This window comes from Mustela nivalis, assembly GCF_964662115.1.
Source record: "Mustela nivalis genome assembly, contig: HAP1_SCAFFOLD_442, whole genome shotgun sequence".
NCBI classification, from domain to species: domain Eukaryota; kingdom Metazoa; phylum Chordata; class Mammalia; order Carnivora; family Mustelidae; genus Mustela; species Mustela nivalis.
The window spans coordinates 598,256-670,344 of record NW_028136213.1 but is presented as its reverse complement, the minus strand read 5'-3'; the positions used below and the strand labels follow the sequence as shown (position 1 = coordinate 670,344).

At 40.7% G+C, this 72,089-nt stretch overlaps 1 long non-coding RNA gene and 1 pseudogene across 2 annotated transcripts; one reads left to right on the top strand and one right to left on the bottom strand.

The window, feature by feature from the left end:
* Nucleotides 1–13,773: 13,773 nt before the first annotated feature.
* Nucleotides 13,774–32,392, top strand: LOC309857157. Its single transcript, XR_014307500.1, has 4 exons — nt 13,774–13,881; nt 15,188–15,233; nt 31,991–32,135; nt 32,274–32,392. It is a non-coding gene; the product is annotated as an uncharacterized lncRNA (long non-coding RNA).
* On the bottom strand, nt 22,223–23,132 carry LOC309857158 (PRELI domain containing protein 3B pseudogene; annotated as a pseudogene). The gene is made up of 2 exons: nt 22,589–23,132; nt 22,223–22,270 (listed from the first exon to the last, which is right to left on the bottom strand). The product of its transcript is annotated as a PRELI domain containing protein 3B pseudogene (transcript).
* Nucleotides 32,393–72,089: the final 39,697 nt, after the last annotated feature.

Below are 72,089 nucleotides of genomic sequence, written 5' to 3'. Positions count from 1 at the left end.
TTTAAAATAAAAAAAAAAAAAAGGAGGACTTAGGATTAGTTTTTGATTTTTAAGAATTGGTTGCTACCAACTGTGGAGAAATGTGGATCCCTTACTTATCTACTTATTTTAATAAGAGCACAGGCTCAGGGTTACATCCCAGAAGCAAAGCCTCAGAGAGTGGTCCAGAGGGAACCTTTTGCCCCACCCAATCCCTGTAGGCACGGAACCATCCCCCTTACAACAAAGGCATGCACTGCAGAGACTGTATTGGGAATGGCACTGGGGGGTCATGGGAACCACAAGGTCTGGCTGAAATGCCATTCCTAACAGGGGATGGCCATTCCAGGCACCCCAAGAGCTGGCTGTTCCCCCCTCCCCCAAATTCATGTCTGCCAGCTCCGGGCACTGGCTGAAGTACAGGGGTTGGCCAAGGCCAACAACTACCTACCTCTGGAGACAAAAGAAACCAGCAGAGCTCTGGCACTCATCCAGAGTCAGACCACGGGAGGCTTCCTGAACATGAGACACAGAGTGGTTTTCTTCAGAAGACATCTGTTGAATTTTGTGTGGAAGGAGCCTGTGATGCCAAAGCTTCTGAAAAGCAGAGTAAGATTTCCTATAGGCTCAGGGTCTTCAGGAAAGAAAGACCTGTGGCAGTAGGTGCCTGAGATAAGACCTCTACGGGGAGGAGAAAGTAGACACTGATGGTCTACACTTGACCTTAGCCTGAGGGTTTCTGCTGCATTTGGTGGGAGACCTCTGCTATGGACATTTGCATGAGATTAGAGTGACAAATTTAGAGACATTGAGTGGGGGGAGTGTTGAAGCAATTTCTTCACTGAAGACTTTTGAGAGATTTTGAAGCTGTTGTCTTTTTGGCTCAAAGGAAGGTAGAAAAAGGAAGTGGATCTTCTCAACCCAACCAGATCCACCATGGGTTCTCAACTGAAAGGACTAGAGGGGAACTGAAGGTACACTGAATCTCACTGATGTTTACCCAAACTGCCACCCAGTTCTGATCGAGTGTAACTCTGACTGGTGTAAGGCTAAATACCCATATGAGGAAAAAAAAAAAAAAAAGGAAATGTAAGATGTTCCCTGGTGCATAAAGGAAGGAGAACTCTGTCCTCCTAATGTCTCTGTATCATTTTGTTTAGGAAATTTGAAGTTGTAAGTGCTCTGTCCACCTCTACAAGGTGTGCAAAAGCTAAATTGGGACTCTTGGCATCCCAAGAATGTCCTTCTTGAAGATCTTGGAGGTATCTCTTCAAAATACAAACACCAAGAAGTATGACACCCCATCTTTCTGTTTCAGGGGGGTTCAAGTTTCAACCCTTAGCTCCAAGTGGTAACTTCCTGTTTGTGTAAAAGACACCGCAAGTTCTAATTTTCTTTTTGATAGTTAGGACAATGTACAAGGATGAGTATCCCTGGCTGTGGGAAAGGGTGGGATTCTATTCTGCCTTTGCAATATCTTTAGTGGATTGTCTAATGGTTATACAATATCAGTTTAATGCTTACTCAATAACAAAACTATTCTCTTGCTTTTTATAAAAATAAATTGGGGAAATATTTTCTGGGTTGGCAGCAGGCTTTATTTTGGTGTTTTCCCAAAACTCGATGTGGGTAACGAGCCCCCACACATCCTCTGACATAGAAGAACCCCTCCAATAGTGGGGAACATCCCTAGGTCCTCTAAGGATGTAACTGGAACACTCTCAGCATAGAGCCATGCAAAGAGGCAAGATGATGGAGCTGCTAAACAAGAGAGGCAAGGGATGATAGAAACAGAATCACAGATGACCTAGCTGTTAGCAGTGGCAGACAAGGGCTTTTAAATAACTGACTGGTGTATTCAAGAGACAGATGGAGAAGATGGAAAATGGAGGGTTTTATCAGAGAATTGGAATGTATGAAAGTCAAATAAGCATTCTAGAACTGAAACCATACAGTATCTTAAATTATGATATCAGTGGATGAAAATAAGAGTAGATTGGACAGGATTGTTGCACCTGAAGACAAATCAATAGAAAATACCCAAAGTAAGTAGGCAAGAAAATAAGCATGAGGCAAAATAAAATTATAAGAGACATGTAGAACATGTTCAAACTTTCTACGGGATGTGTAATTGGAGTCTCAACGGAGAGAAGAAACAGAATAAAGCAGAAGCAAAACTCACAACGTTTAAAGAAATACTGGCCAAAAACTTTCCAGAACTAATGAAAAAATATTAACCCAGAGGTATTTGGTGAGTCAAAATGAAAACAACAAAACAAGACAAAACACCAGACCTTGGTCTTTTTAAGCAAAACCATTTAAAATCAATGACAAAGTGAGGCACCTGCCTGGCTCAGTTGGAAGACTGTGCAACTCTTGATTTCAGGGTTGTGAGTTCAAGCCCTGTGATGGCTATAAAGTTTCCTCAACAAATAAACTTAAAAAAAAAAAAAACCCTGTGGAAAAAAAAGAAATCTTTAAGACAGCTAAAAAAGAGCCAGAACACTGAAATATTCCTTTCCTTCCTAACTACTTCATCAAACCATTTAAAATATAAATACAAATGGAACCACCACACTGAAGAACTCTTACTACTGTAGCAGAGGTTATATATACATGCTTGTAGAAGACTGTTCCTGTGGAGTGAGGTTTGTTATTCAATTTGTGAGTATATTTTACTCTTATGAATATGGTTCTGAAAGCAGGACCTTTGGATGAGAAGGCAAAATCTTAAAGCAAAGAGGCTCTCAGCTGGAAAGTCATAGACATCAACCTCCAAGGGGAAAAGTTCAGAAGAGAAATAAGTCTGGTGCAGAGGAGACACGCAAGAAGAAGCTGGGAGTCTAGATGCCTGAGAGCACTGGAACTAAGAACCGTTACATTTGTAAACACACTGACAAGGAAACGTGTATGGTAAGAAGGGTGTGGTGTTTTGGTTTTTTCCAAATGAATAGCCAATTGATCTTTCACCTTTTGATTCATTCACCCCTATTTCACTGATTTGAAAGCACATTTTTATTGTATACAGATGTATCCTTTGGTGTGGCTGTTACATTTTTAGGCCCTGTATTCCTGTCCCCACTATTCTACTGGTGGTACACAATGTGGATGGGCCTACCATAGGACACCACCGTACTACCCCACACTGATGATTTGACTGTTCTTCACTTTCTGCTTTTTGCTGCTGTGTATAAACTCCTTGTGAATTGCAGTGGTTCTAGTAACATTTTGTCATGTCACGCTTTGTGCCTTATCCTGAGCACTATTCCTTTATTAAAACCAGCAAAATGGGGGCACCTGGGTGGCTCAGTGGGTTAAAGCCTCTGCCTTCGGCTCAGGTCATGATCCCAGGGTCCTGGGATAAAGCCCCGCATCGGGCTCTCTGCTCTGCAGGAAGCCTGCTTTCTCCCCTGTCTCGGCCTGCCTCTCTGCCTACTTGTGATCCATCTGTCAAATAAATAAATAAAATCTTAAAAAAAAAAAAAACGCGGCAAAATGGTTTTGGGCTACATCCATGTTTATATATGTAGCTCTGACTACTTTTTAGTATCTTATATTCCATTCTATTAAAATAACTTAATTCTGTTGAAAGGCCTCTTGTTTCTAATTTTTCACAATTATGAACAATACTATTTTGGACATTGAGTATTTCATACAGAGTAGAGCTGAATCCTCAACCCACAGTGAGAAATAAGGTTTTAGTACTGTAAATACAAATGTTTGTTGATTCAATCAGTATTTATTAGTCACTTACTATGTAGAGGGCATTGTACAGCAGTAAATAAAACAAAAGTTCTCTTCCTGAGATTCAGTTCCAGTGAGACATATGAGGGTGTCAGAAGACAGAAAACATAGCAGTGATTTTAACAAAAACAATATGATAGAGAGCATTGTTAACTTGATGTACAGTTGTTAACTAGGGATCTGAAAGGGTAAAAAAACCACTGTGTATTATGAAGATGGCAGGAATCTGAAAGGGAAGAATAAAAGTCAAGTGTACCACTAAAGTAGCAACTGCCAGCAGAAGCTACCAGCTCTAGACTGGTCAAATGGAGGGAATGGGAGGATCCCTCAGAGCTGAAGTGCAGGCCTCTGAAAGGAAAATGTACCACTGATGTGGGTGTCCGAGCCCAGAGCAGGCACCTTATGGGATTAGGGCCCATACTGGCTGAGGAGAGAGTGCTGGCTTGCTGGCACTGGTTTCTCTGATGGGGCATGATGACAGCAGTATCCACATGTTACCAAAACCACAAATTGAATTTAGCTGCTGCTCTCAGAAGACCCTGTGCATGACTGGCATGATACAGTATTGCTAAGGTGCTGACAGCTCAGGATGCTGATAGGTAGCCCACAGGAGACAAAAGGGAAGAAGCATGTCTCTTTGCCCCCCTCCATCCTTGCAGCCCTCAAGGGAATGCTGTTGGCCGGCATGACAGCCAGTAAAACCTAAGTGTGGTTACAGTAGAAAAAGGCGGCAGGCCCAACCTAGTCAAGTGATTGAAATTAACATGAATAATATTGATGTTTGGTGTCACTCGGTAGTATTGAATTTGTGTGTCATCTAATAGGAGACAATGAGAATACAGCCAAAAGTGTCTAACCTGAGTCTAAGCAGGAGGGACCATCAAACAAACTCACAGTGAGGTGCACTCTTTAAAATAGTGGCTCATAATCTCCAAACATGTCAAGTTCATGCAAGTCAAGAAAACTGAGAAAGTGTTCCAGGTTGAAGACTGAAGAGAGATGAAATCACAACGTGTGATCCTGGATTAATCATTTGGCTGTAAAGGAAATGATTCAAAGAATGGGTGAAAAGTGAATGGTGTACAAGGATTAGGTGGTAGGTGTTAGTGTTAGTTTCCTGATTTTGATGTTTGAAATGTGTATATATGCTTGTTACTAAAGTATCTGGAGCATGTCGACAATGTGCTCTCAGTAATTTGGAGAATAAAAGGTTATTTGCACTACTGTTGCAAACTTTTCCTAAGTTTAAGATTATTTTCAAAGAATAATAGAATTTGTGCTTGATAGATAATTCACCTAATCTTTGTTTCTTTAACTTCATTAATAATGTTATGCTATAAGTTAAAATTGGTTAATTTTAGGCTTGGTTAAAAATTAAACTGGTTCTAAGAGGCTTCTCTAGAGGAAGCTCACGTATCCTGAGCAGAAGAGCCTGGACTCTGAGCTGTTTACTGTGTACTTAGAACTCATATCTCTTCCATGTGTTATTCCTCACACATGGGTCTTTGGGTCACTTTTTTTAAAAAGTAAAGGGAGGGGCACATGGGTGGCTCAGTGGGTTAAAGTCTCTGCATTCAGCTCAGGTCATGATCCCAGGGTCCTGGGATTGAGCCCCACATCAGGCTCTCTGCTCAGTGGGGAGCCTGCTTCCTCCTCTCTCTCTCTCTCTCTCTCTGCCTGCCTCTCTGCCTACTTGTGATCTCTGTCAAATAAATAAACAAAATCTTTAAAAAAAAAAAGTAAAGGAAATTGGAGGGCATTGGCAGCTGTGACTGGTACCCATGTTTACTCCTGTGTTGGGGGTCTCTAGGCTCAAGCATTTTGTTCCTGGGCTGGCACCAGCCATTGTATTGGGAGGAAGAGGTGTTGTGAATGTCCTGTGTGGATGAAGGGAGTGGATGGGTTATCTATGGTAACTGTCCCTCTCTGGGCCCTCTGTATAGTGACTAAACATATGTTACTGAACACTTACTTCGTGTCAGGTCTTGAGCTAGAAATAGTCAAATTTAACTCATAGTGATCCAGTGAATGAATGACTGTAGTAATGACAATGAGAATGTGAATCAGGGAGGAGAAACCACTGTCAGAAGCCTGTGGAATGTAGGAGCTAAGGGTGGGAACCTCCTAGAATCCTTAAGGTGACCAAAAACTCTAGGCCCATGTTGTATAATTGTACATCTTAGTTCATTCAGGCTGCTATGACAAAGCCCATAGACTAGGTGGTTTATAAGCAACAGATATTTATTTCTCCCACTTCTGGATTCTAAGATCATGGCACTGGCAGAATTTGGGTCTGCTGAGGGCCTACTTCCTGGTTCACAGAATCCCCTTTTGTCCCTGTGTTCTCACAAGGCAGACCTGGTAAGGGATCTTTCAGGTTTTTTCTTTTTTAAAGATTTTATTTATTTATTGAACAGTGATCACAAGTAGGCAGAGAGGCAGGAAGAGAGAGGAGGAAGCAGACTCCCCACTGAGAAAAGAGTTCAATGTGGGGCTCAATCCCAGGACCCTGGGATTATGACCTGAACCAAAGGCAGAGGCTATAACCCACTGAGATACCCAGGCACCCCTGGGGTTTCTTATATAGGGGCACTAATCCCATTCGTTGAGGGTTCTACTCTCATGAACTAATCATTCTCCAAAGGCCCCACCTCTAAATATTAATACATTGGAATTAGTTTTGCCACGTGATTTGTTTTAGAGGGAACAGCTGATATGGGACATAAACAATCAATAGTGTCATTTCTTCATTTTTATTATTTCTAGTTTACAGATAATACTGGAGTGGGTTCTTTTTTAAAATTACATCTATTCCTTTCTTTTCCCTTCCCTTCCCAGCACAGGGACAGCAGTCCCATTGGAGGTCAGTGAGGTCAAGACCTCTCTTGAGGTCTATGAAGAGAGAATGTCCACACAGAGGAGCCGAGTAATACAACTGTTCCTATCACAGATACATGGGACACTGGGAGTTGGCGGCTAAGGAGATTGTAGAGGAAATTATTGGCATTGTTGGAGATGGATCATATTGAGGAGAAGATGAATGTATTGAAAAGAGGAGCCAAGTTTCTTCCTGTTGAAAGTATTTATAAATATAGAAAGGCAGAAGACTGAACAGAACCCCTAGTTGTTGAATCAGAATTGGAGGTATTGGTAGGAACTGATCATTTTGTAAATATACATGCACTGTTAGATCCATTTATGGGTGTATGTGTACATATGTGTGTAGACACATGCACATGTACATGCAGGTATACGTGTGTGTGTGTGTGTGTGTGTGTGAATGTCCTCCTTACAGAGGTTTCCTAGCTCTTTATGCTGAGATTGCTTAGGAGCAACTCCATCCCAGTAGCAATGAGGCCTGGCTTTTAGAGTTTGGTTTCTAGATACTATTTTCCACTTGAAGGAAGCAGAACCCCTTGGTAAATATCTGATTCCAGGCCTGGAATTGGAAAAGCCGATGAGCCTAAAACATATTCCTGTGAGAGAAGGCAAGGAATGGCTCAAGGAATAAGGGGGGGGCATAGCAAAAGTACATAAAAGCCATCTTGAAGATGCTTCTATTGGCCAAATATGGAACAACTTGATCATAAAAATGAATAGTAACTTTGGAATATAACCTGCATTATAAAATGGGAAGCTATGAATCCATATTGATACAGAAAAAAGTGGGGAGAAGGGAAATTTCTTCCTTACTAGTAAATGTATGAGGAATAATGGAAATGGAAAACCAGTATTTGGTAACCATCATAGTGATTGACTCAGGTGAGATTATTAATAGATACTTAGATTGGTGAGTGGATGAGGAACAGGTTATTGGCATAATCTCAGAATATAGGGGCGCCTGGGTGGCTCAGTGGATTAAGCCACTGCCTTCGGCTCAGGTCATGATCTCAGGGTCCTGGGATCGAGCCCCGCATCGGGCTCTCTGCTCAGCAGGGAGCCTGCTTCCCCCTCTGTCTCTGCCTGCCTCTCTGCCTACTTGTGATCTCTCTCTCTGTCAAAACAAAATAAATAAAATCTTTAAAAAAAAAAAAAAGAAAGAAAACTCTGTTTAAAAAAAAAATCTCAGAATATATATCTCCACAATTAGCAATTTCAAAGGACTTAATGGTGCTATAATGGCAGGGAATCCTGGCAGATACCAAAATGACAAGATGATCCAGGGTAATGACACCATGGTCATCAGCACTGGGTGGCCCCTGACATGGTACTGACTGGTCCATCTTTTCTGCGGTGACTACCGAAAAAGCATGACCTAAGTCTGATAATGAAGAAACAACAGGACAGATACAGACTGCTGGGATCCAGGACTAGAAAGGAAACACTTTGTTGAGACAATTGTTGAGATTGGAATGGGGTTTGTGGATTTGACAATGGTGTTCTGTCAAGGTTGATTTTCTGACTTGCTTATTTGGTTGGTGGTTCTGTAAGAAAGTGTCTTTGCTTTAGGAGCATGCCTAGTGGAGCCCTTCGGAAATGTGGTGTATGACGTTTGCAGCTCTAACTAATATACTCAGGAAGAGAATAATGCTGATAGAATAGTTGATCAGACAGATATGAAACAAATGCAGGGAAATGTTAACACTTGGAGAAGGTAGGAATGGGGGATATGGGAATTTTTTGCACTGTTCTTGCAACTTTCCTAAAGTTTGAGATTATTTCAAAATAAACCATTAAATAATTAGTTTCTCTGGACTCCCCTTATACATCAGTAGTCTTCTTTGCTGTAACCATTGCTTTTAGTACAGTGTGTAACCTTTTACATATTCCTTTTCTGTATATTTAAAAGCCACATATATGTACATAGAAAGAATATATAATAAGAATACCATGTCTAAGATTATTTTTGTTATGCCAATTTTAAATAATATAGCAACATTCATGAAGTCTGGTATTTATTATTAGAAATGTTAAAATAATACAATTGCTGAATTATCAATTATTATTAATTAATTATTAATAATTATTATAAAATGTTAAACTAACTTCCCAAATGAAACTGTGCGTCTGGTTGCCATGTGGTAATGATATTTTAACTAGTAAGCCTAAATTTTATAATTGTTGGTATCCCGTGAATGAGCCCCACTCTTACATAAGTGCATAGGAGGTTTTAAGGGTGATTCAATGATTTGGGCTTCTTTTACAGTACAAATTAAAATTGAAAATATTTCTTAAAAATCTTTAAAAGTCATCTAAATGAAGGAAATAAGAAAGCCATCATAAGGCAAACCACACATCAATGATTACTGCAGACAGATGCTCATATTGAGATATTAGTTAGGTTTACAATGGGAAACATAGTAACTTTACAGCAGAGGACCCTGGCAGACATAACTTTAACAGAGTGGTTAACATATCTTGTTATATGACATGGCAACATGATGAAATCCCTGATAGGATGCTCTGACAAGCACACATCTCTCAAGTGGTATATTGTCCCACACATACATCATCCCAATCATGAAAAAACATCAGGCAAACATAATGGGGGACATTCTATAAAGTAATCGGGAACTATTCATCAAAGTGTCAAGGATGTGAAAGATCAGGAAGATTGAGGAGCTGTCCCTTCAGTCAAGTGACATATCTCACACAGACTGCTGGTGTCATGTCCTGCAGCTCCAGCGGGTCCTCCCTTCTGAACCTGGGATCATAGTTTTTGATGGCTTCTGAGAATGGTGACATCCTGCAGGTTTTGACCACTTCTTGGGAGATAAATAACAAATTCTGATCACAGAAATGCAAGGTAATCTCTTTTGGGGGGTTCTGTCTGTGTGATTTAACTCAAGAGAGAGAGAGAAAACTCAGGTAAGAGAGTTTTATTTTCCAGGTTGGATTACTGTTCATTGTGCTGGGACCTGAGTCTGTAGGAAAAAATTTGGCACAGAACCTTTATCCAGGTTCAAGATCCACTCAAGATCTACTCTCTTCACACCTTTCAAAAGACAATGCAGTATTGTTAACTATGATTACCATGCCAGACATTATGTCCCACAGCCTTATTTATCTTGTAACTGGCAGTTTATACCCTTTCAGCCCCTTTGCCCATTATACCCACTCCCCACACCCTGCCTCCAGCAACCCCTCATCTGTACTATGATTTTGGTTGTTTTTGTTTCTGTTTAAAGATTCCACATATAAGTGAGGTCATACAACATTTTTCTGTTACTGTCTGACTTACCTCATTTGGCATAATTCCCTCAATGTGTAGCCAATATTGCAAATTAAAGATTTCCCTTTTCCTGGCTGAATAATATTGGTGTGTGTGTTTGTTTATGAACGTATTTATATATTTTCTTTGCCACCCATCTGTCCTAAGTGAGCACTCTTCAAGTTTTTTTCCCAAGGCAAAAGGGACTGAGGCAGGTTTGCTGGCTCTGCTGGTTCTGCAGTTCTTAACAAGGTCTGCCTGCCTATTAATAATTGTACACAGGTAGAGGAGACTCATTCTGGGTCTCTTAGTGTATAGTGTTGGGTTCTACAACTACCACCAAGGCATTTTTGTTCAGGGATGGATGTCAAATTAGTTTTTAAAAAGAGAGAGAAAAAGGAGGAACCAACATCTTATACTACAGCATCATGTTGATGTCACTCTCTAGAACATTTTTGTTTTCCACTTTTGTTTTACATAATCTTTATGCCCAGTGTGGGGCTCAAACTGGATGATTCTGGTATCAAGAGTTGCCTGCCAAGCAGCCAAAACAAGCCAAGCACACCTCTCTATGTTTTATTTTTAATGTGATCTTGTCTTAAATATTCTTATATAAACCAAATTCTTAATTTCAAGGTATTTTGTAATCAACCCCCCTGTGTAAGTTAGTATACCTCTGCATTACATAGTTTCTTTTTGTTGAACATCATAGCATCTTAGCATTCCACTATATGGTCTTAAATTTTATTTTACTTACACAAACTAAAAGGACATTTTGTTTCTAGTATTTGTTTTTATAAATTAAGTTTTACAGAATCCTCTTAGTTATAGCTATGTTGTTATAGCATAGTTGCACTAAATGTAGAATTCTCTACTGTGCATTGGGATATTGGTGCTTGGACTGTGTAAACCACATTTTATACTTACCCTGATTCCTGTTAGGCTTTTCCCTAGGAGATCCTACAGGAAGTTTGGAGGACAGGGTTACTGGAGGACCAACTTCCTTCTTCCTGTTTGCAGAATAGTTCCTTAACAGCACCCCAGCAGTGGCTCTTCACCTTGGTCATTAGTGGTACACTACAGCTTCTTTTATTGAATTATTTAAAAATTGAGATATAATTCACAAGTCTTTAAATTCACTCCCTTAAGAGCAGAAAATTCAGTGGTTTCAAATATATTCACAAAGTTGTGCCACCAACACTAGTATCTAATCCCAGCAGGTTCTCTCACTCTCCAGCTTCTTTTAGCTCTCTCACACATGTAGCCATATTGGTCCCTCTCTGACAGGCAGCACCAGCTGAGCAGGCCCCCCCCTCAGAGGCATTATCCTCCCCCACCATACATTTCTGACAGGCCTGCAGGAACTGGGTGGCCCCCCTCTGAAGGTCTGCATTCCAGTTCTGCTGGGTTCTTCTCTCCGTATGTACAATAACATGCCCCAGGCACCTCCCCTGCTTCAGGTGTGGAATCCTCTCTTGAGGGCTCAGTTTGGATTCTTCGACTTCTTCCATCATGTTACCCTGGGGCGGTAGCTGCCATCTGCCATTATCCCTGTTACCCCGGTGTTCACTTTTGCCTTTAAAATACTTGCTTTATGGGCGCCTGCGTGGCTCAGTGGGTTAAAGCCTCTACCTTCGACTCAGGTCATGATCCCAGGGTGCTGGGATCGGGCGCTCTGCTTGGGCGGGGAGCCTGCTTCCCCCTCTCTCTCTGCCTGCCTCTCTGCCTGCTTGTAATCTATGCCTGTCAAATAAATTCCTTCAGAATTTGATAAAAATGAACTTCCAGTGAGTTTACCCTCCAGTGAATTAAACCCTCAGTAAAAGTGAGTAGGAATATGTATTTTCTCAAGCACACACCCTAACTCTTTATTACTCTTTTTTTAAAAAATGAGTCTTATACTTCAAAATGGAATTTTACTTATTCATAATTTCCCCAGATTGGAAGTTCAGGTCGCTTGGCTGGGGAAGAAATAAGTGAAGTGTGGTGAATTCATACCATGGAGTAGGACCTGGGAAATAAAAGCCAAAAGTGTATTGGTACACAAAACAACATTGATGAATCTTAAATGTATTGTACTAAGTAAAAGATAAGATTCACAAGATTACACATGGTAAGATTCTATATATGTGACTTTCCAGAAAAGGCAAACTGTAGGCATGAAGAAGAGATAGTAGCTGACAAAGGAGAAGAGTGGAAGTTTGATTTCAAAAGGGTAGCATGAAGGATTTTTGGGGGCTGTGATGAAACAGTTCTGTATTTTGACTGTGGTGGTGGTTGCACAGACTTATGCCTTTGTCAAAATTCATAAAACTACAGAATGAATTTTTGTGTACAAAAATTTTAAAAAATTAAATCTCAATGATATCTTACATGTTTTTATTTAAGCATTTGCATTGTTTCAATTCTGATAATGGACTTTTATATCCATTTGTCATTCATTTTCACTTTATATATTGTCATTCATTATATTAGTGCTTAGTTCTGTACCCTATTATAAAATTTTCGTTCTGTTGATTTAAAGATCTCTCTTTAAATTAATACATCTTTTCTCTCAAATAGTAAAAATGGACTTTCCTGGTTTATTTGTTTTTAGCTTTTAAGAAAAATAGAACTGAGTTGTTATTTTTCTAATGTATCAGATACTTAATTTATGGTTTCTAATTTTGGTGACACAACGTGTCACCTCTATTTTTATTAACTTAGTGTTTTATTTTAAATCTTGAATCCATGTGAACTGTACCATGTATGATCTATGTACATAACTTTACACCAAATTGTTAGGAAGGGATTGCTGTTGGGAATATTCCATTGTTTCCTCAGTACTTTGAAGTGCTACATTTATTATACTGCATTCAAAACATACACCTAATCATGGCTTTGTTTCCATGAAGTAGATGGCAAACTATCTTTAGTCGAGTAAAATTATGCGCATTGATACTTATTAGGAATTCTTTTTGAAATGTTTTCTGTTCCTTTGGATTTTTGCTTATTCCAGATGAAGTTGAGAGTGCTTTTGTGAAGTACACTTAAGGTATACAAAAATCAAAGAGAAAAAGATGTATATAAAAGTTGATGAGATTCATAGTGGAATGTTTTCAAAGAATATTGATTCTCTGAAAGGGATCTTTCATTTATTCAATAACCTTAATGTCGCAGAGGAAAGAATATGTTTATGTAAATGAATATATATATATATTTGGACTGTTTTATGATTTATCTACAATTTTCGTTTCTTGCTTTCATGACTTTTGATGAACTAGTTTTCTTGACCTCACCCTTGTCCCCTGGCTTTTCATTTTCTGAGAGAATCGCTGATGGTGTCAGATACAATTTTTTTAAGCATTCTTTTATGGGTTTTTTAAAAAAATATTTTATTTATTTATTTGACAGACAGACATCACAAGTAGTCAGAGAGGCAGACAGAGAGGGTGGGGGAAGCAGGCTCCCTGCCAAGCAGAGAGCCCGATGTGGGTCCGATCTCAGGACCCTGAGACCATGACCTGAGCGGAAGGTAGAGAGGCTTTAACCCACTGAGCCACCCAGGCGCCCATAAGCATTCTTTTACTGTATTGGTGGAATCTACTTTCTAGCATTGAAAAAGTGAAGGTTACATGCAGGTTCCCGTTCCCTGACAGCTCTAAATTGCACACTTGCAGAGAACTCAGCTGTAATCTGTAAGCTGTGGGGAGTCCCGGGCTCTGACTGCTTGGAGAGCTATCTCAAGCGCCCCAAACTTTCTCGGGCTCCATAGAAGATTGCACTCTCAGCCAATCTCGCACCAGGGGTAGCGGGGAAAGGTAGTTCAATTGGTAGCGCTGATTGCCAGGACTGCCAGGTTCTGAGCAAGCCTGTTTCTGCGCATGCCTAGTTCCGCCCTCTGCCTCTGTGCTCCCTTCCACCGCTCCTTTCCCCGTTCTATTCAGGTCTCACGTGGGAGGCGATTCCTGCGCCGCTGAACATCCGCGCTTTTCCGGGGCCAGTCCCTCCCAACGAGGAAGCGACAGGTGAGCCCGGAACAGCTGGACAAAGGCTGAGGTTTGGCGCCGCGCTGCCCGGGGTCGCGGCTCTGGCGTAGGGGGTCTGTGCCCAGTAGTGTGGAGGAAACCTGCGGCCCGCCCACGGCAGGATGGGGACCTCCGCATCAAGACTAGGGGTCGGAGACCCCACGTGATCGGCCCCTGCGCGGAGCGTGCGGGGCTGTTCGTGGAGCCCCTTTTGGGAGGCCAGAGGAAGAGGGCGTGTGCGCGTGCACCGTGGGCGTGCGGACCCCTTGGGTGGGGGACGGCGCCGTGGGGAGGACGTCTACGCGTGCGCGGTGGGTGCTTACGTGCGGCGGTCGGGGAAGCGGGGCGCGCCCCCCCGGGCTGTGCGGTTACCGCCGTGGCTGTGCGGTAACCGCCGTGGCTATGCGGTTACCGCCATGGCTGTGCTGTTACCGCCCGGCCTAGGGGAGACCCTTCCTTCGCTCTCCCTTTATTCTTCCTGGAGGCTGAGCTGCCCACTAGCCGTGCCCATCACTGCATCCCGATGTGCGCTGTTAATCAGTCCTGACTTGTCCTGGCGTTCACGAAGCGTCTTCAAGAATTCTCTGCTTTTGTCTTATTTAACTGCCAAATAATAATAATAATAATAATAATAATAATAATAATTTTTTAAATTAAAAAAAAAATAATTCCCCTCTTGAAAGTTAGCGACTTGTTCAGAATCCCCTTGTTAGTGGCGAAGACTGAAAGTCGTGTCTCCTGACTCGTGAGAGAGAACTGTCTGCTTTTACAGGCAAGGAAAAGCAAATTACATTTAAAATGTCCTTTTGAAAAATGGCAACAAACACAGAAATTGAGACCTAGACCTTTCCTTAAAGCACTGCTTTTTATAGCTTTCTGCGGAATCACTAACCAAGGGTTTAGTAACAGTAGGGAAATTGATAAACGGGTTAGTCGGAGTATTTTTTGAATAGTTTTGGTGAAGAGTTCATGTTATTTCACTGGGTGTATTGTTTGGTCTGAACTGGTTTATTTAAAAATTTGTGTGTGTGTGAGCATCAGGGGAGGTTTAAACTGTTAAATCCTCAGGGAGCAAATATTTACATTTACCCAGTGAAAAACGTTATGTCCGGGAGCTGCTACATGATAATATCAGAGTCATGTTATATAAGGGGTGTTTCAGCATCCGAAGGTCGGAGGTACCGACGTTCTTCCTGTCTGTTGGGTGTGTGTAGTTTCTAGGGCAGGACGATTCTGGAGCTGCTAGGCACGCCAGATCTTCCATGGCCCCTTCCCTCTTGTAACCCAGAGTTGTCTGCATTTTGAGAGTTGTCTGCGTTTATCCAAGACAGCGGAAAATGAACAAGTCCCAGGTAAGTTATTTGTTCATTCCCCACTTTTTTTTTTTTTTTTTTTTTTTTTACAGTGGACTTTGTGAGATTTGTAGGAGTCCATATGTTAAGATGGGGAAAATTAGTAATTGATAAAAATCTAACTTTACAGAAAAATATAAAGTAACATCAGGAGCAAGGCCAGGTTGGCTTAGAGATACATACTGATCATTATATATCTTAGAGTTTCTAAGGTAATCCACAAATACGTCTCTGCTGTTTCTGATAACCACGGAAAAAGGAAGACACTGTATTTGGATACAGACAGACCCTTTCTTTTTTTTTTTTTTTAAACACAAAAAGTTCTTGAAAGGTATAATTTTTGGTCTTAACATGGGGACACATAGTGGGTAACCTTCCAGTGACCGCCCTGAAAGGAGTGCCTAAAGCCATTCCTCACTGAGAGTAATAGGGTCCAAGAGATAGTTAAAGTAGTGCATTTATAATGGTCTTATTTGGTCCTGCTATAAAAGCTGGTATGTTCAGAGGAATGAATGGCCTGCATGCCTGTTAGAAAAACTCTCCGTGAGGACTTTAGCCAGCTTATGTATTTAAGTTGCACAGCCAATGGTTCAGAGGTAAATTCTCTGGTAAGTATGTCTGAGCTTCCCAGTCAAATTCTTCCCATAGAATTCTGTCCTGGTCTTTCCCCTCTGCTATTGGGATCTACCCAGGTAAAGGTGGCCAAAGATTTAATTGTAATTGCTTTCCTCGAAGAACTGCTGCATTACTCTACTGCAGCTCCTGGATCAAGTCTTCTAGTATCAGTCTTCTGATGGCTTTTTCGTGGAGTCTTCCTCATTGAGCCGTGTGGTTCGGTTCCAATTTTTTATCCTTTGTCTACTAGCTTTATCATCATATCAATACGCAAACATTGAAAAGATAGGTAGAGAGTTGAATAGTACTGTTCATTGTTTTGAATACTTCTAGAAATGTATAAATTATCTTCATGTATCTGCAATGGACATTTTCCCCCTCAATTGACCAGTAATTTGGGATCTATTCACATGTAGTTTAGCCCTTTTAATGCTCTATTTTTCACACTGTATGGTACACTATATTCTAAATACTATATTTTATTGATAGGCATTTAGGTAATTTCCACTTTTCATTAATATATATGCTGCTGTGAATATACTTGTTCTCTCTGCATAGATGCAAGTGTGTCTCCAGACTCTGGAGCAGTGCTTCTCAAAGTTAGGTTCTTTGACCAGAAATGGCAGTATCACCTTGAAACTTGTCAGAAATGCAGATTTTTATGTATGTTCCCAGACCTTCTGGAAGAAAAATTTGGGGGCGAGGCCCAGCAATCCATATATTTTTTTAAAGATTTTATTTATTTATTTGACAGACAGAGATCACAAATAGGCAGAGATGCAGGCAGAAAGAGGAGGAAGCAGGCTCCCCGCTGAGCAGAGAGCCTGATGGCAGGGCTCCATCCCAGGACCCTGAGATTATGGCCTGAGCTGAAGGCAGAGGCTTTAACCCAGAGAGACACCCAGGCACCCCAGCAGTCCATATTTTTAACAAGGTGTGCATATGATGCTCATACACATCAAGTTTAAGAATTACTGCTCTATAGTCCAATGATTAGTATTTTTGAGTTACAGGATATGAGCATTTCTAATTTTTCTAGGTAAACTTATTCATTAGAAGACTACTTTCCCTCTCTTCTTTCCAGATATAAAAAGTATTTGTACACTAAGGGGTGAAAACTTTAATTTCCATTTTTCTGGTTGAATTTTTTTGACTTTCATAAATCTGGCTTTTTAAGTTCTTTCAGGCTATGGAGTTTTGTAAGAATTCTTACGTATTTTAGGTGGTAATCTTTTTTTTTTCTTTTAAGATTTTTTTAAAATTTATTTGACAGAGATCCCAAATGGGCAGAGAGGCAGCCAGGCAATGAGAGAGGGGAAAGCAGGCTCCCTGCTGGGCAGAGAGCCCAATGGTGAGGCTCATTCCTAGGACCCTGGGATCATGACCTGAGCCGAAGGCAGAGTCTTTAACTCACTGAGCCACCCCGGCGCCCCTAGGTGGTAATCTTTCATGATAATTTTTATCAATTTTCTTCTCTCCATATGCTTTGTCTTTTAATATAGTAGTATTATTTCTGGAAATTTTACATTGTGATACAACCCTTTTGCCTCTTCTATTTTTTATTATTGTTTTCCTGACCCTGGGGGCCTGATGACATTTTTCTGTTTTCTGTCTTTTTTCTAATAAGACTTTTTAAAAATATTTAGTACCTTAATCTAGAATTTTTTAGTATAATGTGATAAGGGATCTGATTTTATATTTGAGCATCTCTAAAAAATAAGCAGAACAATAAAAGCACTAACATAATACACGTGAGTGGGAATGCCTGCCGTGTTTCTTCTCCATTATGCACGTTGCTGACTTTGGACTGGGTTTTTTTTGTCATGTTCACAAAGTATCCTTGAAGTCTTATTTTATTGAAAATTAGAATAATTTTTCCAAATGCTTTCTTAACATTTAATGGGAATGATGATATATTTTTTCTTTTTAGATCTATTATATTTCCATATTTCTTAAAAACTAATCTTTATTTTTTTAAAAGAAGCCCTACTTGGTCAAAGAGTGTTACTCTTTTGATGATAACTGTAATTCTGTTTGTCAGTATTTTTTTCCATAACCTTGTCACTTAAAAAACATTTAATTTGATTTCACTCATATGTATAATTTAAGAAACAAAAGGGATGAATATATGGGAGGGGGGAAAGGAGAGGGAAACAAGCCATAAGAGACTCTTAAGGACAGGACAAACAGGGCTGGTGGAGGGAGGTGGTGGGGATAGACTATATGGGTGATGGTATTATAGAAGGCACTTGTGATGAGCACTGGGTTTTGTATGCAAGTGATGAATCACTGAATTCTGCACCTGAAACCAGTATTGCACCGTATGTTAACTGACTAGAATTTAAATAAAAATTTGGAAAAAGTATTTAATTTGTTCCTTATTATTCCTAGTGGCTTTTCTAATTTGTTTGGACTAATATTTATCACAGATAGTATTTTATTCTTCATGGAGCCAGCTTTTGGTTTTATTGATTTTCACTCTGTTTTTTTCCCTTTAAAAAAAAAAAAAGATTTGGGGTTCCTGGGTGGCTCAGTGGGTTAGGCCTCTGCCTCCTGCTCAGGTCGTGATCTCGGGGTCCTGGGATCAAGCCCCACATTGGGCTCTCTGCTCAGCAGGGAGCCTACTTCCTCCTCTTTCTCTCTCTGCCTGCCTCTCTGCCTCCTTGTGATCTCTCTCTCTGTCAAATACATCAATAAAATCTTAAAACAATTATTTATTTGAGAGATTGAGCACGGGCATGCATGAGCCCAGGAAGCCGGGCACAGAGAGAGGAAGAGGGTGTATTATGCAGATTCCACGCTGAGCCTGGAGCCCAATGTGGGAATCAGCCTCACAACCCTGAGATCATGACCCGAACATAAATCCAGAGACCGATGCTTAACTTACTCTAGCACCCAGGCACCCCTCCACTGTTATTTTTTTTTAAGATTTTATTTATTCATTTGAGAGATCACATGTAGGTGGTGGGTGGCGGTGGGGGTGGAAACAGACCCCCCGTCAAGCAGAGAGGCCAATGTGGGGCTCAATCCCAAGACCCTGAGATCACGACCTGAGCCGAAGGCAGAGGCTTAACCCACTGAGCCAACCAGGCACCCTTCCACTGTTATTTTTATTAACTTCTGCTTTTACCTTTATTCTTTCCTTCAGATATCTTTGGTTATAGGATGTTTTTTGTAACTTTTTGTTGAAGATGAGTTTATTGTAAAGCTCTTTATTATGCCCATGTAAGGATATAATTTCCCTCTACTACTACTTTGGCTGCAGAATCAGTATCATGTATCAATATGTGGTGCTTTTTTTTTTTTTCTACACAGGCTGCCATTTCCTTTCTGATACCTTCTTTGATCACTTACTTAAAATGTATTTTATTTTTTAATCTTATTTTTTAATAAAGATTTTTATTTATTTATTTGACAGACAGAGATCACAAGTATGCAGAGAGGCAGACAGAGAGAGAGGAGGGAGCAGGCTCCCCACCAAGCAGAGAGCCAGATGCGGGGCTTGATCCCAGGACCCGGAGACCACAACCCAAGCCGAAGGCAGAGGCTCAACCCACTGAGCCACCAGGTGCCCCTTTAATCTTATTTTTATACATACAACAAATGTTTTTAAAAAATCCACAGATTGTAAGTGTAGAGCCCAGTGAATTACCACAAATCTAATGCCCGCATAACTAATACATAGGTCAGAGCAAACACTGGCAGCGCTTCTAAAGCCTCCCTTGTGCTCCTCTCACAATCCGTACCTGTTACTATGCTGGTCATTCATTTGTGTGTAATCAGTGGCTTCAAGGGTAGCATTAAGTAGTGAAATGATGAAGACCATCTGGCCCTAAAGGCCTAAAGTATTTGCTCTCTGGCTCTTTACAAGGAAGACTTTCCAGATCCTTGGATTAGTTTATTAAAGTTATTAATGTTGCTGTCATTTGTATCCTGTTTAAAATTAATTTTCCTACTCTAAGGCCAGATTGATAATCTCCTCTGTTATTATCTATTTATTTATTTATTTATTTTGGCTTTCACATTTATGCCTGTTTTAATGGACTTGGTATTTACTTTTGTTTGTTTAGAAATTTTTTTTAAGATTTTATTTATTTTTTTGACAGAGATCACAAGTAGGCAGAGAAGCAGGCAGAGAGAGCAGGGGGAAGTAGGCTCCCTGCTGAGCAGAGAGCCCAATATGGACCTCGATCCCAGGACCCTGAGATCATGACATGAGCCAAAGGCAGAGGCTTAACCCACTGAGCCATGCAGGCACCCTGTTGAGAAATCTTTTTATCATTAGGACATTGCATCTTTTTCAGAACAAGTATAATTTACAGAAATTATAGAAGGCAGCTTTTTATCAAATATCAATGTTTAGCAATGTTTTGTTTTGCCAGAATATTATTTCAGTTGTAAAAACCATCTTCAGTTGCAAAAGGTAATCAAAAACCTTACTAGAGGGTGCTTAGGTGGTGCATCCGGTTAGGTGTCTGACTCTTGTTTTTCGCTCAGGTCATGGTGTTGAGGTGGTGAGATTGAGCCTCACATTGGGCTCTGTGCTTAGCCTCTGCCCCTCCTGCTTGTGTGCTAGCTCTCTCTAAAATAAATAAGTAAATCAAGGGGTGCCTGGGTGGCTCAGTGGGTTAAAGCCTGTGCCTTCAGCTCTGGTCATGATCTCAGGGTCCTGGGATAGAGTCCCACATTAGGCTCTCTGCTCAGCAGGGAGCCTGCTTCCTCCTCTCTCTCTCTGCCTGCCTCTCTGCCTACTTGTGATCTCTCTTTGTCAAATAAATAAATAAAATATTTTAAAAAATAAAATAAGTAAGTAAATCTTAAAACACAAAAAACTCTTTGGATTTAACTTGGCTTTATCCTAAGAAGTCTTAAGCTAAACAATATTTTAAGTAGGAAAACATGCACTTTTAAATAGTTTGGTATACTGTTTCTGTAGTTATAAACATATATCAACTGGTTTCTTTTATAGGAAATCTGATGAGTTTATCACATCAAGCATTATGTAATCCAAGACAAGAGCTAATTACCTTCTAACTATAGTACTCTGTGTAACAATTGCAAATATCAAAGGTATTAGTGGTTAATAATTGCTATACAATTTAAAACAAAATTTGTTTACTGGATTGCTTTTCAGATTGCAGCTGCTCCTTAGGGATTTCCTGTAAATAAAAGCTCCAAAGCAATTCATGTAGGGCTTAGTTTAGATCAGTACTTTTTTTCTCGTTATCACTCCCCCTCCCACAACCCACCCCCCTGCAGTTGCACCATATTATTAAAAACACTAAGTGCCTGGGATATATGCTTCAGAAGACAGTGATTGAGTAATTTCAATAACGTGAAGTTCTTCATGTAAAAAAGATGTTTTTTTTTAATTTTTAATTTTTTATTATCATAGAATGTATTATTAGCCCCAGGGGTACAGGTCTGTGAATCGCCAGGTTTACACACTACAGCACTCATCATAGCACATACCTTTCCCAGTGTCTGTAACCCAAACACCCTTTCCCTAACCGCCCCCCCCAGCAACCCTCAGTTTGTTTTATAAGATTAAGAGTCTCTTATGGTTTGTTTCCCTCCCGATCGCATAAAAAAGATGTTTTGTAGTCACAATTACTTCAAAAAGTAATTATATCCAAATAACCTGGCATGTTATGCTTTAGCAATTAGAGAACCATGGCTTTGACACCTGACAGTTTATAAGTTATTGAAATGTGAAATGCTAAACGATGTGAACAGCTCTTCTCTCTTTGGAGTGCTGCAAAGTTCCAGGTTGACTTTATTTTTCAGATAACATCTTAAGCCCACTTTATAGCATATTAAGTCATAAAGGACAAATCCAGGGAAGGTAATACCTTTCCTAAGTTACAAAACTGTAGCAAATTAGTACAGTACTCTTTAATACAATAAAATTCTTTGTTGTTGTTGTTGGAGTTCTGTATTACTTTAATAATAATTTTCACTCCAAAAATGTCATTTAAGTACCAAACAAAACACTGTGGTTTTTAATGGTGCTTTATAACAGAGCAAGTTATTTTATACAAATCAGTATCTTTTAAAACTGTAAAATTTTTCCTTTTTTAAAGATTTTACTTAGAGAGTGCAAATAAGTGTTCACACAAGCAGGGGGAAGAGGCAAAGGCAGAGGGAGAAGCAGACTTCCTGCTCAGTGGGGAACCTGATGTGGGGCTTGAACCAAGGACCCTGAGATCATGATCTGAGCCAAAGACTGATGCCTAACCAACTGAGCCACCTTGTTGCCCCTATAATTACTCTCTCTCTCTCTCTCTTTTTTAAGGATTTCCTAATGCAAGCTCTTTAGGTTTACCGGAGCAAGATAATTATATGTATTTAGGTGGCTCAGCTTTGTTTTGGGGTTAATCCAAAGCCGGGAAGAGTACTAATGCATGAAAAGCTTTACAGTTCTACATTAAAGGAGATGTAATATGCCAATATGATTTTCTAGGTCCTTTTCAGAAATTGCTAAATTTTCACATAACTGCTAGAATCCTCAGGAATTAGATGGACATTTCATACAATACTACTTTCGGATGATCCCTTTTATTTAGAAATCTGCCACCTCTTTGTTTTGATAAAAAAATCATACAGTTTTTCTTCAGCTTATTAAAAAATATCCTACCTAAAATATATTTCTGATTTTTAAATAACAAGTATATTGCCAGCTTGCAGAGATGTGGGGAGTGGGTGTTTCGTGTAACAGCTTTCATCCTCATTTCTCTTACAAACCCTGCCACTGCATTTGGTGTCTTCATGCTCCCTCTTGCCGAAGCTGCCAAGTCTTCAGTCTCAGCATTTAATTGATATATTACCCATTCCATTGTTTCCTGGCCTTTATTGGCATTTGAAGATACCATGCTTGCCGTCAGTCCTTCAAGGTAACTGCTAAGACTGACTCCTTCCATAGTGATCGCAGCTTCTTGAGTCAAAATATTTTTTTCTGGGTCTTGAAGGTGTGGTTTGTGTATAAACTGCAGAAACCGTATTTGTAAGTGAAATATTAGTAGGTTTAAGTTCCATCGCTTTCTCTGCAGAATCAAGTACAGAGTATTCTTGCACAAATGTGTTAGTTTTTGCTGCAATATGAGATTTCACAATGGAAGGCAGCCCCCACTCTGTGCTGAGAAGTCTTTGGCTGTACAGCTTTCCAGAGTGATCTGTATGTCTGTCCAGTACATTACCTCCAACCACATTTGGGTCTTCCTGCGTTGCAGCTGTAATAGTTTCCAATGGGTGGTCAAAGACGTGGTCTGAAGTCCAGATCTTCATGGTGCCAGCCACTTGCACAATGTCCCTGGTGTTCACTTTTATTCTTTCTTTTAAAGATTTATTTTATTTATCTGAGAGACAGAAAGAACACGAGTGAGAGGATGGAAGGAGGGAAAGAATCTCAAGCAGAACCACTGACCACAGACCCCAACGTGGACCTGATCCCACAACCCCGAGATCATGACCTTAGCCGAAACCAGGAGTCAGACGCCTAACCAGCTCCGCCACCCAGGCGCCCCTTATTTCTCATTTCTTACCACACCAAGGATGTCCCCTTCTATCCCTTCTTATCTAACGTTTTTCTTGTTTCTGTGAGTGTCTATTAAATTTTATTCAATGGTTTTGAACATCTATTGAAATCATGTGATTTATCTCCTCTATTTTCTTAGTTGGTAAATTACATTAATTTATAAATGTAAAACAAACTAGATATTCTTGAAACTGAGCTGGGCCATGGTATTCTTTCTATATATTCCTGGCTTTAGTTTGATAATACTTTGTTTTGGATTTTTATATTTGTGTCCTTCATGAGAAAGACAGACCAGTAAGTGTTTTGGGGTAGAGAGGGGGCAGAATATGTTCTTGTTATGATTTAGTATTTAATATCAGGAATATGTTGAATATATAACATGAATTTGGAGTATTTCCTCTTGTTTTCTCTACAGGATCTTTTAGTTTGTTGCTACTTCTTAGGTTTTCCATTCATATGTGAGGACATCTGTGACTGGAGTTGCCTTCATGGGAAGATTTCTTTCTTCCTGTCTCTCTTCTGTTAAGGAAGCTCTTTCCCAACTTGGGGCTTGAACTCACAACCTTGAGATTGAGAGTCAAGTGTTCCATCAATTGAGCCAGCCAGGCACCCACATAGGAAGAGTTTAAATTATAGATGCAATTTCCTTAACAGACATGTGGCATTAGATTTGATTTCCTTTCCTTTCCTTTCCTTTTCTTTCTTTGTTTCTTTCTGCCTGTTTTTTGTAGACTACATGTCCACAGTGGAGCCCAGTGCAGAGCTCAAACTCATGACCCTTCGACTGAGACTTGAGCCAGGATCAAGAGTCAAACACTCGGGGCACCTGAGTGGCTCAGTGAGTTAAGCCTCTTCCTTCAGCTCAGGTCATGATCCCAGGGTCCTGGGATCAAGCCCCACACCTGGCTCTCTGCTCAGCAGGGATTCTGCTCCCTACCCACTCCCACAACCTCTGCCTGCCTCTCTGCCTACTTGAGATCTCTGTCTGTCAAATAAGTAAATAAATAAAATCTTAAAAAAAAAGTTGGACACTCAACCAACTGAGCTACCCAGGTGACCCTAGATTTTCTTTTTTAAAAAGTAAGTTTTGATAAGTAGTTTCTTTCTTTGAAAGTAAACTTTCCCCCCACATTTTCAAAATTATTGGCCCTTAATTTCTTCACTATATTTTTATAGACCACAGAAACTGTATAGAGATGTTGTTTTCATGCCAGATATTGGAGAGTGAACCTTTCTTCTTTATAACTTGATCAGCTTTGGCAAAGAATTGTCAAGGTACAAACTTGGTTTTGTCCTCTCTCTTTATACTATATGTAGATTTTTTAAATTTGTTAATGTCTGATCTGTAACATGTCTTTGTGCATATATTAGCTGTAACTTCCTCTTTTGCTTTAAAAAAAGGTAGATACTTACTGATTTTTTTAACTTCTCTAATATATACTATTAAGGATTTTTTTTTAAAGCGTAACTTCTTAGATGTGTCTTACAGGTTTTGGTATGTTGTATTTTGATAATTCACTTAAAAATGTTCTCTAATCTAGGGGTACAAGAATGTTTCAGTCGGTTAAGTGTCCAACTCTTGGTCTTGGCTCAGGTCGTGGTCTTGGGGTTGTAGGACTGCGCTGTATGGAGGGCTGCATGCTCAGTGGGGAGTCTGCTTGATATTCTCCCTCTGTCCCTCCCCACCCACTTGCAGGCACATGGGTGTGTTCTCTCTCTCAAATAATAAATAAATAAATAACCTCTAATCTCTATTTAGAAATATATTTCTTAAATAAATATAACACCACATGTATCTTAATCTGTAAACGTGATGTTTTCTGGTTAATCTTTTTCTTACTGATATATTAAACACTGTAAAAAGAATGTTCTCTGTATGATATCAAATCTTTGAAGTTGTAGAACTCTGCTTTGTGTCCCAAACTGGTCAATTTAAGTACAGAGTATGTGTGGATCTGAAAAGTGTGTGTGTGTATGTGTGTAAATATATTTGGCAGTTTGGGACTACATTTTCCCTGAAGGTAATTACTGTTTCATTTCTCTCTGGCTGCTTTTAAGGTTTGCCATTTATATTCAGTCTTTCTCATAGTTTTTATATCTCTTCTGAAAACTCTCAATCTGTCCATCTTTTTCACTTTATCATTTTTTAAAAAGATTTTATTTCTTTATTTGATAGAGATCACAAGTTGGCAGAGAGGCAGGCAGAGAGAGGGAGAAGCAGACTCCCTGCTGAGCAGAGAGCCTGATGCGGGGCTCGATCCCAGGACCCTGGAATCATGACCTGAGTCTAAGGCAGAGGCTTTAACCCACTGAGACACCCAGGTGCCCCTTCCCTTTATCATTTTTTTAAAAATTATAGTTGACAAACAATGTTACGTTAGTTTCAGGCATACAATATGGTGATTCAACGAGTCTTTTTCTTTATCATTTTAACCATAGTCATTAAATATGTCAGATAATTCCAATATCTGGAGCTCCCTGTGTCCTAAGCTTAAATTTTTAGAAGAAATATATTAGACCATTCATTCGGCAAATATTTTTGGAACACCTTTCATGGACTGTTTTAAGTGTTTGGAATATATACTATAAACAAAATAACCTGCGTTTCTGAACCTGTTTGGAACCTGGAGAGTTCTGCATGGCCATGCTGAATTACTTTTTGCTTTTTTTTTTTCCTGAATTACTCTTAATAGACTGTTATGAATTGAGCTTGCAAGTGTTTTATTTAGAATATATGTATCAAAATTAAATAGGAATTGTTTTTGAACAATATTTTGTTACTAAATTTATAATGTTCCACAGATATTTTTTATGGTATAGAATGTTTAAATTATATGGGTTGTTGGGGGTTGCCTAGTGGCTCCATCAGTTAAGCGTTTGCTTTTGGCTCAGTTCCTGATCTCGGGGTCCTGGGATCGAGCCCTTCATTGGGCTCCCTGCTCAACAGGAAGTCTGCTTCTCCCTCTGCCCCTTCACCTGCCCGTGTGTGCTCTCTCTCTTGGATAAATAAATCTTTTTTTTTTAAATTTTTTTATTTTTTATAAACATATATTTTTATCCCCAGGGGTACAGGTCTGTGAATCACCAGGTTTACACACTTCACAGCACTCACCAAAGCACATACCCTCCCCAATGTCCATAATCCCATCCCGTTCTCCCAAACCCCTCCCCCCAGCAACCCTCATTTGTTTTGTGAGATTAAGAATCACTTATGGTTTGTCTCCCTCCCAATCCCATCTTGTTTCATTGATTCTTCTCCTACCCACTTAAGCCCCCATGTTGCATCACCACTTCCTCATATCAGGGAGATCATATGATAGTTGTCTTTCTCTGCTTGACTTATTTCACTAAGCATGATACGCTCTAGTTCCATCCATGTTGTCGCAAATGGCAAGATTTCATTTCTTTTGATGGCTGCATAGTATTCCATTGTGTATATATACCACATCTTCTTGATCCATTCATCTGTTGATGGACATCTAGGTTCTTTCCATAGTTTGGCTATTGTGGACATTGCTGCTATAAACATTCGGGTGCACGTGCCCCCTTGGATCACTACGTTTGTATCTTTAGGGTAAATACCCAATAGTGCAATTGCTGGGTCATAGGGCAGTTCTATTTTCAACATTTTGAGGAACCTCCATGCTGTTTTCCAGAGTGGCTGCACCAGCTTGCATTCCCACCAACAGTGTAGGAGGGTTCCCCTTTCTCCGCATCCTCACCAGCATCTGTCATTTCCTGACTTGTTGATTTTAGCCATTCTGACTGGTGTGAGGTGGTATCTCATTGTGGTTTTGATTTGTATTTCCCTGATGCCGAGTGATATGGAGCACTTTTTCATGTGTCTGTTGGCCATCTGGATGTCTTCTTTGCAGAAATGTCTGTTCATGTCCTCTGCCCATTTCTTGATTGGATTATTTGTTCTTTGGGTGTTGAGTTTGCTAAGTTCTTTATAGTTTCTAAACACTAGTCCTTTATCTGATATGTCGTTTTCAAATATCTTCTCCCATTCTGTCAGTTGTCTTGATTTTGTTAACTGTCTTTTAATATAAATAAATAAATAAATAAATAAGCATGGGTTGTCACTTAGTGTTGGCTAGATTTTAATCCTGAAAAATATCTGAAATTGTTTTTTTTTCCATGGTAGATCTTCAAAATCTTCAATTGATTTTTAAATATTTTTAATTCCTATTTTTGGTTATTGGACTATACACTGATTTTCTACCTTTCTCTTAAATCTATTTTGGTAGTTCTTTAATGTTTCAGCCCAAAGCATTGGTTTCTTTTGGGATATCATATACAATATTTTCTTTAGGAAAACAAAATATATTTCATGGAGATTTGAGTGTATCTCCTATATTTTCATAGATACATGACTGTGTCTTAAAAGTGTCCTCGTGGGGTGCCTGGGTGACTTAGAGGGTTAAGCCTCTGCCTTCAGCTCAGGTCATGATTCCATGGTCTTGGGATCAAGCCCCACATCAAGCTCTCTGCTCAGCAGGGAGCCTGCTTCCCCTTTCTCTGCCTGCCTCTCTGCCTACTTGTGATCTCCTCTCTGCCTACTTGTGATCTCTCTCTCTCTCTTGCTCTGTTAAATAAATATTTTTAAAAAGTGTCCTCGTATTTATAGTTGTATTTTTTTTTAATTTATTGATTTCACAGAGAGAGTGCAAGCAGGGGGAGCAGCAGAGGGAGAGGGAGAAGCAGGTTCCCCACTGAGCAGGGAGCCCAATGTGGGGCTCGATCCTAGGACCCTGGAATCATGACCCGAGCCGACGCTTAACCAACTGAGCCACCCAGGCACCCCTATAGTTGTATTTTCTTTAAGTGATTGTCTTTTCAGATATTTGGTGCCAAAAAAGATAAATGATTTCTTTCTCTTCTTGAAGAATCATCATTGCTCATTTCATTCTTTTAGCCCTCAGTGTTACCTTATCTGCTGTGAATTACGTTAAACTACTTTAATTTTGCTTATCTATTTTTTAACGTTTATTTATTCATTTGAGAGTGAAAGAAGAGTGGGGGAAGGGAAAAGGGAGAGGGAGAAGCAGACCCTACTGAGCAGGGAACCTAACATGGGGCTTGATCCTAGGACCCTGAGATCATGACCTGATCCCAAGGCAGATGCTTAAGTGATTGAGTCACCCAGGTGCCCCTATTTTGCATATATATTTTTTGCAGTATATTTGATATTTTCCCTTTATTTTGTTTTCAAATATTTTTGATATTGCAAATAATTGGTTTTGTTTTCAAATCAGTTATGTCACCCATTGGTAAGAAATTTAGCATATTCATATACCATTTTATAGTTTAGGTTTTTTGTTTTACAGTCTTGTTTACTGTATATCCTAGTATAACATCATTAATGTTTTGTGTGTTCTATGTCGTTTTAATTTTTGTCATACACTCAGTTTCTCATTGCACTGCTGGTCAAATTTACTTTCTTTTTTTTTCCTAATTTGATAAATTGTTGGTTTCTAGTTTTGATTATGAAGACATACTGTTATAATAGTCTATATTTCTCTGTTAACACATCTTTATTGAGTAATGTTTTATTATCAGGTTCTTTTGATTGTCCATTTCTTCCCTTTCATCCAAACTAGAAAAGAATGTCAGAATGATATTGCATTTCCACATCACTTCTAAATAAGTGCCTTGGTTTTGCTATTGTATTTCAGAATCTTTTGTTTTAGTCTATTGGTTTTATGAATAGTATATCATCAGTTTTATGCCAGGAACTTAGTGTGTATTATAAGTTCCAAAAAGTATTTTTTTGTCAGTTAATTGAGGTAAGCTGTATATAACTTAAGTGTCAAGCTTGATGAATTTTTATATGTGTGTGTATGTGTGCACACGCATGCACACACCCCTGTGTAATTGCCACCCAGTACCCAAGAAGTTTCTCTGGTACTTGAGGTTTATCTTACCTTGACATATCTTATCATTGATTAGTGTTGCTTGTATATCTGGATTCCACTCAGTATCGTATATGTGAGATTCATCCATTTTGCCAAGTGTATCAGTTTTTCTTTTATCTTCGTTATGTATTCCACTAATAGCCATACTGCAGTTTTATTTCTCCTTCTGTTGATGGGCTTTTGGACTGTTTCCAGGTTTTGGCTAATAAATCAAACTGCTCTGATTATTTCCTATAGACCCTTTGGTTGACAAAGGGTATATAACTAGGAGAGGAATTAATACAATAGCTTTAAATAGAAATTCCTTAATATTTCCCCAAGGTATATGTACTTGCTTATCCTCCCACTAGCAAGGTATGAATGTTCCAGTTGTTTTCACATTTTTGCCAGTATCTCTATTTGGTATTTTCCGAGTTTTTCATTTCAGACATCCCGGTGTGTATGTCATTGTGGTTATCATGTGAGAGTTAGGTTCGGGGTAGGTGGTAGGTACTAGATGGGATATGAAGGAGCTTCTCAGTTTCACTAATGTTTTTTTTCTTGATCTAAATGCTAGTTTTATGCATGTGTTCACTGTGTGAAACTACATGGAGCCTTTGTACTCCAAGGTTCACTTTTGTGTTATTTTTAAGTATATTCATACTTCAACAAATTTACAAAAATCACAGAGTTGACAATGACAAATTGTTAATCTAAAGAAGTCTCAAGGATATCATTAAGCTAAAACCAAGAGTCAGAATAACGTTAATTTTTTCATATACAGAGGTCAGAATTCTTCAGCATGTTTCCTTCCTTTTTTTTTTTTTGCTTAAGAGAGAAAGAGACTACACACATAAGCACATGCATGATTAGGGGATGGGCAGAGGGAAAGGGAGAAAGAGAATCTCCAGTGGACTCCCCATTCAGCATGGAGCCTGATGCGGGGCTTGATCTCACGACCTGAGATCATGACATGAGCCAAAATCAAGAGTCAAATGCTTAACAGACCCATCCACCCAGGCTCCCCTAAATTGAACACTTGTATATTTCACCATTAAGTGTAATATTTGTTGTAGGTATATATGAAAGTCCATTATCACACTAGGGAAATTTCTAGTTTGTCACTAGTTGTTTTTTGTTTTGTTTTGTTTTTTAATTACGGTTTTGGTTATATACTCAGATGATCATATTGTCATCTCTTAGTTTTTAAAACTATTCATTCTTATTTTTATTTCCACCTTCAGAAAATTCCTTCATGGCCTGTTCTTCTGTTTTCCATTTACAAAGTGATTTTTTCACACCTTGCATTCTTGATTATTGTCAGTCTCTTACTTCTCTGAGAGCTTTCTGATTCATTGTTGGTGATATCAAATGCTACCAAATTATTATGTTTGTCAAATCTTTATTTTCATTCTATACCTATAGTATTATATTTCACATTTAAGATGTATCTTGTTAAAATACAGTGTCCAGTTTATTTTTTTCCTTGCTTATTTTGTGATACTTGTGTTTATGCAGCTGTTTGGGCATATTCTCTGAGGAAATTTCTTTCTGCCCATGATTGGTGGCCATGTTCTCTCACTCTCTGTCCACTTATCAATTCCCTATTTGTTTCACAGCTTTTGCAGTTGTAGTTTAAGCGGTGTTCTTTGTCCTTTAGCTTTCCTTTTACTTTTTTGGGAGAATTGGTCTATAAATAAAAACCTAGTTACATAATTTTTATATACTCTCAGATCTCTTCTCTGGCTCCCCTTTCTTTGAAACAGTGAGTCGTAAAGTAGAGGCATGCACTCTAGATGACATCCCAAACAATCCAGTTGGTATCTTCTCTGTGTTCTACAGGTATTTCAAGTGTAACAGTTCCAAAATCTTCCCTTCTTATTTTCTACACATCCTAATTATGGGCTCAAAATTGAAGACTTAGAAACTGGAATGTGTACTGCAGTGGATAAAATATTAATAAATATTAATAAATTAATACAATATTAAGCTGTCTCTTTACTTTTTAAAGTTGAAGAAGAATAAAGCTTGTCACAAAATATATTGATAATTTATTTCCATAATTCATAAATACAAACTTGTGTAGTACTCAGAAATACTCTCTAAGGTTGGTGGTGGTCACATATGTTGGAGACTTGGTGTGAAACTACTCTGTAATCCATTTCATAGCTTGCTTTCTTCCTGGCCCTTTCTGTCCTCACAGCTCCAGCTGCTTCTCAACATTTCCTGTGCTGTTTGCCCTCTGCTCATTTCCCAAATGTGCTAGAGGAGCAGAGGAGCCCTGCCTTCGCATGTACCATGGAGTTGCATGAACAACACAGCATGACCGTTTGTCCCGTAGCTGTTCTTCAGTGAAGCTCAAAATAGAACTAATTTTCTTCCTCATTTATTTTAGTCTGTCTGCTGTGTACTCTCACCTTAGCAATTGTAACATACTACTGTGTGTTTTATTACCATATTATTGCTACTTGAATCCAAGAACAATTTTAATAATTTAGCATTTCTAAGAACTAGAATGGTTCCAGATACAGTGTGTAATTTGATCATTTTTTGCATGAATAATACCTTAAGCAATGGCATAGTATTTCCATTATGGTTTCTCATCTTCCCACAAAGTATAAAGTCAGATGTTTTGCAAACTATTTGGTAATCCTGGTGAGGATTGGTTCCCATACAGCTTTTTCCATGTTACCCAATTCTGAACATTTCAGATTGAACAGAAATTCCAGGGGTCAGTGTCATTTAAGGATGTGACTGTGGGCTTCACCCAGGAAGAGTGGTAGCACCTGGATTCAGCTCAGAGGTCCCTGTCTAGAGACATGATGCTGGAGAACTACAGTAACCTTGTCTCAGTGGGTAAGGTCTGGTTTTTTGTAATTCTAAGTAGCATGTTCTCATTCTTTTAACTGTGAAGCATATAGACACTGTAGAGTTGGATGATTTTTAATATTGGAACTGAGTAATCAGTGATAATTGATCTCTTTTGGGTACCAGGAAGATATTTGTGTTTACCTCTCCAGTGAAATGTTCAATAGCATCTTCATCGAGCAGCTCCAGAAGCTTGCTGCTCTTTCAGAGACCCTGCAAGCCAGGACTTCTGGTCTGAATCCTGAACTGTTTTGCTTTGTCAGAGTATTGTGTTACCAAACCAGAAGTGGTCTTCAGGCTAGAGCGAGGAGAGGAGCCATGGATACTGGAGGAAGAATTCCCAAGCCAGGGCTTCCCAGGTGAGTTAATGGACTCTGCACAGATGAACATCAGGGCATTTAGTATTTTCCCATGATTAACTCAGAGGTTGACAATTTCAAGAATATCTCTTTAGATGTCTTAATCCTGGGAACTGACTGGGAATACTGGTTTTTTAACAAATCTCCAGAAACCACTCTTAAAATAACATTTTTTGATTCACTTTTTTAGTATTTACCATTCTTACATCTGTCAAAAAACCAGTCCTTGCCTACTTTATTTTTACTGTTGTTTTTTTCATTCCTTTGTTTCCCAAAGCAGTTTCAGTTGCCTGCCTTACTGTCATCAGGCATTCTTTCATATGCTCATTTTTTGACTCCAAATAATTTTTGAGTAATTGCTATTATCTATGTGTCAATGAGCTTATACAAATAGCAGTACAGCCAACAAATACATGAAAAGATGGTCAGCATTACTAAACATCAGGGAAATGCAAATTGGAACCACACATCACACCATTTAGAATGGCTAGTACCAAGAAGAGAAGGGATAACTAGTTCTGGGAAGGATGCAGAGAAAAAGGAACGCTTGTGCACTGCTGACTGTGTTGTAAATTGGATCAGCTACAATAGAAAATGGTATAGAGATTGCTCAGAAAGTAAAATATAGAACTATCTTGTATGATCCAGTAGTACCACTTGGGAAGACACCCAGAGGAAATGAAAACAGGCTGTGAAAGAGAGAATATGCATGCTGGTGTTTATCACAGTATGATTCACAATAGCCAGATACGGAAATGACCTTAGGTTCCTGTTAGTGGATGAATAGCTAAATAAGGTAGGTATGTGTGAGTAATGGAATACTATTCAGCCATGAGAAAGGACATTCTGCCACTTGCAAAACGGGTGAACCTTGAATGCTTTATATCAAGTGAGATAAGTCTGACAGAGAAAGGCAAGTACTGCATGTTGTCACTTGTGTCTGGAATCTAGAAAAGCTGAATTTGTTATAAACATGAGTAATGTGGTGGTTACCCAGAGGAGAGGGAGAGATAGAAGAGATGTTGTTTAAGTGTATAAAAAGTATAATGAGTAGTCAAAAAGCCCTAGAGAGGTGCCTGGGTGGCTCAGTCATTAAGCATCTGCCTTTGGCTGGGGTCATGATCCCAGGGTGCTGGGATCGAGCCCCACATTGGGCTCTCTGCTCAGTGGGAAGCCTGCTTCTCCCACTTCTACTTTCCCTGCTTGTGTTCCCTCTACTGCTGTGTCTCTGTCAAGTGAATGAATACCATTAAAAAAAAGATAAATAAATAATCCCTAGAGATGTTATATATCATATAATGAAAACAGTATTTTGTTACAATAATCAAACTGAGACATTAGAACTTAATTATTCTAATTACTAATAAGAAATGGTAATGATGTAACATAACAGGGTTGCTAATTATTGGTACAGTGGCAATTACACAGCATAAAAATGTATCAAATTAACAGATTGTACACTGAAAATGTATGCAGTTTTTTGTCAAATGTAAATTTAAAAGGTGACACTAAAATCATATACTTATGTGTATTAAAGCTCTGTAGTGGTAAAAATTATCCTAGAATTAGAGCAAAGTTAAGTTGACTGTGCTACTCTAAGAAGAGTCTTAGGGAAAACCTTAAGGAGATCTCCATCAAAGCAGCATTTGATTTTTCCCCTCCATAATCCCAAAGGAAAATAAACATCTCGGGGCACCTGGGAGGCTCAGTGGGTTAAGCCTCTGCCTTCGGCTCGGGTTTACTTTGGCTCTCTGCTCAGCGAGGAGCCTGCTTCCACCTCTATGCCTACTTTCGATCTCTCTCTCTCTGTCAAATAAAAAATAAAAGCTTTTTTTTTTTTTAAAAAAAAAAGCAGAATTTGAATGAGATGATTGTGTGAACTGTGAGGATCCTGCTTCTTCATAGAAGGGATAATAGCAGCTACTAAGCCAATGAGGAGGAATGTGTTTGGTCTTTCTTGGGAAGCAGGAAAAATAGTCACAATGGCCAGGGGGAATGTTTGATGGGAAGTGGCGCAGGAAATGGTGTCAGGCAGCTGTGGACCAAAAGAAGAATATCATAAGTCTTACTGAAGTTTTTAATTTTATTCTTACTAGTGTATTTTGGGAAACAAACAATGTCTTACTTATAAGATCTCTCTCACCTCTGTAGAGAAAACGTTGGAAAGAACGTAAGCACTTAAGAGAGTTCACTAGTGGAACCTTTTAAGTTTTCCTGAAGGGTGATTATGGTCATTTAGTCAAAATTGGAGAGGAATGGAGGTAATGAGAAGAGGCTGGATTTTCTCTGTATTTGGAATAACTGAAGAATTAACATTTGTATTGGGGTACCTGGGTGGCTCAGTTGGTTAAGTGTTTGCCTTTGGCTCAAGTCATGATTCCAGGGTCCTGTGATCAAGCCCTGCTTTGGGCTCCTTGTTAAGTGGGGAGTCTGCTTCTTACCCTTCTTCTCCCTCTGCCCCTCTCGCCCTGCTTATGTTCTCTCTGTCTCTGTCTCAAATAAATAAATAAATAAATAAATAAAACTTTAAAAAGAAAAAAAAAAAAGAACTACAAAAGGAAGAGATGATGGCACTTGAAGTATTTAAAGAAATAATGATGAAAAATTCCCAAATTTGGCAAAAAAGATATTCATACCAATGGCATGTCATGATTAAATTTCTGAAACCAAAAGAGAAAAAAATTCTGAGAGTAGAGAGAAACAACTCATTTCCTTTGGAAATGATAGTGAATTCGTCATCTGAAACCATGGAGGCTAGAAGGCAATAATACATTTTTTTTTTCCGAGTAATGAAAGAAAAGAACTTTCAAACAAAACAGAACTTTGGCTTGTGAAAATACATTCTTGAAAGGATAACTGAAGGTATCCTACAATGGAAAAAAAAAAAAAAAAGAGAAAATGTTGTTAGCAAACTTATCTTTTAATAATGGCTAGAGGGGGATGCCTGGGTGGCTCAGTTGGTTAAGCAGCTGCCTTCGGCTCAGGTCATGATCCCAGCATCCTGGGATCGAGTCCCACATCGGGCTCCTTGCTTGGCAGGGAGCCTGCTTCTCCCTCTGCCTCTGCCTGCCATTCTGCCTGTGCTTGCTCTCCCCACCCCCTCTCTGATAAATAAATAAAATCTTAAAAAAAATGGCTAGAGGAAGTTCTTTAAATAGAAAGGAAATATCACAAGAAACTGTGGAGCTTCAAAAAAGAAAGAACATTGGAAGTGGCAAAAAAAAGGGTAAATATAATAGAGTTCCCATCTAAGGAGTTTCTGAAATCATATTTGATTGTTGATACAAAATTTAGAATATCATGATTTGATGCTCTGTGTGTGGAGGATATGATGTATTTACAAGATAGAATACAGGAATTTAATTGGAATTAAAGTGTTATATTTCCTTGAAGTGGTAAAATGTTCATCCAGGAAGACTGTAATAAATTATATATGTACATTTTACCTAGAAATGGACTTGGAATACTTAGAACAACCACTAAAAAAAACAAGGTGGTAAACTTAGAAATACTGTAAGTAAATGAAGACGGAATCTTTTAAGAAGATGTTCAAGTAACCAGTAAGAAAATAAATTAGGAACAGATGAATGAGAAACTGAGAAAACAACAGAAAAATAAAACAACAGACTTAAACATTGACATAGCAGTGTCTACTGTAAATGTAAATGATCTAAACACACCAATTCAGGGCACCTGAGCAGCTCAATTGGTCAAGCGACTGCTTTTGGCTCAGGTCGTGATCCCGGAGTACCAGGATGGAGTCCCACATTGGGTTCCAGGCTCCATGGGGAGTCTACCTTTCCCACTGAACTTCTCCTCTCTCATGCTCTCTCTCAAATAAATAAATAAAATCTTTAAAAAATTTTTAAAAAACACACCAATTCAGGTATAGACTGGCAGACTGGATAAAACAAAAAACAAAAGGCAGAAATATGTTATCTACAAAGAAATTCATTTCAAATACAACATAGTGAGTTTGATGGGAAATAGAAAAAGATACAGTGGGGTACCTGGGTGGCTCAGTCATTAAGTGTCTGCCTTCAGTTCAGGTCATAATCCCAGGATCCTGGGATCCAACCCTGCGTCAGGCTCCCTGCTTGTCGGGAAGTCTGCTTCTCCCTCTTTCACTCCTCCTGCTTAGGTTCCCTCTCTTTGTGTCTCTTGTTGTTAAATTAATAAGTAAAATCTCTTAAAAAATGAGAAAGAGGAAAATACACTATGCAAACATTAATAAAAAAACAAGTCTGACTCTATTAATATTAGATAAAGTAGTCTTGAGAGCAAAGGAAATTATTGGAGAAAAAGCAGTATTCCATTGAAAAAGACTGTGATCCAAAATGTGACCCCACCAAACAACAGAAAGAACCTCATAGTACACACATCAAAACTGATTGAGCTGAAAGGAGAAATAAACAAATTTTCAATTATATTTGGGGAATTCAGCACCTTACTCTCAGCAATTGGTAGAACTTTCAGACAGCAGATATAAATCAATGGCAGATGTAGAAGAACTGAATGGTACCATCAACCAGTGGGATTGAATGAATATTTGTAGATAGTACCTAGAAGCAGCAGGATATGCATTCTTCTCAAGTGCCTGTGGAGCACTCAGTAAGATACAACATATCCTAGGCCATAAACAAACCTTAGTAAATTTAGCAGAACCCAAATTTTGCTATGTTCTCTTATCATAAGGAAATCAAACTGCAAATCAGTAATAGAAAGGCAGTAGAGGACCCCCCGGTGGCTCAGTGGGTTAAAGCCTCTGCATGATCTCAGGGTCCTGGGATTGAGCCCGGAGTCAGGCTCTCTCTACAGCGGTGAGTCTGCTTCCCTTCCTCTCTCTCTCTGACTACTTGTGATCTGTATCTGTGAAATAAATAAATAAAATATTTTTAAAAAGGCAATAGGAAAATACCTAAACATTTCAGAATTAAACAAGACACATGTAAGTAAAGCATGAATGAAAGACATCCCAGAGGAAAATTTAAAAAATAACGCACAGAAATGTCAGGTATCAGTCTCACTGGAGTTCCTTATATGTGATGAGTTGTATTTCTCTTGATACGTAAGTTTTCTTTTTTGTGATTCTTTTTTAGTATTTTTACTATGATGCATCTTGGCGTGGATCTCTGTTTATCTCACGTGGAGTTTATCTTCTTGAATTTGCATATTATTTTTCTCTTAAGTTTCCAGGGTTTTGCCATCATTCTGTTGAATGATTTTTCTCCTCTCACTCTTCCTTCTGTTCTTTTGATATTCCCATTATGAATATGTTGGTGCAGGTAGCATATTTGTTATGCTCCACATAACCATATGATAATTGACTCTCTCTGCTTGACTTATTTCACTCAGCATAATCTCTTCCAGTCCCATCCATGTTGCTACAAAAGTTGGATATTCGTCCTTTCTGATTGAGGCATAATACTCCATAATGTAAATGGACCACATTTTCCTTATCCATTCATCTGTTGAAGGGCATCCTGGTTCTTTCCACAGTTGGCGACCGTGGCCATTGCTGCTATAAACATTGGGGTACAGATGACCCTTCTTTTCACTACATCTGTATCTTTGGGGTAAATACCCAGTAGTGCAATTGCAGGGTCATGGGGAAGTTCTATTTTTAATTTCTGGAGGAATCTCCACACTGTTCTCCAAAGAGGCTGCACCAAATTGCATTCCCACCAACAGTGGAAGAGGGTTCCCCTTTCTCCACATCCCCACCAACACATGTTGTTTCCTGTCTTGCTAAATTTGGCCATTCTAACTGGTATAAGGTGATATCTCAATGTAGTTTTAATTTGAATCTCCCTGAGGGCTAGTGATGAACATTTTTTCATGTGTCTGATAGCCATTTGTACGTCTTCATTGGAGAAGTTTCTGTTCATATCTTCTGCCCATTTTTTGATATGATTGTTTTTTTGTGTGTGTGTTGAGGTTGAGGAGTTCTTTATAGATCTTGGATATCAAACTTTTTTTTTTTTTTAAAGATTCCATTCATTTATTTGACAGAGAGAGATCACAAGTAGGCAGAGAGGCAGGGAGAGAAAGAGAGAGAGATGAGGAAGCAGGCTCCCTACTGAGCAGAGAGCCCGACGTGGGACTCGATCCCACGACCCTGAGATCATGACCTGAGCCAAAGGCAGTGGCTAAACCCACTGAGCCACCCAGGCGTCCTCAACATTTTGTCTGTACTGTCATTTGCAAATATATTCTCCCATTCTGCGGGTTGCCTCTTTGTTTTCATGACTGTTTCCTTTGCTGTGCAGAAGCTTTTGATTTTCTTTTAATTTTTTATTTTTTATAAACATATAATTTTATCCCCAGGGGTACAGGTCTGTGAATCGCCAGGTTTACACACTTCACAGCACTCACCAAAGCACATACCCTCCCCAATGTCCATAAGCCTACTCCCCTCTCCCATCCCCCCTCCCCCCAGCAACCCTCAGTTTGTTTTGTGAGATTAAGAGTCACTTACGATTTGTCTCCCTCCCAAATCCATCTTGTTTCATTTATTCTTCTACCCACTTAAGCTCCCATGTTGCATCACCGCTTCCTCATATAAGGGAGATCATATGATAGATGGCTTTCTCTGATTGACTTATTTCACTAAGCATGATACGCTCTAGTTCCATCCACGTCGTTGCAAATGGCAAGATTCCATTTCTTTTGATGGCTGCATAGTATTCCATTGTGTATATATACCACATCTTCTTTATCCACTCATCTGTTGATGGACATATAGGTTCTTTCCATAGTTTGGCTATTGTGGACATTGCTGATATAAACATTCAGGTTCACATGCCCCTTTGGATCACTACATTTGTATCTTTAGGGTAAATACCCAGTAGTGCTATTGCTGGGTCATAGAGTAGTTCTATTTTCAACATTTTGAGGAACCTCCATGTTGTTTTCCAGAGTGGTTGCACCAGCTTGCATTCCCACCAACAGTGTAGGAGGGTTCCCCTTTCTCCGCATCCTCGCCAGCATCTGTCATTTCTTGACTTGTTAATTTTCGTCATTCTGACTGGTGTGAGGTGATATCTTATTGTGGTTTTGATTTGTATTTCCCTGATGGCAAGTCATATGGAGCATATTTCATGTGTCTGTTGGCCATCTGGATGTCTTCTTTGCAGAAATGTCTGTTCATGTCCTCTGCCCATTTCTTGATTGGATTATTTGTTCTTTGGATGTTGAGTTTGCTAAGTTCTTTATAGATTGTGGAGACTAGTCCTTTATTTAATATGTCATTTGCAAATATCTTCTCCCATTCTGTCAGTTGTCTTTTGGTTTTGTTAACTGTTTCCTTTGCTGTGCAAAAGCTTTTGATCTTGATGAAATAGCAATAGTTCATTTTTGCCCTTGCTTCCCTTGCCTTAGGCGATGGTCCTAGGAAGATGTTGCTGCGGCTGAGGGCGAAGAGGTTGCTGCCTGTGTTCTCCTCAAGGATTTTGATGGATTCCTTTCCCACATTGAGGTCCTTGATCCATTTTGAGTCTATTTTCGTGTGTGGTGTAAGGAAATGGTCCAATTTCATTTTTCTGCATGTGGCTGTCCAATTTTCCCATCACCATTTATTGAAGAGGCTGTCTTTTTTCCATTGGACATTCTTTCCTGCTTTGTTGAAAATTAGTTGACTGTAGAGTTCAGGGTCTATTTCTGGGCTCTCTATTCTGTTCCATTGATCTATGTGTCTGTTTTTGTGCCAGTACCATGCTGTCTTGATGATGATAGCTTTGTAATAGAGCTTGAAGTCTGGAATTGTGATGCCACCAACTTTGACTTTCTTTTTCAATATTCCTTTTGCTATTCGAGGTCTTTTCTGGTTCCATATAAATTTTAGGATTATTTGTTCCATTTCTTTGAAAAAGATGGATGGTACTTTGATAGGAATTGCGTTAAGTGTGTAGATTGCTTTAGGTAGCATAGACATTTTCACAATATTTATTCTTCCAATCCAGGAGCATGGAACATTTTCCATTTATTTGTGTTTTCCTCAATTTCTTTCATGAGTACTTTATAGTTTTCTGAGTATAGATTCTTAGCCTCTTTGGTTAGGTTTATTCCTAGGTACCTTATTGTTTGGGGTGCAATTGAAAATGGGATTGACTTCTTAATTTTTCTTTCTTCTGTCTTGTTGCTGGTGTAGAGAAATGCAACTGATTTCTGTGCATTGATTTTATATCCTGACACTTTACTGAATTCCTGTACAAGTTCTAGCAGTTTTGGAGTGGAGTCTTTTGGTTTTTCCACATATAGTATCATATCACCTGCGAAGACTGATAGTTTGACTTCTTTGCCAATTTGGATGCCTTTGATTTCCTTTTGTTGTCTGATTGCTGAGGCTAGGACTTCTAGTACTATGTGGAATAGCAGTGGTGATAGTGGACATCCCTGCCGTGTTCCTGACCTTAGCGGAAAAGCTTTCAATTTTTCTCCATTGAGAATGATATTTGCGGTGGGTTTTTCATAAATGGCTTTGATAATATTGAGGTATGAGCCCTCTATCCCTACACTTTGAAGAGTTTTGATCAGGAAGGGATGCTGTACTTTGTCAAATGCTTTTTCAACATCTATTGAGAGTATCATATGGTTCTTGTTCTTTCTTTTATTGATGTGTTGTATCACATTGATTGATTTGCGGATGTTGATCCAATCTTGCAGCCCTTGATAAATCCCGCTTGGTCGTGGTGAATAATACTTTTTTTTTTAAAGATTTTATTTATTTGATAGACAGAGATCACAAGCAGGCAGACAGGCAGGCAGAGAGGGGGAGAGGAGGAAGCAGGCTACCCGCAGAGCAGAGAGCCCGATGTGGGACTCAATCCCAGGACCCTGAGATCATGACCTGAGCTGAAGGCAGCGGCTTAACCCACTGAGCCACCCAGGCATCCCGTGAATAATCCTTTCAATGTACTGTTGAATCCCATTGGCTAGTTTTTGGTGAGAATTTTCACATCCGTGTTCATCAAGAATATTGGTCTATAGCTCTCTTTTTTGATGGGATCCTTGTCTGGTTTTGGGATCAAGGTGATGCTGGCCTCATCAAATGAGTTTGGAAGTTTTCCTTCCATTTCTATTTTTTGGAACAGTTTCAGGAGAATAGGAATTAGTTCTTTAAATGTTTGGTAGAATTCCCCCAGGAAGCCATCTGGCCCTGGGCTTTTGTTTGTTTGGAGATTTTTAATGACTTTTCAATCTCCTTACTGGTTATGGGCCTGTTCAGGCTTTCTATTTCTTCCTGGTTCAATTGTCGTAGTTTATATGTTTCTAGGAATGCATCCATTTCTTCCAGATTGTCAAATTTGTTGGCGTAGAGTTGCTCATAGTATGTTCTTATAATTGTTTGTATTTCTTTGGTGTTAGTTGTGATCTCCCTCTTTCATTCATGATTTTGTTTATTTGGGTCCTTTCTCTTTTCTTTTTGATATGTCTGGCCAGAGGTTTATCAATCTTATTAAATCTTTCAAAGAACCAGCTCCTAGTTTTGTTGATTCGTTCTATCGTTTTTTTGTTTGTTTGTTTGTTTGTTTTGTTTCTATTTCATTGATTTCTGCTCTGATCTTTATGATTTCTCTTCTCCTGCTGGGCTTAGGGTTTCTTTCTTGTTCTTTCTCCAGCTCCTTTAGGTGTAGGGTTAGGTTCTGTACCTGAGACCTTTCTTGTTTCTTGAGAAAGGCTTGTACTGCTATAGATTTTTCTCTCAGGACTGCCTTTGTTGTGTCCCACAGATTTTGACCCGTTGTGTTTTCATTATCATTTGTTTCCATGAATTTTTTTAAATTCTTCCTTAATTTCCTGGTTAATCCATTCATTCTTTAGAAGGATGCTGTGTAGTCTCCATGTATTTGGGTTCTTTCCAAACTTCCTCTTGTGGTTGAGTTCTAGCTTCAGAGCATTATGGTCTGAAAATATACAGGGAATGATCCCAATCTTTTGATACCGGTTGAGTCCTGATTTTGGACCGAGGATGTGATCTATTCTAGAGAATGTTCCATGTGCACTAGAGAAGAATGTGTATTCTGTTGCTTTGGGATGAAATGTTCTGAATTTATCTGTGATGTCCATCTGGTCCAGTGTGTCATTTAAGGCCTTTATTTCCTTGTTGATCTTTTGCTTGGATGATCTGTGCATTTCAGTGAGGGGAGTGTTAAAGTCCCCTACTATTATTGTATTATTGTTGATGTGTTTCTTTGAATTTGTTATTAATTGGTTTATATAGTTGGCTGCTCCTACGTTGGGGGCATAGACATTTAAAATTGTTAGATCTCCTTATTGTACAGACCCTTTGAGTATGATATAGTGTCCTTCCTCATCTCTTATTATAGTCTTTGGCTTAAAAACTAATTGATCTGATATAAGGATTGCCACTCCTGCTTGCTTCTGATGTCCATTAGCATGGTAACTCCTTTTCACCACCTCACTTTAAATCTGGAGGTGTCTTCGGGTTTAAAATGCGTTTCTTTGAAGCAACATATAGATGTGTTTTGTTTTGTTTTTTTATCTATTCTGATACCCTGTGTCTTTTGATTGGGGCATTTAGCCCATTAACATTCAGGGTAACTATTGAGAGATATGAATTTAGTGCCATTTTATTGCCTGTAAGGTGACTGTTTCTGTCTCTGTTCCTTTCTGATCTACCACTTGTAGGCTCTCTCTTTGCTTAGAGGACCCCTTTCAATATTTCCTGTAGAGCTGGTTTGGTGTTTGCAAATTCTTTGTTTTTGTTTGTCCTGGAAGCTTTTAATCTCTCCTTATATTTTTAATGATAACCTAGTTGGATATAGTATTCTTGGCTGCATGTTTTTCTCATTTAGTGCTCTGAAAATATCATGCCAGCTCTTTCTGGCCTGCCAGGTCTCTGTGGATATGTCTGCTGCCAATCTAATATTTTTACCATTGTATGTTACAGACTTCTTTTCCCGGGCTGCTTTCAGAATTTTCTCTTTGTCACTAAAACTTGTAAATTTTACTATTAGGTGACGGGGTGTGGGCCTGTTCTTATTGATTTTGAGGGGAGTTCTCTGCACCTCCTGAATTTTGATGCTTGTTCCCTTTGCCATATTGGGGAAATTCTCCCCAATAATTCTCTCCAGTATACCTTCTGCTCCCCTCTCTCTTTCTTCTTCTTCTGGAATCCCAATTATTCTAATGTTGTTTCGTCATATGGTGTCACTTATCTCTCGAATTCTCCCTTCGTGGTCCAGTAGCTGTTTGTATCTCTTTTGCTCAGCTTTTTTATTCTCTGTCATTTGGTCTTCTATATCGCTAATTCTTTCTTCTGCCTCATTTATCCTAGCAGTGAGAGACTCCATTTTTGATTGCACCTCATTAATTGCTGTTTTGATTTCAACTTGATTAGATTTTAGTTCTTTTATTTCTCCAGAAAGGGCTTTTATATCTCCCGAGAGGGTTTCTCTAATATCCTCCATGCTTTTTTCGAGCCCTGCTAGAACCTTGAGTATTGTCATTTTGAACTCTAGATATATTACCAATGTCTGTACTGATTAGGTCCTTAGCCTTTGGTATTGCCTCTTGTTCTTTTTTTTTGTTCAATTTTCTGCCTTGTCATTTTGTCCAGATAAGAGTATATGAAGGAGCAAGTCAAATACTAAAAGGGTGGCAAAAACTCCAGGAAAATATGCTTTCACCAAATCAGAAGAGATCCCAAATCATGAGGGGAGAGAAAGGGGATAAAAAGAGGTTCAGAAAGAAAGAAAAAACAAAACAAAACAAAACACAAAACAAAACAAAAGAAAAGAATTCAAAAAAGAAAATGAATAAAGAAAAGTATAAATATATATATATATAAATATTATATATATATATACATTAGGTAAACTAGTTAAATAACGTTAAAAAAGAACAGGGTAAAAGTTAAATTTTAGCAGAAGAAGAGTAAAAAAATGAAAAAGAAAAAATATTTAATTAACTGCAAGACTAAGGAATCATAGGGACAAATCCATGAGTTCCGTGGTTTGCTTTCTCCTCCTCTGGAATTCTGCTGCTCTCCTTGGTATTGAAACTGCCCTCCTTGGTAGGTGAACTTGGTCTTGGCTGGATTTCTTTTTGATCTTCTGGGGGAGGGGCCTGGTGTAGTGATTCTCAAGTGTCTTTGCCCAGGGTGGAATTGCACCGCCATTACCAGGGGCTGAGTAATCCGCTCGGGTTTTCTTTCATGAGCTTTTGTTCCCTGAGTGCTTTCTGTAGAGTTCTGGAGGAAGGGAATACAAATGGCGGCCTCATGGTCTCTGGCCCGGAGAAGCCGAGAGCCCAGGGCCCCACACCTCAGTGCGCCCGCAGAGAACAGCGCCCAGTAACTCCCATCTGCCTGACCTCCAGCTGTGCTCCGAGTTCACTGAGCCTGCGACCCATTCAAGGTAACCCCGAGCTCTGAACTTACTGTTGGCTCCCATCACTTGCTGGGAGCGGGCCCCTCCTCCCAAGGTCTATCTTCTCGTTGCTTTGGATTCACTTCTCCGCCAGTCCTACCTTTCAGAAATTGGTTGTTTTTCTGTTTCTAGAATTGCTTTTCTTCTCTTTGATCTGCCGATGGATTTGTAGGTGTTTGCAATCTTAAGATAAGCTATCTAGCTGATCTCCTGCTAGCTGAAGTAGTCTCAGCCTGCTACTTCTCCACCATCTTGACTCCTCCCCTGAAGCTTTTGATTTTGATGAAGTCCCAAAAGTTTATTTTGGCTTTTGTTTCCTTTGCCTTTGGAGACATATCTTGAAAGAAGTTGTTGTGGCTGATATCGAAGAGATTACTGCCTATGTTCTCCTCTAGGATTCTGATGGATTCCTGTCTCATGTTGAGGTCTTTTATCCATTTTGAGTTTATCTTTCTGTACGGTGTAAAAGAATGGTCGGGTTTCATTCTTCTACATATAGCTGTCCAGTTAGGGCATCACATTACCTGATTTTAAGCTTTATTACAAAGCTGTGATCACCAAGGCAGCATGTTACTGGCATACAAACAGGCACATAGACCAGTGGAACAGAGTAGAGAACCCAGTTATGGACCCTCAACTCTATGGTCAATTATTCTTCGATAAAACAGGAAAAAATATACAGTGGAAAAAAGACAGTCTCTTCAATAAATGGTGCTGGGAAAACTGGACAGCTGTATGTAGAAGAATGAAACTCGACCATTCCCTTACACCATACACAAAGATAAACTGAAAATGGATAAAAGATCTGTTCTACTTTTTAAAAAATTTCTGTATCATTGATTTGCACCCTAATCTTTACTATTTCTCTTTACCTGCTGGATTTAGGCTTTATTTGCTGTTCTTTCTTCAGATAATTTATGTTTAAAGTTAGGTTTTGTATTTGAGAATACAATTTGTTTCTTAAGAAAGGCTTTCATTGTCATTACTTCCCATTTGGGACCTCCTTTGCTGCATCCCAAAGACTTGGAGTTGTCCTACATTCATTTTCATTTGCTTCCACATATTTTTAAATTCTTGTTTAATATCCTGATTCTCCATTCATTCTACAGCAACATGTTCTTTATCCTCCACATAGTTATGGTCCTTCCACATTTTTTCTTGTAATTAACTTCAAGATTCATAGTACCGTGGTCTAAAATAATTCATGTTTTGATGTCAATATTTTGGTACTTGTGAGACCTAATTTCTCAGCTATTATGTGATCTCTTCTGGAGAATGTTCCATGTAACCTCCAAAAGTATGTTTTTTCTGATATTTTCAGAGGCAATGCTCTGCATATCTCCGTGAAGTCCTTCTGGTCCAGTGTCATTCAAAGCCCATGTTTCCTTGTTGATCTTCTGTGTAGATGATCTGTTCATTGCTGTGAGTGGGTTCTTAAAGTCCTCTTGTATTACTGTATTCTTATCAAGGAGTTTCTTTAATTTTGTAATTCATTGGTGTGTATTTTTGGCGGCTCCCAAGTTAGGGGCATACATGTTTACAATTGTTAGATGTTTTCATTGGGTACATCTTTTTTTTATTATGTTATAGTGTCCTTCTTCAACACGTATAATAGCCTTCAGTTTAAAATCTATGGGGTCTAATATAGAAGGATGGATCCTCCAGCATCCCTTACATGCCCATTAGCATAATAAATGATTCTCTATGCCTTTAATTTCAATCTCGATGTGTTCTTGCCTCTGCAGTGAGTCTCTGGTAGGCAGGATATTGATGGTTCTTGTTTTTCTTTTAATCCATGTTTATACACTATATAGTCCATTTGCACTCAGATTGATATTGAAAGGTATGAATTCAGTGCCATTGTATTACCAGTAAAGTTGCTGTTTCTGTAGATTATCTCTGTTCCTTTCTGGACTTTTGGGCTCTCTCTACACTCAGAGGATCCCCAAAAATGTTTCTTTCAGGGTTGGTTTAGTGTTCACAATCCCTGAGTTTTGTTTGCAATGGAAACCTCTTTATCTCTCCTTCTACTCTGAATGACAGGCTCCCTTGACTATGTATTCTTGGCTGCACAAATTACCCATTTTGCATATTGAATATATCATGCATTCCTTTCTGGCCTTCTCGATGTCTGTGGTTAAGTTTCTCTTGTCCTGAGCTGCTTTCAGGATTTTCTCTTTGTCACTGCACTTTGAAAGCTTTACTCTGATATGTCAAGATGTTGACATATTTCTATTGATTCTGAGAGGAGTTTTCTGTACCTCCTGGGCTTGAGTACATGTTTCCTTCTAGATGGGAAAGTCCTCAGATGCAATTTGTTGAAATAAACCTTTCCCCCTTCTGTCTCTCTTGTCATCTTCTGGCACCTCTATTATCTGGATATTATTTCACTTTATTTAAGTGCTGAGTTCTCAAAATCTCCCTTGGTGATCCAATAGTTTTCTCTCTTTTTTAGCTTCCTTATTTTCCATTATTTTATCTTCTGTATCACTGACGTCCTCTTCTGCCTCATTCACAGTCCTTCCCATAGTCTTCATTTGGGACTGAATCTCTGTAATAGCATTTTTAATTTGGGTCTGTCTAGATTTGTGTTCTTCTTTTATTTATACAGTGAGGGATTCTCTATTGTCTTCTATGCATTTATTAGCCTGTCTAGTATCTTTTGAATCATTGTTTTAAGTTCTAGTTCAGATATTTGAATTATATCCATAGTGATACAATCCCTGCTAGTGAGTACTACCTCCAGTTCTTTAATTTCAGATGAATTTCTCCATCTCATTATTGTGTCCAGAAAAGAAGAAAGAAAAAATAAAATATAAAGAGATGAATAAAACTAAATAAAAATTTAAAAAGACTAAAAATTATTAAAAACAGATGAAAAATTTAAAAACTTAAAAAGTAAATAAAAGGCTAAAAAATAAAAATACAAAGAATGCTACCTAGTGTTTTATCTTAAATTTGAAGCTTTGCAGCCCTCTATGATCAGTAAACTTGACAGGAGTGTGGCATTTGTGATGGTCTTCTGGGGGAGGGGTCTGTGGTCTGATTCTCAGGTATGCTTCAGCTGGAGCAAATGCACCTCTCCTAAGCAGAGGCAGATCTCCAGGTAATCCACCCTGGATTCCAGTATGTGCCCCTGTATTACTCCCTGAAAGCTTACAGCACCAATGGGTGGGATGAATATGGCTTCACCCTGCTCTCTACCCAGAAGCTGAAAATTTGCACCCCAACTTTTCAGTGAGTTCTCACAGGAAAGCATTCCATCAGTATTATCTCCTTGGTTTCTATCAGAATTCTGTGTTCACCCAGCTAGTGACAAAGCATTTTTATCTCAGGCATGTGACTGAATTCAAACTCCAATTTCTATGGGTTTCTGTGGCAAAGAGTCATGCTGTACCTCCTGGAAGTTAGAGGTCTTGCCATGCTTCTGGGTTTTGTTTGTTTGTTTGTTTGTTTTGTGGACTCCTCCCAGGAATGTGTTTGCCCAAATATGCTGTGATTTGAAGTTTAGGACTACATAGAGCAAAAAGCCAGCACTTATCCTCACGGTTTTTAGCCAGCTTTCCCCAAATGATATCTGAGGACTCTGAAGCATTCAGGCCCCAACTGTTCTTGTGACCCCCAGGATCTTCATGCTGCCACACCTGGGATTCTACCTTGCTTCACCACATGAACACCTTTAATGCAGGGACATGCCCCATAGTAGTAAACTTAAAAGTTTCAGTTGTGTACTTCTTTGCCGATAAAACTTGGTGGTAGCCTCCTTAGCCAAGGTTCCTCCTCTCTGCTGTATCTGCAGCTATATCACCCACACAACTTATTCCCACCCATGCCACTCAAACTCTGAAGCTGCAGCATGCATCTCAGTAGATGGGGGCAGCTCTTGAAGTGGATCAGGATCTTGTTCTGGGGCTAGTGCTGTAGCTTCATGAAGAAAAAATATCCACACCATGATTGACTTTTTGTGTCCATCTAAATAAAGGAGATGTCTCCCATCACTCAATGATGTCTGAGCCCATAAAGGAATCCCTGGGAGGTCTCTTCTGATGGCTGGTCATGGGCACAGGGATCTAAGTTTACTCATTACTCCCAGCCTACCACCATTGGTGGAGAATTGCTTTTTGGCCCAAGCTGTTTCAGTCCATATAAGGCACCCCTTGTCCTCACCTCAGCAACTCTGGTTATGGTTATGCTCTTTCTGCAACTCCCCCCTTCTTGTGTTCTTTTCTCTCTAATAAATAAAATCCTAAATACATTAAAGATTGAGCATAAAGGTGTATATTTACTCCTTCAAAACCCAAATGGAAACAACCTCCTATGTGTTTTTGTCATCTTTCACCTAGTGCTGATGGTGTCAGAGGTGCAAGACAACCCATGGAGTGAGGAGGCCCATGCTGGAGGGACTCTTGTTCCTGAAAGAACACATGAAGCTTTGTCTCCAAATTGAAGATTCACTCAGCACTCTCGTATGGGGAAATTTATGGTGATAAGTTACCAATGTTTGGGTGAGCATAACATAATATACCTACAACATATGGAAATCAACAAGTAAACTTCAATCATTACCAGTCTAAAACCTATAAAATATGACCAGAGAAGCACCTGGCTTCCTCAGCCAGTAGGGCATTTGGTACTTGATCTCAGAGTCATGAGTTTGCGCCCAACATGGAACATAGAGTTTCCTTAGGGCATGGGGGAAAAAGGTCTTACACATGACGAGAATCAAATAGTCTTCAGCAATAGAGCTTAGAGCTGGTCAAGGTGGACTGGATGCTCTAGTCTGTTCATTCAGCCACAGAGCCCTGAGCACTCAGATGGTGCCCGTGTTTATCAGGCAACGAGTTTCTCTCTCTAAGAGCTCAGGGTGTATAGGGGAAGATGGAAAAACATGAACCAAAAAGGTGAATGAAAAGAGTATTTGCCCCATAAGAACAGAGCAAGGGACTATAACTGGGTCCTGAGCTACACCAGGTGAGAGGTGTGAGAAGGCTGTGCTGAGATGATATTGAGAATTCCTGTGGCAGGAAAAGAAGGAGACAGCCTTGCACAATTCAGAGTATATTTAGCCTGGCAGAGGGCACCATGTTGCAGAGGATTGGAAACAAATGGCATTCCTGCAGTGGGTTAGAAATATGGCCCAGGGGATTGGCAGAAGCTGAAGAGAGGAGCAAGGAGGAAGGGGAGGAGGGCCAAGGCATGGGGCAGGTGAACAGTATCAGCACCACACTCCTAGTTCTGTGTCATCACATTACCCCACACTCAGTGGCTTAACCAAGAAAAAATTTCACACAGTCTTAGAGGATCAGGGATCCATGAGTGCCCAGCTAGAGGCTCCTGCTCAAGCTTCTCAGTACTTTGGGGCTGCTGAAAACACCAAGGCATGACCTGATTCACTGAGAACCTGAGCTCACTTAGGGTTGTTGGCAGGATTCAGTCCATCTCAAAGGCCTTAGTACTCCTGTCTGTTGTTGGCCCTCATTGGGATGTAATGTGCACATGTCTGGGTCATGGTTCAACATAGGGGCTTCTACTCCTGAGTGAAGAACTGAGAGAGAATAGGGGTCAGAGCCAGCATAGGACTGGGCAATGAGCCTTTATAACTAAATCTCAGAGGGGCCTTGTGGGTCAAGTTGCTATGTTCTGTGGAATGGTAGGAATCACTAAGTCCAGACCACACTCCTGGTGATAGGGTTACACAAAGATGTATAAACAGGATATGGGATTTCAGGGAACCACTGATAGGAGAAGGTGAAGACCTCAACAGGGTTAGGGCATTGCCCAGAATGGTTAGAAGGCTGAAATAGGCATGAACCCAGCTCAAGTAGGGACCCTGGATGCATGTAGCCATTTACCAGAGGGCTCTGAGAAAAGTTGTGATGAACGAAGTGGCCACTGACATGGAGATGGTATAAGGGTGAGTGGGAGCCTTGATATCCTAGGTAGGAGGCATTCCAGCAAGTTCTTGTCTGAGGGGCAGAAAGAACTTAATGGCTCTCAGTACAGGGTATGCAGTCTCTAGGCATAGGGGTGAATTCTGAACTTCAGAGGCCAAGGCTCCAATTCCTTCTTGCTTTTATGATCTTGGGAAGCTATTATCCACCCCTCTGCAGGTGAGGCTACCATCTTCTGGGAGTCCAGAATTTGAGCACTGATGAACACATGTGTACACACATGAGAGAGTGTGCATGTGAATGAATGCACACATACACACCCACCCACCCCCACACACACACACATACACAATCAGTATGAACTGTAGAGTGAGATGTGACCAATATCAGACCCAGAGAAGATAAGAAGAGGAAGAAAATATGGTTGGAGCTATTTCTTAAATGTGATACCGTTCCTCCATTATCACAGATATTATCCCACAAATGCCTATGGACATCTGGAGGAAGTCCATGCTAGGTCATCTGTATTGTACAGACAAGATGCAGACCACCCCTGACAGGGATAATGTCTTATCCAGGGACAAAAACAGGTAAGATTGGAGAGCTGTTCCTGAAGACAAGTGTGCTTCTAAGCTGGGTCCCTGGCTGCTCCCAGACCTTCCTTAGGGGCCTGTGTAGAGGGGTATGTTGGTGTCACTGTGTACATATGTGGCCTTGCATGCAGAATGGGGATGAGCAGACGGCAACCCTGAGCACTGTTTGTGTAGGTGTCAATCCACCAGTGGACTTGGGTAGGTGATCTCAAGCAGTGAAGTGACTTACTTGACTGCAGACCCCAACAGATTTGGAACCTCTGCAAACAGGCTTCCACATTCTAATGTAGTCTAGCACCACGGTTACTTGGCTAGAGACATCCAATATTGAAAGATGTTCTCCTGCTGTTTGCCTACTTCCCAGGACTCTGGCTCCCAGAAAACCCAGGGAAATGACTTTTTCACATGCTGCATATATTGGCTCAAACCTCATGGGCAAAGCCTCAGGGCATTTGTCAGGAGGTTAGATAAGGTAATACAGAACAGCTTATGCAAAACCAAGCCACACTTCTGAGCCATCCCAGGGCAGCCTCGTCCTCTCCTCGTCTTTCTGGCAAAGAGGGATATGTGTGGTTCCTGCCACTGGGATGGAGGGGGCTGCAAGATAATGGATACCATGGTGATCCCTTTATGTTCACACCAATGTCATGGTGTGCAGGGTGGAAAGGATTCCTGAGGTGCATCTTACCTCTCTCAGAGCTCATCTTATCCCTGAAGCTGTGTCACATTTCTCTCCTTGGTGGAGCTGTGTGCATACTGGGATTTGGTGTGTGTGGAACGGAGTGCCCCAGGTCTGAGGACCAGCAAAGGCAGCCAGATAGGGCTCTGAGGCCTTTTGCCTTGTTGCTGGGCACTGTCTTTACAGAGCTCCACACAGGAGATCGGGCAGGAGCTGAATGTTGAGATCCTCTGCTCTACCTCCTTGAAGGACAAAACGTGCCCCCAAATGCCAACAGAGTCCAGTGCTGGCTCAGGGTGAGTGCAGGTTCTGGGGACATCCATCCCCCAGCATCCCAGTGGAGCAGAAAGGGACCCATATCCCAGAAGCCAGCCTAGTACTGCCCTGGGCTTCCTCCTACAGTTCTGAACCCACATGAATCTGCATTAACATCTCCTTTTCAAACCTGCTCTCACTGCCCCGCCCCTACTTTGGCCAAATGTAGAGTCATTGTCCACATATTTGTAACAATACCAGAAAAGAGACTTTAAACTATGTCTCATGTCATTCATCTAGAATCCTTGTGCTCCCAGGTGTCCCCACTGATCTGACAGTCCCCCCCAAGTTCTGCAAGTCTTGTACATGATCATGATGAGTTGGGAGACTTTTACCCAAAGGGACATGTTGCCATGTGGTACTATGTCCCTTGCTCTGCCTTTTGGTTTTGAGGAAACACATCCCTGGGGACCCTCCAGGGTCAGGATCAGGGACTTCATTGTGCTGTACAACATTCCAGAAGGCCAGTCATTTGTCACAGCCACTGAGCCCTTCAATGATGCAGGACTTTGATGTGATTCTTTTTTGTTGCTAAATCATAGGGCTACACTAAACATACTACATGCCATAATATCCTGAGCTCTCTCACTTAAGAAAATGTCTCTGTGTTCTCCTCTCAAGAATGGAATCTGTTATCAAAAACCACAGGATCGATGCCATTCATGCAGGGGGTTGCTATCAATACTCAGTTCACAAAATGACCTGAGATACTATCAAGGTCAGACCTCACAGAATTCAATTCTTTGTATGTCTACAAAGAAAGGTTTTTCTTTTTTCTTAACGATTTGTTAATTGGTTGGTTGACTTATTTGAGAGAGGCAGGGGGAGAGTGGGGAGAAGCAGAGGGGGAGACAGTATCCTTACACCAACTCTGCCCTAAGTCCACAGCCCTATAAGGAGCTCCATCACAAGAAATTGAGATGATGACCTGAGCCAAAACCATGACTCCTAGGATTAAGCCAAGGAACCACCCAGTCATCTGATTGTTTTTATGACTGTGGGACCTCTTGTCCCACCTCTTTCCATAAGACACTGGCATCTTGGGGTTTTGATCTGTGCTCCAAGCCCTAACTCTCCTGGTGGCTACAGAACTGACTCATGTCTCCTCTGTTTCACATCAGGTGAAATTGGATCACTGATGAGGAGGAGTGAGACCTGTGTGCTATGGACAAACCGGGCCAACCTGCTAAAGAAGCAAACAAAATATCTGGTGCCTAATTTCCTAGGAAGAGACCTCAGCTCTGCCTACATGTTCCTGGGCACATAACAAGCCATTGCCACTACCCAGGAGGTGTTGGACCTGGAAATACAAGGAGGTGTTTGCAAGGTGAGCACCCTGTCCCTAATGGCCCAGTTGGATTTGGCCACCACTTGCTGGGAGTTATGGAAATGTCCCTAAACTTCCTGAGCCTCACTTTGCTCCTCTGACTGGGCCAGAGTTATGTTAGGGACTCATGAAGTCTTGAAAGGAAAGTGCACCTGGGTGCCTGGGCCTGTGCAAAGTGTGCTAGAGAGCCTGTGGTTGTACTCATCTATCATTGTCCTGCTTGCCATGATGAAGCCTCTGCCTCATCCCTCACTATCACTATGATCTTGAGTTGGGCTGTTTTGCCATTTGAAAGAGTGATCCGAGACTCCATTTGGGGTCCGTGTCTGGGGATCCCTGGGGTTCAGAGGTGTTCCAAACCCCACTCAGATACCTGTGACAGGCTGGTTGGGGCCCTTTCATTCAGCAAGTATTCGGGAAGCCCCACTGGGTGCAGGTGCTTCTCTAGGACTTGACTGCGATCCCTGTGCAGAGCAGACGGCAGTCCTGGTCTCTAGAGTAGTCAGGATTCAGACAGTGATATTGGGCACAATGAGAGGTAGCATCCACAGGACATTTCATGTGATGCCCCCTGGCCTCCTGTAGATATGGGTGCATTTCCTCCAGCTGTGATGAAGTGGGCATAGGCCAGGAGCAGTGAAACATGAGTGATCTTCAGCTGATTCAGGAGGACCTTCCCTCTCCACCAGAGCAGCAAGGGGTCTGTGAGTTAGAGGGACTCTTGGATCCTCATCACACACATCTGTGATTCCTCCTTAAGTGTAAAGGTCTGAGAGTTTCTTCTGGAGAAAGGAAGGGGCTCAGGGGAACTGTGGGTGTGGGACTGTGGGAGAGCAGAGGAGAAGGGAGGACAGCTTTAGCCTCTAAAAGAGCAATTTCCCATCACTACACCCCCCCCACCTGTGTCTCTATCCCAATCCTAGGACCTAGAAGAGAGTCTGTGGAACCAGCACACTCAGCAATATGTTGGAACGTGGTCACTGGGTGCTCAGTGGGTGCTCAGGAGACCCAGTGAGAGGATAGGCACCAAATATTCCAAATCCTGTGGGAGATTAGTGTCAGTAGAAGGAGACCATCTCATGGCATCTAGTGAATAAGGAAGCACATGGGCATAGGAGGTAACTTTTGAAGCATTGGGAAGGCCTGGCTAGAGACAGAACTCCTTTGCTCCCTCCTTGGTTGGAGCTTCAGAAAGCAGTGGTGTGTGCAATCAGGGTAATTAAGAGGCCAGATACCACCTCTCCCTGGGCACATGCAGTTTATTTCATGTGGCAAGTGCACAAGGAGATAGACTGAGGAGTGTGTCCAGATCTGCCATGAAGGACAGAAATGGTCCCACCATTCATCAAGATCTCCCACTCACTGAGGCTTTTGCCAGCCTGTTGTCTGTGACCAGGCCTGTTTCAGGCAGGATTGCCAGATCACATGTGGACAAGGAATAGGACTGGGCTCTGATGGAAGCTGGATGCCCAATGATCCAGGTTCCCACAGGGTTCCATGGGATATTCATTTGGGAGGGTGCCCTGTCCTCTGATTCCCCTTCCTAACTGTCTATCCCCAGTGCATCTCCTCCATCTTGAACACATGGCTAGAAAAATATTCTGAACATTTTTACAGCCCCCAGAATTTCCCAGCCTGAATATGCTGCTGGCATATATGGGGCTCAGTATGTCAGGCTCAGACCAGGAGCACCGAATCCTGCTTCTGCTCACACAGTTTCAACACCTTGAGCCCGCGGAGCCAGAAGCTGTGGGTGAGAAGGACTGGTGGTGACCGATATGGGCCTGAGGAGGGTACAAGTTGGGCCACACCAAGCAAGCTTCCACAGAGTGCAGTCAGACGGAGAGCAGTAAATAGTTTCAGATCCCAGCCCCGGTGGTCTTCAGTCATGGAGACTTCACAGGGATTGGTTCTTGGATGCAGGCAACATTGAGTGATGGGGAAAGTTTCCTTTATTTAGAAGGGACATGGGAATTCAATCATGCTGATGGTACTTTTTCTTCATGGAGATACAGTACCATGCCCAGAGCAACATCCTCCTACATCAGGAACTCGCCCCAACTCACACTCTGGCATTCGCTGTATCTTTGGAGAGAAAGGTGGCCCTAACTCTCCCTGGTGCTGGAGCTCACATGTTAAGAAGAGTGGTGACTCCATCTGCCCTATTGGGACAGTGCGGGTGGTAGTCAGGGCTCTAATTCACTCTTCTGAGATGGAAGAGCCACCAGCTCTTTTTCCTGACCTGGAGGTCCAGCAGGGTGTAGCCCCTGCTATTGAGGTCAAGAAGAGCTTGAGCCAGCACTTGTCTCAATGGAACCACCACCCTCAGCCCCTAAGCAGCAGCTCTTTCTGGCTGGAACCCTAAGGATGGTTTCCCTTCCTCTGTCATTGCTCTCTGTAATTCTTGTGTTTTGGATACACTTGTAATGGCTTTTGTTCATTAAATAAAGTAGAATTTGAGTTTACATAAAATTTTACTCTGATCCTTTTTAATGCTGTATGGAGGTGCCATTAAGCACTTTAAGAGTGTTGCACAACCTTGTACTTGAGTAATATTTCCATCACAGAGAAACCTGGGCTATGTATCACTCACTGCTCATCCCCTTACCCCAGTCCTGGCAACCACTGCTTTTCTCTCTGTCTTTGGTACTTTTCTTCATCTGGGATTTTCATGTACCTGGTATCCCACATTATGGCCTTCTCTGTCTGGCTACAGAACATAGGAAAGATACAAAAATCTTTTTTTTTTTCAATTTTTTATTAAAAAAGCATTTTATTACACCGAATATTTCTGAAACAGCAATGATCATGGGAAGCCCCCAAATGAACTACTTTCATTACCTGGAATTGTGTTCCCTTTCATAAGGACACCTTGAAAAGCAGAAACTGGGGAAATGTCTGGGTCCATGAGACACCTTGAAATCATTTCATTTTCCTGCATAGGCCACATTTAAACTATTTTAGTGGGCACATTATAAAAATGTTAACATTACATCTTAAATCTTCCCATTTTTTACTAACAAGTCAGGAAATAAAGTAAATAGTTCTTTAGGTTCAGGCAGACTATATTTATGTGGTAAAATAATGATTTAAATATGAATAAATGGAGACACATTCTTTCTTCCATGGAATAATCACCCATAATGGATGGTGTCCAGTTTCCATGCTTTTCCCTCTGGATTTCGTGTATGCTTGCTTGCACGCATGTGTGTCTGCAAAGACTGGGTGGGGGGTGCAGCAGGGAGAGTTTAGGGTTGAGCTCTTGTTCTACCTGATGTCCCTACAGTGGATAGGCACAGTCGCTGCTGTCCCCTCAGACATTCTCAGTGACAGCACTCAAAGTACCATCTGTTGAACAACTGAGCCGTTTCCAAATATTTCACTCACATCATTAAAATAATAAGTATATCTGTGTCACAAATCTCTGTTCTTTATGTCTGATTCCTATAAGCACCATTTCTGGAACACACGTTAACCACATTTTTGGAGGACATGCTGCAGGCTCCTCCGTCTACACTCTCTTTATCCAGTGGCATCCTTCTTTGGGAAAGGAGGAATCTGGAGTCTATAGATGAGACCTGAAACCATAAGGGGAAACCAGCAGTGAGTCCATTGGTAGTGGGAGTGACCATAGAGCAGGGAAGAGCTTTCCCACACCCCCCTCATGTATCACCCCCCACAAGCATCCCTGCCCCATATCCTGGAATACATATCACCCATGCCCTGTCTGGTGATACGCTTTAGCCACTCCAGCCCCTTGTGTTCTTTAACTCAGATTCTAACCTGAACAACCATGGCCTGCTCCTGGCCAGCAGGGGAGCACAAACCAGGCCACTCCTATCAGGTTGCTCCCTGTATTTCCTGGCTGGACCACATCCTCTGAGGGAAGAACCTCTAAGGACTGCACAGGTCAGTGAGTTACAGACTTGTGTTCATCCAGATGTAGTTTTATTGGCAACAGCAAAAGCCACTTGAACCTGTGTGAACAAGAGAGGCCCTTACGATGCACACGGGCTGCTCATGGACTGCAGGATGGAGAGAGCATCTACAAAGGGTTTTTGGCACTGGATATAGTTTGCCCACAGCCCTCAGGCTCCCCTAGCCATGGCCCCATACCCCTGCCTGCCCCAACCTTGGTATCTCTCAAATTCAGCTTGTGTGAGAGCGAAAGCTGTGCTTCCAACTCAAGACACCATGTGAGAAGAAGGGGGAGATCCCTCTCTTGCCACATTGTTGGGTAAGGGGCGTCCACATAATCTGAAGTTTCTGGAAAAGCCATGGCAGTAATCCCTGTCTTCTCTGCAACAAGATGGAGCTCAACAGGCAGAGAAGGTACATCTTAGAGAGAGGACATCTGGGGCTCTCCCTGCAGGAAGAGAGAGAAACACGGGTGAATGGGGACTCAGTGAGAAAGGAGAGCTCTGAGCACTGGGGTAAGGGCTGCCATGGGCTGGTGTACTGCCCTATTGGTCAGGGACATAGGCTCTGTGTAGGTTTGTATCGAGTGGTAAGGCTTAATCTTCCAAAATTCCATCAAAAACCAATTCACCTCCAGAAAATACTTTCAACTCTGACCGTCAAAAGGTTCTGGTATCCTGGCAAGCAAGGAAGCCCAAGATACTATGTACCAATGATTATTCGATAGGGTGAGATAGGAGACAGTCGTGATGGAAGTGAGGGCAGCTCATATGCCTGCTTTGGAGGGAAATATCCCCATTACAAGGCACCCCAGCATTTGTTCCAAAAACAGATGGCAATTTAGGAAGCTCCAGACTGACAGTCTCCACACAGAGTATTGTCCATGTCCAGGACACAAGCTCTGGGTGAGATCCTTTCCCAGGGCTAGCCTGGGTCTGATGGATGAGGACCAGTGTTGTGGGATCACCCATACTGGAGGGGATGAAGGCTTTCTGGAAAGACAACTGAGTCAGAGAGAGTCAGGCTTGCCAGGCAGAAGGGACAGAGTAAGGTAGAGGCCCAGAGCCCATGGCAGCAGTGGGCTCACAGTGGGTAATCTAAGCAGGTAGAGCTAGGGATGACTGTGCATCCTTTGAGAACATGAATCATGTCAGTCAATCTCTATAACAATTCAATGAGGAAGGTAGAAATGCTGTCTCTGTTTGATGAATAAGGAAACCAAGGCTTTATGAAACTGCTCCTCTCCATACTCCACAGTGAGGCAGAGGCAGGGTTTGAACCCAGGCCTTGCCTACCCTTGTTGGCCCCACCTGACAGGAAGGCTGCATTCCAGATGCTTCAGAAGGGACTTCTCGACTCTGAGTTTACACGAACCTTTGTGCCTGGTACCCAGGGAGAAACCTCATCATGCCCAGACAAAGGCTGGATGGAACTGGGAGAGTCCTCAGTGCCAAGACCTGCCAGTGTCAGACAACAGACCCAGGCCAAGCTCCAGAGTGGTACCACTGTCCCCTGGGTTCAGTGAGGTCTCCAGTCCTGGGGGTTTGCATGTGGAGCTTTGCACAACTCTGAATTCCATGTTAGGACCGCGTGAATGGAGCACAGAGTCCAGTGGCAGGGAGACAGCAGTTCCAGCCCCTACTCAGACTCTTTGAATCTGGGTGACCCCAGGCATGGCTCTGAAGCTACAGACCCCATCCCTAAATTACAGATAGTGATGGGTACAGCTCAGCAGGATGTAGAAAGAAATGACTCCTACAGTTCCTACCTGGTGCCTGGGAGCACGTGGGAAGCCCACAGGAAAGGCAGTTGCGTTGGTGACAGATTTACCCATGTAACAGTTCTTCCACTTGTTAATTCTGGCGTCATCCTTAAGAAACAGATGCGTAATACCTGAGATAAGTGACTCTTAATCTCACAAAACAAACTGAGGGTTGCTGGGGGGAGGGGGTTTGGGAGAAGGGGGTGGGATTATGGACATTGGGGAGGGTATGTGATTTGGTGAGTGCTGTGAAGTGTGTAAACCTGGTGATTCACAGACCTGTACCCCTGGGGATAAAAATATATGTTTATAAAAAAATAAAAAATTAAAAAAAAAAAGAAACAGATGGGTAATCTAAGGTCAGGAATATTTCTTCTCAGGTGTCCTTCTCTGAGATTTATAGTTTTAGCTGTTAAATTTAGGTCTGTGACCCATTTGGGGTTCGTTCTGTGTCTCATGTCAGGGGAGGGTCCATCTTCATTCTGTCATTTTTAACTTATATATCTGCATGTGCAAGAAGGGACACCGTTTAGTCACTCCAGTACCTTACGTTGTCACTTGCAGGGAATTGTCGGTAGATCCCAAAGGATCTTTACAGTAAATAATCCTTGAAGAAGTTGTCTAAGATTGTGAGGGAAGTCCTAAAGGAGGGTAACTTCTACCTTCTGCAGAGGTGGAGCCATGTCTTCCATAAGAGCATACACCCCCTCTCGTGGCCACAGGAGACATTGCAGGAGTACCACAGGCTCCCTGACCTGTCTGCAAAAGAAGTCACATTGAACATCTTCAAGGATCCCAGAGAGATCAAAAACAATTCTGTAAAATTCAGTGTTTTGGGGGATGTCTTCTAGGAAATCTATGAAAAAAATAGGCTTCTTCCCAAGCGTACTTTCTTGAGAAGTATTTTCTGAGCAGCTGAGTCAGGCCCTGGGTCAAAGGACAGGAAGTAGGGAGAATGGTGGATGACTCCCAAGAGGCACAGCTTGTAGGGTGGGAAAGTGTGGGGGGATAGCTGGTCTAAGCCACAGCTCTGTATATCTGGTTGAAAATAAACAGTAAATAGAAACAAGCCACATTTATGGATTTCTTTGCTTACATTAACCACAAAACATTTTAGACAATTTGTAAACAATATCTCAGCATACCTGTATTCTTTTTTCCAAGTTAGATGACATCAACCTATATTCCCAGTTTTTTACTTAATAGGAGAGCATGATATGATATATGGAATTCAGATTGATTCTATAAAAATCCTCATAGAACTAACAGATGGATTATTCAAGCTTAAGGACACAGATTCAATATATGAAAATGAGTTTTATGTCTATACATGAATAACAAGTTATCACTGAGAGAATGAAAAGAATGTTTAATTGATAGTCACTTAAAAAAATAAAATACTTATGAAGTATTTGCATCAATAAGGGAAAGACCTGTATATTATAAACCATAAATTAAAGAATTTGAAGAAGATAGAATGAAGTCTTTAGACATCCCATACTCATGGATCCCAAGAATATATGTAATCCAAAAGTACACACTGCAAAAAGCAATCTAACTATTCAGTTCAAACTCCATCAGCATTTAACGGTATTTCCAAAAATAAGAACAGCAATCATACAAAGTGAATAATACCATGGAAGGCCTTGAATAGACAAAGCCATCTGGAGAAAGAACAAAACTGGAAGTGTCATGCTCTCTGAATTCAATGTGTATTACAAAGCTGTAGAAATCAAATGGTATAGTATTGATATACGGACAGACACACAGATGAATGGAACATAGTACAAATCCCAGGAAGAAACTAACACATATGTAGTCAATTCATTTCCAACAACAGCTCCAAGAATATAAAATAGGGAAGCAACTGTCTCCACAATAAGTGGCTTTGGAAACACTGGGCAACCTCAAGTAAAGCAATGCAACTGAATGTCTATCCAACCCCATCCACAACAACAGAGTCAACATGCGACAAAGACTTCAAAAAACAGCTACACGTATAAAGTACCTAGATGAAAACTGGATAGAATGTTATTAACACCCCCACTTTTTAAAAAAATAATCTTCATGACCAAAATTTGAACTCAAGATTCTGAGATTAAGAGATAGATGGTTTGCTGACTGAACCAGTCAAGAACATTTTAAAACTATGGAGCACAGAGGTGTTAGATCTATTCATTTAGCCCTATTAACCCAATTTTTTTGGAAGAATGTTTCTTGAAATCATTCTTTTTTAAATTTATTTTTTATTTATTTTCAGCATAACAGTATTCATTATTTTTGCACCACACCCAGTGCTCCATGCAATCTGTGCCCTCCATCATACCCACCACCTGGTACTCCAACCTCCCACCCCCCGCCCTTTCAAAACCCTCAGATTGTTTTTCAGAGTCCATAGTCTCTCATAGTTCACTTCCCCTTCCAATTTCCCCCAACACCCTTCTCCTCTCTAACTCCCCATGTCCTCTATGCTATTTGTTATGCTCCACAAATAAGTGAAGCCATATGATAATTGACTCTCTCTGCTTGAGTTATTTCACTCAGCATAATCTCCTCCAGTCCCGTCCATGTTGCTACAAAAGTTGGGTATTCGTCCTTTCTGATGGAGGCATCATACTCCATAGTGTATATGGACCACATCTTCCTTATCCATTCGTCCGTTGAAGAGCATCTTGGTTCTTTCCAGTTTGGCTACCGTGGCCATTGCTGCTATAAACATAGGGGTGCAGATGGCCCTTCTTTTCACTACATCTGTATCTTTGGGGTAAATACCCAGTAGTGCAATTGCAAGGTCATAGAGAAGTTTTATTTTTAATTTCTTGAGGAATCTCCACACTTTTCTCCAAAGAGGTTGCACCAACTTGCATTCCCACCAACAGTGGAAGAAGGTTCCCCTTTCTCCACATCCCCTCCAACACATGTTGTTTCCTGTCTTGCTAATTTTGGCCATTCTAACTGGTGTAAGGTGATATCTCAATGTGATTTTAATTTGAATCTCCCAGAGAGCTAGTAATGATGAACACTTTTTCATGTGTCTGATAGCCATTTGTATGTCTTCATTGGAGAAGTGTCTGTTAATATCTTCTGGCCATTTTTGATATGATTTTCTGTTTTGTGTGTGTTGAGTTTAAGGAGTTCTTTATAGATCCTGGATATCAACCTTTTGTCTGTACTGTCAATTGCAAATATCTTCTCCATTCCGTGGGTTGCCTCTTTGTTTTCTTGACTGTTTCCTTTGCTGTGCAGAAGCTTTTGATTTTGATGAAGTCCCAAAAGTTCATTTTCACTTTTGTTTCCTTTGCCTTTGGAGACATCTCTTGAAAGAAGTTGCTGTGGCTGATATCGAAGAGATTACTGCCTATGTTCTCCTCTAGGATTCTAATGGATTCCTGTCTCCCCTTGAGGTCTTTTATTCAGTGGGGAGACAAGATGGTGGGGAAGTAGGCGGAGGCACCCTTTCAACCTGTACCCTAAAGTGAGCTTATTATCTTCCAAAGAAATCATTCTTTTTTTTTTATTTTTATTTTTATTAATTTTTTATTTTTTATAAACATATATTTTTATCCCCAGGTGTACAGGTCTGTGAATCACCAGGTTTACACACTTCACAGCACTCACCAAAGCACATACCCTCCCCAATGTCCATAATCCCACCCCCTTCTCCCAAACCCCCTCCCCCCAGCAACCCTCAGTTTGTTTTGTGAGATTATTCTTTTTTTAAAAGGTTTTATTTGTTTATTTGAGAGAGATAATGCAAAAGAAAGAGAATATGCGAGGGTAGAGGGTAAGAGCAAGAAGCAGACTCTGCACTGAGCAGGGAGCCTAATAGGGAACTTGATCCTGGGACTCCAGTATCATGACCTGAGCTGAAGGAAGTTTCTTAACCACCTGAGCCACCGAGGCACCCGTGATCATTCTTGACTCTGATAGTTTTAATTTGATATGAGAAGCAAAGGGTATATTAATAAAAATAAACAGCTGGGACTACATCAAACTAAAAGCCTCTGCACAGCAAAGGAAATGTCAAATCAACAACACATCAAAAAGACAACATACTGAAGAGGGAAAATATTTGCAAACTACCTAACTGATAAATGTTTCATATCCAAAATATTAAAGAACTCATACAACTCAGTAACTCAAAAACAAATAGCAGTTACAAAATCAGCAGAGTTCAGAATATTTTTCCAAAGAAAACACAACAGAGAGCCAACAAATACAAGAAGAGATGTTTTCCATTACTCGTCACCAGGGAAATGCATATCAAAGGCCGAAGTGATGTCACTTAACACTTGTCAGAATGGTTAATATCCAGAAGACCAGAAATAGCAAGCATTGGCCAAACTGTGGAGGAAAGAGAACTGTGCTCTGTTGGTGGGACTGTAAATGGGTGCAGCCACTATGGAAAATAGTATCAAGTTTTCTCAAAAAAAAAAAAAAAAATCCACATGGGGCACCTGGCTGGCTGTTAGAATAGTGATTCTTCATCTCAGGTTCACGAGGTTGAGCCCCACGTTGGGGGTAGAAAATACTTTGAAAAAATTAGAAATAGAATGACCATATCATGGGCATCTGGATGGCTCAGTTGATTAGGCAACTGCCTTCGGCTCAGGTCATAATCCCAGAGTCCCAGGACCGAATCCTGCATTGGGCTCCCAGCTCCACGGGGAATGTGCTTCTCCCTCCGAGCTTCTCGTCTCTCATGCTCTCTCTCACTGTATCTCTTTTAAATAAATAAATAAAATCTTTAAAAAAAAGAATGACCATATCATCCAATATTTCCCCCTCTTACATATTAGAAGGAAGCCAAGTCTTCTCTCCTAAATGAAGGTGTATAGTTTGATGTGCCCTGCTGTTTAATTCCAGCATTGAGAGTCTCTGCTCCTTTGAAGTAGATTGTGAAGGGCCCTGGCCACAAGTTAAGGTATAAATTATCAGGTCAGCTTCTCTCCAGAGCTCTACTCAAACCTTCAGAATTTAGTCCTCAGTCTATTCCCCTTGTACCCAGAGCTCTGTCTTTCCCCAGTCTTTCAAGGACCAGCCTACCACCCCTGGGAATCTGACATAACTTGTGGTTTGGTTGACCACAGCCAAAAGCCCAAAGCCATGACCTTAGCTTCCCCCTACAAACATACCTGGGTCACAGAAACTTATTAACTGCTTAGCAGAAAGCTCAGCAGGGTGTCACAACCAAAGGCCAACAACCTGAATACTTGCTGATCATGGAGCATCCCCCGACTATTGCAGACCCACTGATTCAATGTGCCATCAGGTGTTCTATGCAAATTCTTTCCACTCTTGTCCCTCATACTAGACTCTCACCAGCCGGTGAGAACAGTTAAGTCACATGCACATGATCACCAGCATCTTACTGGAGTAAGGCCTCTGCAACTCAGGTGGATGCTTCCTTCCCAGCTCAGCAGTATCTGGAAGTGAGCCAAAAAAAAAAAAATTCCCTCCCTGCAAGTAGACGCAGTTATGGGGCTCCATGCCCCGGGTTGCTGAGCCCTGAGGTAGGAGTCAGCACTTAGCTCATATTTGGAGCACTAGCCACCTGCTGCCCCTGGAACAACCACATTCCTCAACTCTGTATTGGGTTTCTCTCAGAGACTTCTGTTTTGTCGGCCAATAGGTATGTTTCTGTGTGAAGCATGGAGTGGTGTGACTACTTGTTTCTCCATGAAGTGTTGGAATCCCCTAACTCATAGATACAAATTCATTTCCCGTCCACCCTGCAGATCTGCCAGAGCACAGCTCCACCTCAGCCTGGTACCCTGTTACCCACGGCAAGTGTCAATGCTCCGTATTGGTATCCAGGACTGATGTCTTTTTATAGATCTGAACCTGAGGCTTAGTATGGTCAATTAACTTGTCTGATGTCATGTGGGTAGTAAATAGTAGAACACAAATTCCAACCCAGATCTCCTCAAGGAGCTCAGACGTCTTCCCTCTAATGCAAGCCATTATCAGGCACCTCAAGGCCCTGTGTGTTTCCCTTTCTCTGGCTACCTGTGAGAAGTATAATGAGAGGTTTGGGCTGACTGTCCCAAATGTAGGCCTGGTCAGTAGCAAGGAAAGATCCTAAGTAATAAGACTGATGTCAGGATGCAGAGCAGGTCTGCAGGGCCTGTGAGTCTCCACCTGGGGAACAGGCTGAGAGTGTCACTGCAGTGGATTTCACCAGGCCTGCCATCAAGAGCTCCCCATGGGCTGCTGGATCACATCCCCAGAGAAATGGTGGGTGCACAGAGGAGATCAGAAAAAAATGTAGTCATTGAGGAAACCTGGTGGAACTAAAGGCAATCCTGAAGTGGCCTGTAGTTGGGGGAAGAGGGTAGGGTAGCAAGAGGATGGGCTTGAAGAAGTCTTTTCAACTACTCTGCTCTCTGTGACAAATGTCTCCTAATATTTTTCAGATGCCAGTATGTTGCAGGGTGGCCATGTCAACTAGCGTGTAGGTCCAAACAGCCACCTGAGGCACCCTGTGCCTCCATTCAACCCCCTCTTGCAGAGAGAGTACTACCTGAAGAGACTAGGTCTTTCCTCTGTAATTTATTCTAAGACCTTTAAAGTTGAGTCACTTGCCATAGGAGATGTGTGGCAGGTGGCAGTAAGGAGGAGAGATTAAGACTGGCTTTGTGGTGGCCGAGTTCATCTGCTCTGGGATCACCCTCATCCACCTCTGAATTCATCAGGACTTCTGTCCTTCTCCAGTGCACAGTACCAGTGACAGAATAGCTGCTAACTAACCCATGGGGAATATGAGCACACATGCAAGAATTACTATACACCTGGGATGTACGATGACCACATAAGGAATCCAACAGAATGAATGTAAAATATCATTTGAAATAGAATTATTGGAGTGGACAGACTCCAGAAAATTAATAAACAAACAAAATAAATCTATCCTTCTGGATATAGGAAAATATCAGTAGCAATAAGACCCAAAAAAACTACAGGAAAGAACCAAGTCAAAATATTGCATATGAAGAATAGAATGGTTGAGTTAGATTGCACATAGATAGGGTAAATAATAGGATAAAAACAGATCAAATAGGTGTGCAATTGGTACTTTCTGTGGACATAACAGAAGTATCGACTTTGGAGCTGGCAAACTTACGGTAGGACCATTTGTGCAATTTCTGTACCGAAGAACTAATTAGAGAGATATGGTTGGGGATACGGAGAAGTGGAAGCTGGTGCAGGAGCCTGGAATAAGCAGCAGCAACAGAGCTTTTGTCATGCCTCCCTTGCCCTTTTCACCCCCTTCCTCACTGTCCCAACCTCCCCCACCACTGCTAATCCTAATGGACAGTGGAAGGAAAATGAGAAGTAGAGATAAGCAGTTGATGGACACAACTGACTGAGGAAGCCCCACAAATAGGGTTTTCATGGAAATAAAATGGGGCCACTCTAATCCCTTCCTCAGATCTTCCGTTGGGGCTCCCCACTGGCTGAACTCACCCAGCCAAAGAGCATAGATAACTGTTCGGCCTTTCTATCTACCACTTCTACACCACTGAAGGGGTGGGATGGGTGGAGACTGTGTCTTTAGGGACAGACAGGAGGTAACTACTATGGGAGGGTGGGTAGAAATTACTAGATTCCACTCTGATGCTTTAAAAAAAAAAGTTAAAAGCATTCATTAAAATAATCTCCATGGGGCACCTGGCTGGCTCAGTTAGTGGAGTATACAACTTTTTATCTTAGGGTTGTAAGTTTGAGAAACACATTAGGCATAGAGATTAAGCAAAACAAACAAACAAACAAACAAATAAATAAATAAATAAATAAATAAAACTTGTATAGAAGGGCAAACCTAAAAGCCAACTCTCAATTATAGAGAGCAAACAAAATTACAGAGAACAAGCAAACCATTATAGAATGGTACCAGAGGACAGGTGGGTCATGTGTTCAACAGATGATGGTTTAAAGATGGCATCTGTTTGATGACCACAGGGTTTTGTATTGAAGTGTTGAATCTACTGTACACCTGGAACTAATAGTACACTGTACTTTCAGTAACCAGAATTTAAATAAATACACACAAGACAAAACAAACAAACAAACAAACAATAAAAACAAAACTTAAAAAAGAAGTCTACATAAAGGAATTGCAGAGGAAGAAAGAGAGCAGGAATGTAGAAGTCCAAATGCTGAGAAAGCCTGCACTTGACATAAAATCAGAATATCTGATTCCCAAAGTTGTTTTTGCTACAAGGATATTCCTGGCCTTCAACAGACATCTGCAAAGGCCACAGGAAGGTAGCTGTATTAGTCAGAGTTCTCCAGAAAACTAATTGGGTGTCTAAATGTAAATATATAGCATCTGTATCTATGTCTATATCTTTATATCTATAGGGAGGGAGGGAGGGAGAGAAAAAGAGAGAGAGAGAGAGAGAGAGAGAGAATTTTATTTTAAGGAACTGGCTCATGACTATAGAGAGTAGCAATCCAAAATCTGCAGGTTGGGCTGGCAGGCTCAGACCCTGGAAGAGCAAATACTGCAATTCAAGGCTATATCAATCATTTTTTCGTTTTCTGTTTTTTATGGTGATGAGACATCTTTCTGGAGATAAGGAGAAGATAAGGAAGCCAGGAGAAGTTGTTCTATTCATGGAGATAATAATCACCTGGTTACATATCCAAACCAACCAATCCCAAGGCCCTACCTCAACACTTCCTTTATCTCACTCTCACAAACTAAAACCAATAGTTATCTCGTTCTAAATCACAGCAAAGGTAGGAGTCAGACAACTAAAGGCCACCCTATACATAAAGATGCTTGACATTATTCAAACTGGCCAGTCCTAGACTGTTTCCCCTGCTCTGCCTTGCTTTGTCCATGGAAACCCCTGTAAAGGCTCTGGGCTATGCTTTCACCTCACTCCCACTTCTGTTTCCTGACCAGATTCCTGTGTGAATTGGCATGCCCCCTCTTCTGGGGAAATGCAAATAACAAAAATACCTCAATCCCATTTGCATCTTTGTGTCATCACACAGTCACCTCCATAAGATAAAGTCCCACAAGTATTTTAACACAAAGTCCAAATGTCCTTATGCTGGAGACCTAGGAAGAAAAAATATTGCAGTTCAAGTTTGGAGTGGTCTTTTGGGATAATAACTGTCTTCCTCTGGGGCAGTTGGTCTTTGGTTCTAGTTAGGCCTTTGACTGATGAGGTGAGGCCCACCCACATTATGGAAAGTCTTATGTTTTACTCCAAGTCCATTGTTTCAAGTATTAATCACATCCAAAAAAACACTTCACAGAAATATCTGGGAATAATGCTGGACAAAATATATGGACACAATGAGATCAACCAAGTCAATATACAAAATTAACCATCACAAGAAATTTATGGGGAATTCTGCACGTATTACTCTGGGACCCCAAGGAGCCTGATAAGATAAGACACACTGTTCTCAAACACAGGAGCCTGCAGGGAAGTAGTGGAAAGGAGACAGCAAAGGAACAGGACGATGTGCCCTTGCAGTCTGACTAGTTAGGGATCTGTCAACCAACATTAAGCTATGAATGTGGTTTGAGGTGGTCTGTGACTGATAGGGCTCCAGCCTCATGGCAGACACAAATGTTGAGCTGCTCTAAAAGAGGGTACAGTCATTCTTGGTATAAGGAAATTACTGTAGTTAGTTTTGCCAAGGATAAAAACCAGCATATGGTAAAAAAAATAAAATGAAAGGAAACAAAGCTCATGAAATAAGAAGCAGAAGACATAAGAGAAAGCAGAAATGGATAAAAATTTCAGACTTTGTAAATGCCAAACTTTTCATAGATCTCTAATCATTTCCTTTTGTGTCTGTTAGTTTTTAAATATCTACTCATTGCAATTGTATTCACTTTCATTTACTGAATAACAAACCAACTCAAAACTACCAGCTAGAACTATCATTTCCATCATGGGTCTCTTGACCAACTGTCCAGTGAAAGTGGTGAAGATGATTTTTTTTAAATGAGAGGGTCCACAAATGGCCCTATATACATATAGCAAATGAAGAAAATGTATTCAAGGAAACCTACTTAGTAAGAACGGTAGGAGTCTGTGACACTTGAACCACAACCTTCTTCCTCCCTTCCCCATCCCTAGCTCAATATGAAACAAAGTCCACTCCAGATGGCTGCAGCCAAGGACACAGGGCTCTTTGTCTCCCAGTTCAAGGGCTACAGCATCTTCTTGGGAGAGACAGGGTGACAGTCTTCCTCATTCTTGACCCCGGCTGCCTGTTGTCAAGTGGAAGGTCCTGGCAAGTGTGGCCAAGAGATAGGGTTCTTTCTACCACTGAGGCCCTACTCTGGAAGAGGCTCTCCCTGGGGTGGTGCACTGGAAGTACTAGAACCCCTGTGTTCAGGCCTCTCTTTCCCCTGGCCTGAAATGCAATTATCTAATACTCAATTTGGAAAGCTAGGATGACCTGAATCTACCACCTCCTTTCACAATATCATGGAGCATCTACCTGCTGACTCAGGATGACAGGAAAGATTGCCTAAGAGCGTAAGCTTCTTTGTCCTGGTATCTTCCCCTGTTTTTTTTTTTTTTTTTTGAAAAACCTAGCAAAGAAGATTGTATTAACTAAATCAGTTGATCTACTCTACTTTTTAAAATAAAATAAATGAAATGTAATTGATAACTCTAAAATCAAAAGACTTAAATATAAAAAACAAAAAGCATCTTGGTTCTTTCCAGTTTGGCAACTGTGGCCATTGCAGCTATAAACATTGGGGTACAGATGGCCCTTCTTTTCACTACATCTGTATCTTTGGGGTAAATACCCAGGAGTGCAATTGCAGGGTCATAGGGAAGTTCTATTTTAATTTCTTGAGGACTCTCTACACTGTTCTCCAAAGAGGCTGCACCAAATTGCATTCCCACCAACAATGGAAAAGTGTTCCCCTTTCTCCACATCCCCTACAACATATGTTGTTTCCTGTCTTGCTAATTTTGGCCTTCAACAGACGAATGGATAAAGAAGATGTGGTCCATATACACTATGGAGTATTATGCCTCCATCAGAAAGGATGAATACCCAACTTTTGTAGCAACATGGACGGAACTGGAGGAGATTATGCTGAGTGAAAGAAGTCAAGCAGAGAGAGTCAATTATCATATTGTTTTACTTATTTGTGGAGCATAACAAATAGCATGGTGGACATGGGGAGTTAGGAGAAGGGAGTTGGGGGAAATTGGAAGGGGAGGGAACCATGAGAGACTATGGACTCTAAAAAACAATCTGAGGGGTTTTAAGTGGGGGGGATGGGAGGTTGAGGGAACCAGGTAGTGGGTATTAGGGCATGGATTGCATGGAGTACTGGGTGTGGTACAAAAACAATGAATACTGTTATGCTGAAAATAAATAAAAAATAAATTTAAAAAAAACAAAAAGCAAAGAAAATCCACAACTAGAATAAATTTTTAAAAAACTAAAAATTAATATGTATAAGAATAAATTACTTATTAAAAATAAGCCTAGACGAAATTCTAAAGTGAAATAATTTAAACACATGTATATATTTGACAATCACTTTAACTTTAAATGAATCTGAAAATAGACAACCATGTAAGAGTGGCTACAGATTTGGGGAAGATGAAGGCAGTTGTCTCTTCTAAGTTATATAGGCTGCTCACAACATTAAAGACCAGAACGAAAATGGGGAAGGACTGTTGCAGTAGTACTCATTCTTCTCAAGTGCACACGGAACCTTCTCCAGAATAGACCACATAATGGGTCACAAATCAATACTCAACCGATACCAAAACACTGAGATATTTCTTGCATATTCTCAGATCACAATGCTTTGAAACTGGAACTCAATCACAAGGAAAAGTTCAGAAGGAACTCAAACACCTGGAAGCTAAAGACCACCTTGCTTAAGAATGCTTGGATCAACCAGGAGATCAAAGAAGAACTGAAACAATTCATGGAAACCAATGAGAATGAAGACACTTCTGTCCAAAACCTATGGGATACGGCAAAGGAGGTCATAAGTAGAAAATACATAGCCATTCAAGCCTCCCTCAAAAAAATTGAAAAATACAGAACACATCAGCTGTCTCTACACCTTAAAGAACTGGAGAATCAACAACCAATCAAACCAACTCCACACATAAGAAGGGAAATCATCAAGATTAGGGCTGAGATCGATGAGGTAGAAACCAGAGATACAGTAGAACGTATCAATGAAACTAGAAGCTGGTTTTTTGAAAGAATCAATAAGATCGATAAACCATTGGCCACACTAACCCAAAAGAAAAGAGAGAAAGCCCAAATTCATAAAATTATGAATGAAAAGGGAGAGATCACAACTAACACCAAGGAAGTAGAAAAAATCATCAGAAGTTATTATCAACAGTTATATGCCAATAAGCTCAGCAACCTAGATGAAATGGATACATTCCTGGAAAAATATAAACAACCAAAATTGAACCAGGAAGAATTCAACAACCTGAATAGACCAATATCTAATAACGAAGTTGAAGCAGTGATAAAAAAAACCTCCCAAAAAACAAGAGCCCAGGACCTGACTGATTCCCTGGGGAATTCTACCAAATCTTCAAAGAAGAAATAATACCTATTCTCCTGAAGCTGTTTCAAAAAATTAAAGCAGAAGGAAAACTTCCAGACTCTTTCTATGAAGCCAGCATTACCCTGACCCCAAAACCAGTCAAAGACCCTACCAAATAGGAGA